The sequence below is a fragment of the Papaver somniferum genome, chromosome 2 (genome assembly GCF_003573695.1).
Source record: "Papaver somniferum cultivar HN1 chromosome 2, ASM357369v1, whole genome shotgun sequence".
Taxonomy (NCBI): Eukaryota; Viridiplantae; Streptophyta; class Magnoliopsida; order Ranunculales; family Papaveraceae; genus Papaver; species Papaver somniferum.
Window position 1 is genome coordinate 205,283,339 of NC_039359.1, and position 72,089 is coordinate 205,355,427.

A 72,089-nucleotide genomic window follows, 5' to 3' on the forward strand; every position below is an offset into this window, starting at 1 on the left:
TCAAGAGCTACTCTAATACTATCACCGCTAAGTTGAAATATGCCAAGCGAAAAATTCGCATGTGAAAGGATCTCATAAAACATGGGAATTCTGGGATCATAAAGGGGAATAGGAAGACCAACAAGAAGTTGTCCCACCGAAATGATGATCTTTTGGTCATCCATTCCTCGAGAGAAAAACATTCAGGTCCAAGTTTGGATGAAGGTTTTGATCCAGCTGGGACAGATAATGAGAAACCTCGTGCACCAAATTCTTTCTTCAATTTATCAAATGCTTGTTTGTTCTTCCAACTAGCTTCAGGCATTTTTAAGTATGGGAATGAGGAATAATGAAAAGATCAAAAAGATCAAGATCAAAATGTGAGAGAAGAAATCATAAGAGTAGCAGCAGAAGAAAATAGCTGCAGAGAATAAAGAAAAGACCAAGAGTAAAAAAGTATGAAGAAAAAGAAGAGTAAATAAGATATTTACTCTCGATTCCAGAGACATTCACTCATTAATGCGATGATTGAGAATGAACGGATAAGAAAAAGCGGTTATAAAAGACGTGTCAGTTCAAGAGTAAATGAAAAGACACGCGCAAGTTCTCACGCTTAAATTAGGGGGATATGTCAGCTAAAAAGAATACGAAAAGATGAATGAGTGCGTCATTTTAAATTGGAGTTTCTCATATCGCTCCCTTTCCAAAGAAACGACATGAGAAGAGGAAAAATGTAGATATTAAATACCGCACGTCTATTATATGTGCGAAGTAATGGTTCGATGAACGAGCGAAGGTTATCGCGTACAATATATTTAAGATGACGTATCAGATGATGTCAGAAGAATCACGAGTAAAGTGTGATGATCGTGCGAAGTTATAAAGTACGTGCAAGAAGAGTCAGAGTAAGCGTGCGTTAATGACGCACGCCATATCCGAAAATAAGGGCTTTATTAGTTGTCATCCATTATGTAAAATCCCTATATAGTGGGACCGAGCGACCATGTAAAGGAGAGATCTTTTTGAGAGCTTAGACTTGGAATTTAGGAGAGAGAAAGATTATTTGTTCTCCGAATTAGAGTTCATCTCAAATCTTGTAACCATATTGAAGATTCTATGAATGAATGTATGAATTTTAAGATAATTACTTGAATTGTTATTAAGGTTTCATTAAGGATGTGGTTGTAGGATTTCCTGCAACTACACCCTTTTAATTGACATGGTTCGTAAAATATGTCGCAACAAATGTAGAACTGCATTTAAACTGCAAGATGTCGGATCGAAAAACAAGTTACACTTGACTGTTAAAGTCGTCTGCATTGAATAAAAATAGATGTGCAAAAATAAGTACATTATGGGTTATGCTTATTTTTGCAGAAATGTAGAATGTTACGAGAAGAATACAATACTTTCTTCAAATTTATTATCGTTTGAATTTTATGAAAAGAAAAAAACCCAAAATTATAAGATGGTGTGAGAACATGTCTAATGAATCTATTTGTACTCATAATTTAGAGAAAAACATAGGCAAGCCTAAAAAGCGTACAATCTAGAGCTACTGGCATAGATGCTGCCAATACTCCCATGATTGATTTTTTTTTTTCACTGCAGGAAATCCAAAGGTAGATTCCATGAACGTTCTTGGGACAGTTGTTAACACCTGAAACTAAATGCCATGAGATTGTGGGGGCACAGTTCAAATCTTGCCACCTACTTGGGCCACCTTGGTTTATATTCCTTCTTATTAGTCGTGTTTGACACCATGTGTCCCAATATACTCAACACACACTTAGCTCAACGCCATGTGCCTACTTTGGTCTGTGCCCTCAAATGGCAAGAACATGTCTTGCAGTGAGACTGAAAAGGCAAATCCTGAAAAGTGGACTTCTGGTCTAAAAAAATCCATAATAGTGGTTAGCGACCACGTTGTATATAGTATCTTAAATGTTAAAGTCTATCCACTCTTCTACTTACCCTCATGAATCAATGATATTTTTACTATCATGTGGAAGCACAAGTATATCCACCTCCATTAGTAAAAGGTCTATCATGGACTTTCCACAAGACAAATGACCAACCTGGTAAGTATGGCCAGAACCGAACTCATTAAAAGTTCTTTCAAAAAAATAATTAGTTAAACAAGGAATGTACCATTCAAAATGGAAAACCCCAAAACAAAAACAAATAATTACTTGGATGGAGTAAAATTAACAGAGAATCAATAAGATGAACCTAAACTGATACCAACAAGTAAATAACAAAAGTTGCAACTTGCAAGACCTTTAGTTACCTTTAACTTCTATGATCATATTTGAGTTTGAGCATCGGAAGTATTGTCGGCCTTGGTTTTATAATAACTGCTAAGGTCCTCAGACAATAAGGAAAAAATTGAAGATTTTCGCGGGGGAAATAATTAAGGATCCCAGAGCTGTTCATATACCCTGGTTTGGTGTTATATGCCCAAACATACTCCCCGTAACAAAGTATAACCACATTTTTGTCAACCGGACTGAAACCTACAACCTGAATTTCGCTTGCCAAATCATCTCCACATAAGTCATTAATCAACTGAGATTCTATTTCTGCTATCCATTCATGAAGTTTAATATCCTTGTGCAACATATACCAGTCTCCGGCATCAAGCACCCAAATACTCAAACTCCTCTCTGCGTCCTTGAACTTAGCCAAACAAATCAATCCTTCCGATTCCCCGAGATGTCGACTTGAATAGACACCATCATCCATTACTTGTTCAGGTATATTGATCAACCTGCATTCATTCCCACATGTTCCGTGGCTTGTGTTTCGTTTAATACTAACAGCTATAATTTTGTTGATATGCATTGGAAACCAATACAAAACACCATTACGGGTAAAATAATTGTGAGAAGATGTGTACTTCCAAGTAACATATGCAGGGCATGACATATTATAAACATTCCATTCGCCCAAATCAGAAAAAAAAAATGTCAACTTTCAATCCTTTTGTTGCAGCTTCAGCTTGAAACTTCGGTATACGGATAACCTTATAACTTGTAGATTCTGAAAACGATACATATAAAAGCAGTCGCAACCAGATTATTTTCTCTTGGTGGTGGTGGAGGAAGCGAAACACATTTCTTTGTCAGTGGATTACAAACATAATAAGTAGTCGGATTATAATGGCATGTCGTGCACAAAACTAAACCACTGCTTGAACCTATAATGAATAGGTTCATCCTTCCTTGATCAGTACTATGTGGGTAAATTGGATTTAGAAAGCTAAAACAAAACCCAGTTTGATGATGAGATGCAAACTTCGAATGGGAATCAGTGTAAAGATATTAAAGAAATAGTGTAATGTTATTACAGGTAATGATTCAGTAGTGAATACAGACACAGATTAAGAGGTATTTATATCTCTTCTTACAGGACTTAGTCAAGTCAATATAAGCTGACTTGACTACACAGAATATACTCTAGTATACCCCTCAATCTGAACAAGTACTGAAACGTAAGTACAGATTGCAAGAAAGCAAGACAGACACTCAACAAGAGTCCGTCTGTAAAAGAAAATAAATGTTCAACGAGAACCAATTCTGACAAGAAGAACAAAGATGCTCAACAATAGCCAAGAAGTAAAAGACACTAATTTGAAGTAGAACTGACTGCAGCTGAAGATTGTACCATCCTTTGGAGAAGCCTGGACAAAGTTGGATAGCAGAGACCCTTTGTCATAATATCAGCTAACTGCTCCTCCGTTACTACATGACTGACTTGAATAATTCCATCTTCAACCAGTTCCCTGACAGTATGGTAATCTATCTCCACATGTTTGGTCCTGGCATGGAACACTGGATTAGAAGCTAGACAGATAGCACTTTGATTATCACAGAGTAACTTCAGAAGATATGGAACTGAGACATTCAATTCTGTTAACAAATATGTAAGAAATTGCAGTTCAGCAGTAGCTACAATTAAACATTTATACTCAGCTTCAGCTGAGCTTCTTGAAACAGTTGGTTGTTTCTTTAAAGACCAAGAAACAACAGATTCACCCATAAACACCACACAACCAGAAGTAGACCTTCTTGTGTCTGGGAAACCAGCCCAATCAGAATTAGTATATGCGGTTAAGCAATGAATATCCCCTCTTTTTAAAGTAATCCCAGTACCCAAAGTACCTTTCAGATATCTCAAAATTCTTTTGACAAGAAGAAAATGTTGATCTGTCGGAGCATGCATAAATTGAGACACATAATTAACAGCAAAACAAATATCTGGCCTTGTATGTGTAAGGTATTGCAAACCACCAACAATTGTCCTATATGCTAGTGTATCAGACAATAAAACTCCATCATTTATAGAACACCTCTTACCCTTTGCAACATGAGTGTCACAAGGTTTGCAGTCCACCATTTGTGCCTTAGTAAGGAGTTTTATATTTTTGTTGATTTAAGAAGATAGTATCTGAAGATTTAGTAGCTTCAGTGCCAAGAAAGAAACTTAAGTCCCCTAAATCTTTCATGGCAAATTCCTTACTCAAGGCTTGTATCAACTTAGTAATAAGCACATCAGAACTGCCTGTTAAAAGAATATCATCTACATATAGTAGTAATCCCAACATATCTGACTCTGTGATGTAAATAAACATAGAATGATCATTCTTGGACTTAGTAAAACCATACTGAAGAAGAAAAGAACTAAATCTATGAAACCAAGCCCTTGGTGCTTGTTTCAAACCATATAAGGACTTCTTTAAGTGGCATACATGATCTGGAAAATATGGATTAGTGAACCTTGGAGGCTATTTCATATAGACATCTTCAGTTAAGTGACCATGAAGAAAAGCATTAAACACATCAAGTTGTCTAACTGACCAATTATGATTTAGTACTAAATTTAAAACCACTCTTACAGTTGTGGACTTGACAACTGGACTAAATATCTCTCCAAAATCCACTCCCTCTTGATGATTATAGCCTTGAGCTACTAATCTAGATTTCAATCTATCTATAGTTCCATCATACTTCAGTTTGACTTTATACACCCACTTACAACCAAGAATGTTCATATGAGGTTCAGGAAAAACATAACAGCAAGTATCATTAAGCATAAGATCATTATTCTCCTCTTTCATAGAGACCATCCATTTAGGTTCTTGACATGCTTCTCTAAAAGTTTTAGGCTCAGAAATAGTGGTTAACATACTTGTAAAAGCAGGAGAAATAGGATTCTTGACTGAATGATTAAGCACATAATCAGAAAACTGTTTATGTTTAGATATGCCTTGCATTGATCTAGTAATTTTAGAAGAAGGAGGAACTGAAGTAGGCGGAAGTAAAACAGAAGTATCATTCACAAATATAGATTGAGGTAAATCAGAAGTACAAATTATTATTTCATATGAGGAATAATTTGAATTATAGTAAAAATTATATTCATCAAAAATCACATGTCTGGATATATGTAATTTATGAGAGACGGGATCAAAACATTTGTATCCTTTATGTAGTGGACTATAACCAATAAAGATGCATTTGACAGATTTTGGAGACAATTTGTCAGGTCTGTAATAACCAAGAAAAGGAAAGCAAATGGAACCAAAAACCCTTAGAAAAGAATAATCTGGAGTAGCTTAAAACAAAACTTCATAAGGATATTTTATGGATAAAACAGGAGTAGGAGTTCTATTAATAAGATATGTAGCAGTAATAAAGGCATCATACCAAAAAATATTAGGAGTTGAAGAATGAAACAAAAGGGTATTACCCATTTCTGTAATATGCCTTTGTTTTCTTTCTGCCAGTCCATTTTGCTCAGGAGTATTAAGACATGACAATCTAAGATAAATTCCATTTGAATCAATAAATTGTTTAAAAGAACCTTTAACAAGTTCACAGGCATTGTCTGTTTGAAAACACAAAATTTTTGTGGAAAACAAGTTCTCAGTAAGAAATTTGAAATGAGTAAAACAATGAATTGCATCAGTTTTTAATTTAATAGGATAAATCTAGTGAAATCTACTAGCATCATCCACAAACAGAATGTAATATCTAAAACCAACATGAGAAGTGGTTGGAGAAGGTCCCCAAACATCACAATGAATAAGAGCTAATAGTTTATATTCATGAGAATGAGAAAGATGAAAAGGTAACTTTTTACATTTAACTATTTGACAAGGATGACAAAGTTGATTCTCATGATCAGAGTTAAGAGCAGTGACTTTAGTAGAATGTAAGTGTTGAACAATTTTCTTAGAGGGATGACCTAACCTATTATGCCACAGATATGGAGAAGCCAGAATAGATGAATATGAAGTGAACAAAGCATTCTTATTGACAGAAATATGTGAGAGAGGATACAAGTTATTAACCATTTTTCCCTGAGCTAAAAGAGCATGTGAACTTAGGTCTCTAATCTCAAAACTCCATGGGTCAAAAACAAAATAACAACAATTATCCTTAGCAAATTGTGCAACTGATAATAGATTTTGTTTAATTTCAGGTACTAGTAAGACATGTTTAAGTTCAAAACTAGTTTCAGGAGTGTGAAAAATAGAAGTACCAGTTTGAGAGATTTGTAGGGTCTTACCATTACCAACAATGACTTGATTCTTTCCCTTATAGTTAGAAGTATTTTGAAGAATCTCCTTATCACCAGTCATGTGTCTTGAAGCACCAGAATCAGATATCCAAGTAGTAAAAGTAGAGGCACTAGAAGGATCATCACACAAATCAGCAGAATTAACATGTATACCAATAAAAGTTGTTTCAACCTGAGCCACATGTGCAGTAGTCTTAGACTCAGAACTAGGTGGAGGATGATATCTGAAGAAACATCTAGAAGCATAATGACCTGTTTTTCGACAAATCTGACATTCAACAGTTGAGAAATCCACAAAAGATCTACTAGTAGAACCACCATCTGAAGCATCTGCACTTGAACTAGTAGAACCAACAACACCCTTAAATTGAATATTACCATTACCAGATTTTGAAAAATGTCCTGGCTTGTTCTTTCTCTTATTCTTCCCATTCTTATTACCAGTAGAAATATATCTTCCATAAAAGGCTGACTGATTATCCAGAAAAGTACTTGACTCCTGATTTTGAGCACTTATCCATTGTTCATGTGTTAACAATCGTGCTTTTAACTCACCAAAAGTATAAGGATTTTCACGATTCTGTGCAGATATTACAAAATTATCATACTCTCTTCCTAAACCATTAAGAACATACATCATCAAATCTTCATCTGAAACTCGATCATTAATAGCAGCTAAAGAATCTGTAATCATCTTCAAATTATGCAAATAATCACAGATAGATTGAGAACCCCTTCTAATACCATATAATTATTGGCGTAACATATTATGTCTTTCTCCAAATTGAGACCTAAAACTAGATTCAAGATATTTCCAGATCTCACGAGCAGTAGACATTCCAAGAACATCACCAGATATAGTTTCAGTAAATTTAGCCTTCAAACAACTAACTACAAACATATCTGCCTTTCTCCAGTATACCCATCTTGGATTAACACTAGTAACACCATTGATTAAATTTTTTTATGGAGGTTCAACAATTTCACCACTTAGATAACCATATAAATCAGTAGAAATCAAGATGGACTCGAACTGATCACGCCATAATAGAAAGTTTGTATGATCCAATTTTGAAGAAACGAAATTACCTATATTATTGAATGGTAAAGTAAAAGAACTTGAATTATCATTACCAGAAATATGAGCAGCAAAAACAGGAATTTCACCCTGGGGATCTGGAAATTCTTGATGTTGTTGTTGTTGATGTTGATTATTCAATGAACCTCTGGTATTCGACATTGTGAGATGAAGAAGAAACCCATATTCAAATAACAAGAAAATCAAGATTTTGAATGTTGTTGAAAAATTTAAGCAACCAAATTTGCAGAAAGATGAGAAATTTTTTTGAGAAGGATATTTGATCTTAATAGAGTGAAAGAATCACAATTCTGTGTAAAAATTTGTTGAAAAATTATTGCAGAATTTTACCTATGTCGTACCGTCACTGATACCATGTAAAGATATTATAGAAATAGTCTAATGTTATTACAAGTAATGATTCAGTAATGAATACAGACACATATTAAGAGGTATTTATATCTCTTCTTACATGACTTAGTCAAGTTAATATAAGATGACTTGACTACACAGAATATACTCTAATAATCAGGATATGAAATTGCAAAAAATCTTTTCAATTTGTTGTTGTCTTGGGAATGGTCTCCTACTGAACCAGCAGTATAATGAACGAATCCCCATGGGAGTGATAAATTATTGAGTTTATACCACTTGTTAATGAAATTAGAGTTTGAGAGTATGGAAAACCATACCTTTGACACACACCTGAATTTGAAGATTTCACTAAGGGGAAGATAAAGAAAGATGTCAAACCAACTATCTACTGTGAAATCCTTCCGAAGAACTAACTGGATCTGAAGAAGAAGGAGAAAACCTCATCAGCACAATGTTCTTCATTCTGAAATATGTTTCTCTTATTTGCTGAGCAGAAAACTAATAAACTAGGGATTAGCCATATCATAAAGGAAGTGCATTTTCTAACACAACTCAAGAACTAATTAGACAAACATCATTTGGTTAAACTAGCTGACCACGATGGGCAGGTGTTGATGGTAGTTTTTAGCTTAGGGTTAAAATCGTAAAACTGTACATCCGACATGACGTCACTATGACCATTAGTACATTTATTGAATTAATCAGCATACTTACGTAAGAATTTCCGGGGTACCTTTTTCTACACGGGTCATGTTCCACGGCAGAACCCTTAACATTGACTAACATCACCTAAACCCTAATTCTCATTCTACCGCGCCAAGGCATGCCAGCCATGCCAGCCGCACCACTGTGCCAATGGCAAACCACGCCAGCCACATCTACCGCGCCAAGGCATGCCAACCATGCCAGCCGCACCACTATGCCAATGGTAAACCATGCCAGCCACATCTACCGCGCCAAGGCATGCCAACCATGCCAGCCGCACCACTGTGCCAATGGAAAAACATGCCAGCCACATCTACCGTGCCAAGGAATGCCAACCATGCCAGTCGCACCACTTTGCTAATGGAAAACCATGCCAGCCACATCCCCGCGCCAAGGCATGACAACCATGCCATTCGCGCCACCATGCCAGCCACGTTTCCATGCCAAAGCCACGCCGGCCCCGCTACATGCCGCTGGCTGCCAAAACGAAGGGTTGCAACAATCAACGACCACCCTTTCATCTAAGATGTAGATCTTAGCCGTCCAAGGTCGCCAGCCGACGCGTGGTAACCTTTGGCTCAACGCCAAGCCCCAATTTTGGCCGCGCCCAAACTAATGCCAAACCCTAGCTTTTTGGCCGCACCTAAACTATGCCAAAATCCTGGTTTGGCCACGCCTAAACCATGTCATGTCGGCCTTTCCTTTACGGCTGCCAAAACGAAGGCGTGCAGCAATCAACGACCACTCTCCAATCTAAGATGAAAATCTTAGCCGTCCAAGGTCGCTAGCCGACGTGTGGTAACCTTTGGCCCAACGCCAAAATCCTAGCCTGGTCACGCCAAAATCCTAGCCTGGCCATGCCGCCATCCCTCCTGAATTCTTCCTGGTTTTTACTGTCGGGTTGTTGTCACCACCCAAACGAGCTCAAAACCTAAATATTCTCGCGTAAGGAGATAGAGAATTCTTTTCCGGTTAGATGGAGAGGCGTACCATCAAAATCCGAGTCCGTATACGAATTGTACGGTGATTCTAGTAAAGGGCGCTAATTAGGGTTTCGGTATGTCAAACCCTTAACTAGTTTGGTCGTGCCTAAACCGCGCCAAGGCATGCCGACCATGCCACATGTGCCAATGGCATGCCAAGTCAATCGCACCTTGTCTTGGCCCTATCCATGCTAGCCACACCATGCACCAATGGCATGCCAAACCCTTGGCCCTACTATGCCAAGTCGGTCGCGCCATTCAGCCTTGGCCCCATTATGCCAAGATGGCCGCACCATTCAGCCTTGGACCCACTATCCCAAGCCGGCCGCACCATTCAGCCTTGGCCCCACTATGCCAAGCCGGCCACACCATTCCGCCTTGGCCCCACTATGCCAAGCCGGCCGCACCATTCAGCCTTGGCCCCACTATGCCAAGCCGTCCGCACCATTCAGCCTTGGCCATACTATGCCAAGCCATCCGCACCATTTGCCTTGGGAATACCATTCCGGCCTTCCCTATGCGATTACCAAAACGAATGCGTGCGACGATCAACGGTCACCCTTCAATATCAGATGCAAATCCTAGTCGTCCAAGGTCGCCAGACAACGCATGGTAACCTTTTCCCCAAAACCCTAGTTTTGGCCACGCCAAACCGCGACAAGGTGGTTGGCATGCCACTATGCCATTCCATGACGGCCTTCCCTATGCGGTTACCAAAACGAAGACGCGCGACGATCAACGAATACCTTTCCTCTTAAGATGCAAAATCTCGACCGTCAAAGGTCACCAAGCCGGCAAGTCTCCCAAGCTCGACTTGCCAGACGACAACAATATGGTACATGTTTTCTACGAAAACACTCGAGACATCAACGCATATCACAAACTAGGGGATCCTCTTTGGGTATTGATTTGGCGGTTTACAGCGTGCGGCGTACACTACGCCCGTTATAAGAAAGTGTAATAAGAATGAGGCGGTTAGTAAACATGGGAAGTAATGGTGAAACGCTTTATTTTATAGAACATCAATTCCAAGCGTGACTGGTCATCACCTCCTCCCATTTACTCACCCATTTACCATTTCTTAATGAGACCAGAGTACGTTTCACTTCGACTTGTATAAATAGGTTTTACCTATTTCCACCGAACAACAAGTTCAGTGAGGGAAATACAACACTCAGAAACACTCGCTAGCTTTCCATCTGTGAGCTTCTCATTTTCTGATACAAGTCGTGAAACAACTACTCTTCTAGAATCAACCTGGTCTCAACACTTTCTTCGCTTTCCTCCCCAAAAACCAACCCATTCTCATTCACTTTGTGACCGAAGCAAGTATTGAACGACCATTTCTTGGTTTAGGCCGGATTTGTACAGATTGACCTCTCGAATCTAAAGTACTCCCTTGCAGTACATTGTTTAGGGTTTAAACTCGTTTCTCACCCACACACCCGAAATTACCGAAATCAGCAGAAATCGTTTTCACCCTCAAACAATTGGCGACCACAGTGGGAGATGGATATTTCGGTTATAATGTCAATTTTCGACCATCGATTTCATGCTTCGACCCAGACATCAAGACGGTAGAAGCAGGCGATCCGCTCAGGGATCGACGACTCAGTTACCAGACGACCCGATTATCAGTCTTGACACGACAAGGGATGACTGGGGACTGCTATAGTTTAAAAGCGAATGGCCCAACCAGTCTTGACGCGGCAAGGGGCGACTGGGGACTTCCCGTAAGTTAAAACCAAAACGATCCGCTCAGGGATCGACGACTCGATCATCAAGTGACTCAGGGATGATGGGGGACTTTCCACAATAGCGGTGTTTCCCACGAAAGTCGGACTTGGACCTGACTCGTTTTCGTTAGCAGATCCAAAAAACCGAGTAAGTCTTGCCTAGACAAAATACATGGTTTACTATTTCAAGTTTTCACGGGAATGATAAAACCGATAGCCATGTTATGTTTCATCCCATGTCATCTACCGACGCGCAACGTTCATGTTTCCATATCTTCCATGGGATGTTTGTGTTACTTACAATCACAACCAAAACGGCATCATCCTAAAATAGTTCATCCAGAATAATAATCCAAAACCCTCATAGGTAACACTTGTCTATCAACCCAAAAATCCAGAACATCAAAAACATAAGCCAGGTGTTCCATTAGCCTTTCAAAAAAAAAAAAAAAACACGAAATAGAAGAATTTCCGAAGACAGAAGTGCATTCAAAGGAAGCCATTCAACGGTGTTTTGCTCTTCTCGAAGAAGGCGTCCTTCGTCATTTAGAGGACCGCCTGTTTTAGCTCCAACTCTTTGGACATCCTTTCGACCTCCACTTCTTGTTGTTTGACCACGTCCGTGGAAGGACATTTGGTCACCTCGGCCTGTAACTTTTGGATCTCAGAGAAACCATAACGCCCAGTTCTTCATGAAATCAGTCACCTACCCGTACGTACCTACTTTGCATAATGACGATTACCAGTCACTATTCATGAGGTAACCGACACTACTAAGGTGATGTTTGAAGAGAAGAACAAGTACTTCTACAAGTTTATGAATGACATACCAACGTCTAAGGTTTACACCAGTTCCGAAGAACAATATTTCTATATGTTTATGGAAGGAATACCTATGGCTAGGGTATACACCAACACAAGAAAACAAATTGGAAGAGAAACGCTGGAGTACAGACCGGGAATATGCTTGACCACTTTATTGCTACCGCGCCACGCCAAGCCAGCATCGTGCCAAGCCAACAGTCTGCGCCACGCCAAGCCAACGCCATGCCAAGCCAGCGCCCTTTCCAAGACGATACAGCGCTAACAACTTGCATCTTCCCAGCACCAGCAGCTTGCATCCTTCCAGCGGTTACAACTTGCATCATTACAACAGCTTGCATTTTTCCAGCACTAGCAACTTGCATTCTTCCAGCGTTGTTTCTGAACACCCAGTAGAAGGGAATCAACAACCCAATTTCATAACACGTAAAGATCAGGAATGACTTCTCCACATAGACTTCTCCCACAAAATCGTGCAGTCTATGATGAAACACTTATGTGAGATTTTGTATTTCCCAAAGGCGCAGCGTCAAGACATATTCACATCCCTCAACCGCACTGCATCAGGGAAGCAGCTGTTTCCCACCAGAGAAGCCGTTCCTAAACCCTAACTTCTCCTGGAAAGCATGATTGATAAATGGAACTGGGGACTTCTAACCATTGTTCGCTTGAAGGGTGTTCAGTTTGACAGAACAATGATTAACTCAGCCGCTCCGCTTCAACGTTCGCTCCAATAGCCACTTCACTTCAACGTCCTCCAGCAGCGGCTCCGCTTCAACGTTCGCTCCAACAACCACTTCACTTCAACGTACGTTTGGTTTTTTTAAGTTTCAACATCATATCCAAGGGTCGAAGCTGCTTCAATGCCGCTTCTTCCTGCAAAGGGTCATACCACCACGTTCCCCGTGTCAAGGATCATGATCACGACAACCATTATTCGTAGTTATGGCCGCCTTTTAATCCATCCCGCCAAAACTCGTGATCATGGACAGTTCGCTCGCTAACGCATCCAGCCGATCCTTATACTACCATGTATTCCCATACAATTCCAGCCAACCTACTTTGTTACCACGACAATGCAGTCTCTTCTGATTACATCTGCTACCAAGAACTGTTGCTTCTCATTTGTTGATACCAGCCAGAGCTTCATCACAGCAGCAATCACTACAAAGATGGAAACATGCAAACCATACTTGGGGACTGAGGATATACACAGAATCCATTCACTGTCAAAGATCAAGTGACACAGTCAACCAAAAGGCCATGGACACAACAAAGTCATCTACTCTACAAGGGTGCAACCAAGAATAGCATCACCTCTCTGTATAGAAGACGCCTTCGACACTCTACGAGGCCGCGGAAGATTCCAAGCCTGCCCATAGGAAACAACTTCAGAAACTAAAGAAAAGCGCGACTGGGCACTGATCATCACAATCCATCCCGACGAGCATCAAAGATTCGTGAGATAAACTCCAGAGATGCGGCTGAAACAGTTCCCTGAAGAAACATAGGGCGTCACGACAAACAACATAACTCTATCATTTTCTACCTCTTCTCTACCCAGAATATTTCATCCATGTGGTATTCTGAGGATCCCGGCATCACATCCACATCCAGAAGAATACAATAAGCTTGCATCAAATCCCGTGGATGTGGATCCCAGGCGATGCAATGGAAGTACGCTACACATGGGGACTGCCAACATGAGACGCTTTCACTCCCCTCAACCAGGTTATTTCTAATTTCAACGTCATCACTGTAGGAGTTTTAAGCAAAAAATTCTCAACATGAAGCCGTACATATATGATAGACACATTTTTGTGTCTAATTTGATCTCAATACTATATATTGTTGGCACTCGATTTTGTACTAATTTTGTTATTTTATGTATTTGTAGGTATTTTTTGGAAATAAATATTTTTGGAAAATTCGGCTCGAAAAGTTGATTTTGTCACCCGGAGGACAAGTGTTATTCGGACTCTCGCTTTTGGATAAGGGGTAACCTAATTACTAAGGGGCACCCCCAGGTCACCCCAACGCAGCTGCTATTCGCACCCCAGTTCTGGTTAGGGGGGAGGACATCTTCTTCCTAAATTCAAAAACCAAAATTGGCGGGAAAAAAATGTTATCAACTGGCAGATTTAGGGTTGGCAGTTTGGACGGGATTAAAGGAGACTCAACGACCCAAATTGATTGGGTTTGTTCCTAGGGCCTAGACAGAGCTGGTATGGGTGTTCAAATCGAGTTAGTTGGGTTGGATAATCGTGGGATGCGAAAACACGAAAGTTGAGTTATTCTCGGCATTTTTCTTGTTTATATGAAAGTTACGTAACCAAATGGGTAAGAAGTTATCCTGTTTGATTTAAATACATCCTATGAAGATTTGGAGAGGTTAAAACAAGCCAGCAGACGCGTGCATGGAAAGAAAATTTCTTGGGAATATTTTCATTCACTGCCGAGTAATGGGAAGATTTTTTGGATTAATGAGAAGTTATTCTTGGTCCAAAGGTGTATAAATATAACTCTTGGGTTAAAATAGAAGGTTGTCGAGAGTTGGGAGGAGAGAAGGAACGCTGCAGAATCGAGAACCATGATTTCTCTCTGCTGTTGCTGCTGCCATTGATGAAGATGAAGAACACGAAGAACAGACAGCCAAAGACCGTCGGTCTTCAACAGTGTCTAAGACGCACGTCCGCGGGTCGTAGTTCGTCGTACAACAGCAGTTATCATTTATCGTTCTTCTTGTAACAACTGAACAGCGCCTTTGCAACAGTTATTTCTGTTGCGATTTTTCTGTTCAATTGTTTTACACCTTTTCATCATTTGTAAACCACTTTTTGAGCAATAAATAATTATTCTGAGAGCATTTTTACTATGATGAGCTAAAACCCAACACTGGGACGACGGAGGAGGCCAAACTTCATACTTGGGGTAATTTCATTTAATTCTTTTTTACGACTTTTGCATTAATTTAAAATTGAAATATGATTTGAATTAATTGGTTGTTATTTAATTTGATGATGTATGCTTGGCTTAGGTGTTTTGATACATCATGCTTAGGACTTACAATCAATGTTTTGAAAATCTACTTTGGCAAAATAAGAGTCCATATAATTTATGTTTTGAGCGATTATTGTCGAGAATAAATCATTGAGCCCCATGTTATGAAAATTGGCCGAATCATTAGTCCCAGGACCTCTACCAATTTGTTAATATTTTTTTTGTATATATTTTTATTTTTAAATATTTACAAGTCCGAGCAACGAACTTTTACTACCACTTTCAAAACTATAACAAAATGGCGCCGCCGACGCGGACTTGTATATAGATTGATTTTATTTTTTTTAGGTTTATTATTTTTTTTAGAATTGTTTGTTCCTTTTTACGTTTCTTTTTGTCTTTATTTTGCAGGTTCAAAGTGAAAACTAAGGACTTGGAGAGGAAAAATCTTAAAGCGAAAAGAGAAGAAAAAAAGGACAATTTTAGGATTTAATTTTTAATTTGTAATGTTTTTAGAGTGTGTGAGGAAAACTGTAATTTTTTTTATTTATTTATTTTGGACTTTGGACTTTAAACAATTGGGCTTTGTTTTTTTTAACCCTACGGAAGGGTATCATTATTAAAAAAAAATATTATATAAACTGTGTGCAGGGAAGGACGACGATTACTATATCGTCTCGGACCCTCGGGTTCGCACACAACATAGGAGTCGTGGCCCGAGTCGACGACAACGGTTCATCGCCCGTCTGGTACGGGAGGTAAGTCCAATCGAAACACCCGCGAATCTCCTGCAAGCGGGTTACTGTCTGCCTTAAGGTGATAATTGTTTGAGGACGAACCAGACTGTCTTTATTTTCCTAGTAAAGGGCAAGGCCTGGCCTAAACAAGATAAGGGTTCGGATTTCATCACCGCTCCCTTCTTGCCCGCCTTAGGAAAACGAAACCTAACGCGAACCCAAGCTTTAAAATTTGGAATAGAACGAGACCGATAGGGTAACGAGCTTAATAGGAAACTCGTTCGAAAAATATTGGTTGCTCTTTAAGCACACTTCAAAGTTCATGATGGTTTCTGTGAGTTGAATGCGTGACTGCGCCGCCTTGTGATAGCGGTGAGGCCTTGGGTATCAAAGCTCCACTGAGCTTCCCTCGCCTCAATTCAACTTACTTTGACTCAGATTGATTCCAGAGGGGTTTGCTCAAATTGCAACGAATTCCCTTTCGAAAGATAGAAGCTGGTCTAGAAACAATCTAAGTGGAGCCATCATGCTTTTTGTTTGCTAGAAATCTTTAGGTTTGTTTTGGTGGAGTCGAGTCGGCCTTGTTTGTGGTTGTGTAGAATTTCCTTGCAATTAAGAATGTCGAACTGGTATGATAGAAGCCAATACAATGAGTATCGACCTGAATTTGAATATGGACATCATCAGTTTTATGACCATGGTGGGAATAGTAGTTGGGAACGCCAACCTTTTCAAGGTTATGGTTCATATCATAGTGAGCCCAATTGCTATCCACACACGAATTGGTCTTACGAGCAAGAAATCAGGAATATTATAGTACTAGTCATGCGTTTTTGGAAAATTACTTAAAAACTAGTCCTGATTATGACATTTCGAAACCTGTTCAATCTCTAGAAGAAACCTACCAACAAATTCGAAGGGAGTATGAACGTGCAATTAGTTCAAGAGAAGAGAGTACACAACGGTCTAAGATATTCAATGAGACTTGTGAACGTATAAGTGTTACGCTCAGTGAAATTCAAGCACGTTTAGAGGCAGAAAATGAACAGTTAGCTAATGCTGCTCAAAATAATCTAAATTTCCAAAATAGTGTTTCCAATTCTACCCTTGATATCAATAGTGAATATTTGGCCAATCTAGAGGACGAGGTTAGAATAAAAGACACTACTTATTTAGATAAGGTTCAATCATCTTTGTACTATTATGATGATGAAGATAGTAGTAATGAAGAATCTGAAATATGTAGGCATAGTGATCAGGAATCTATTAATCCAATTGAGCTTTATAATGATTATATTATTTCTAGTTCAAATCCAAATAATTTTTATGATTATTCACCTATTCAAAAGGATGAGGATTTGATTAGGGATACCACCGTTTTAGACGATGTAGTTTTTCCTTTTGATTACGGAGCCGATAGTGGTTTATAGGAACGGGTTCATTTCGAAAATACTGTTTTAGAGTCTAGCGACTTAGAAACAATAGTCTTGGAAGAAGAAGATAGACCCGTAGAGATGAGTAAAGATGCACTACCTGATAATAGATTAAAAGAATCAATTGACCATTTTCAAGAATCTAATGATCCAGAAATTAGGGAGATTGTTACTAGTCTATCTAGAGACACTAAGAACTCTAAGTTTGGGGGTGATTATCACCTTCATAGTTCCTTACCTTTAACTCTCAAAAAGTCCCTTCACTTAGGACTTGATATCTCTGCCTCGACAATTTTACAAGATTACCTTCATACTCGTTTTCCCGAACCTAATGATATCTAGGAAGAAGTTCAGTCGTTAGAAACCCATCCTCTGGTTGATGTGGTTTGCCCAGGCTATGATCCCCAGATTGACTTTGTTTTCCCACCAAATAGTTTTCTTCCAACTGTGGGAACGTTTATATTCCAAATGTGTCGAATATTAAGTTGTGAGACTAAACCTAAATGCCTTAGGAAATTAGAATCGACACATTTGCTTAAGAATGACCACTATTCTCATTGTGGTCAATTTTGTAAGTCATATCTGATTGACTTAGAGGATCCGCAATTATTTAGGTTATTACTTTGTGATTCCAAGTTCTTATTTGAGTTTTTCCAGACTCTAGGACCTAATAATTTGGATCCAATCTATGAAGAAACGCATCCAATGAAAATATTCTATTTAGACCCTTTCATAGAACCTGAACCTGAACCGCAATTAGCGATAGTTTTCAGGAAACTAGGTAAGGGCATGCTTTTCTTGTCCATTTTCTTGGTTCACTGCAGTTTCCTATGGTCAGCTCTTTTTGGTTTTGAAGACCCACAGTTATTTCGACTGTTACTTTATGGTTCGAGTTGACCAATCCTTTTCTAAGTCTGGCTGAAGACTTTAAACTTAGCACTTCTTGGGAGGTAACCCAATCTCATGCAACATGGTAATATCTTTCCTTAACTCTTTTTCTTCAAGTGGTAACAGTTTCTCCTTGTTCATGCTTTTAATTTTATCTTTAGAACATTGAGGACAATGTTAGATTTAAGTTTGGGGGTATGGGAAAATCTTTTAGTTGCAATAAATAAACTCCAGAGCCTAGAAATTTACGCCTATTAAGGATAGCACTAACCAATCTAAGTGGATGGAAACATTTTTGTTTTAGGAGCTGAGGAACCAATCTGACTAGATGGAAACATCTATAGAGTCTATTCATAAAAGCACAGAGCTCAGGTGGTAGAAATAACATGATAGTTTCGCCATATCTCGTCGAGTCCTTTTCACTTTCACTTTCACTTTCTATTTTTAGTTTTCTTTTATTTCAAGTGATTTGGTGGGGCACACGATTCAAGTTGTTACCTTTGCTAGGGTGAAATAGAGTGACTAAGTTACCTTTTCAAAAAAAAAAAAAAAAAAATTAGACCGGACCAGTTAGACCAATCGGAATAAGTATTAACACTTGGATAGCAATATGCGTGTGTTCTCCCTGTTTCCGTCGCCTAAGAAAGCGTGGAATGCAGGACCCGTGGGAACTATCGTGTAATCTGCTGACAAGAAGCATGCGCTTGGATCAAAAAGATCTATTCATGCAGTTAAGTTAAAAAAAAATGGTTATTGTTATGTGTGGTCAACTGCTGGTTCCCTTGTATTTTCCAGTTTGTTGATCTAGATTTAAGTTATTGACCACTGGTTCCCTTGTATATGCCAGTGTGTTAATATTAGTCAGACCGGTATCTCAGTCATTTAGGTTAGGTTCATCTTGGCAGAGGCCTTCAGACAGATATGGGAAACACCGTTCACTTTTCAACCATCTACATTTTTCTTTTTCCATCTTCTTAATCTTTTCATGTGATTAGTCTGACTCCGAGTATGATGTCCATCGTGAAACTATCTTAGTAGAGCTCTTTCACTTATATGAGTTTTAGTATGCTTGAGTGCAAACTCGTATACAACAATTGGAATTTCGCGTCAGGGTACTTCCTCGTGTAATTAATAAGTATGCCAACCAAGGAGGTTCTTTAGTGCTTTCCAAGATTTTTCGTAGATAGCTAGGGTCTGGAGTATTGGTTTTTGTGGGTACACCTCTGATAAACCCACCCGAGATTAACTCGGTCACTTTTCAAGAATAAATTTTGCTCGAGGACTAGCAAATAATAAGTTGGGGGTATTTGATAGACACATTTTTGTGTCTAATTTGATCTCAATACTATATATTGTTGGCACTCGATTTTGTACTAATTTTGTTATTTTATGTATTTGTAGGTATTTTTTGGAAATAAATATTTTTGGAAAATTCGGCTCGAAAAGTTGATTTTGTCACCCGGAGGACAAGTGTTATTCGGACTCTCGCTTTTGGATAAGGGGTAACCTAATTACTAAGGGGCACCCCCAGGTCACCCCAACGCAGCTGCTATTCGCACCCCAGTTCTGGTTAGGGGGGAGGACATCTTCTTCCTAAATTCAAAAACCAAAATTGGCGGGAAAAAAATGTTATCAACTGGCAGATTTAGGGTTGGCAGTTTGGACGGGATTAAAGGAGACTCAACGACCCAAATTGATTGGGTTTGTTCCTAGGGCCTAGACAGAGCTGGTATGGGTGTTCAAATCGAGTTAGTTGGGTTGGATAATCGTGGGATGCGAAAACACGAAAGTTGAGTTATTCTCGGCATTTTTCTTGTTTATATGAAAGTTACGTAACCAAATGGGTAAGAAGTTATCCTGTTTGATTTAAATACATCCTATGAAGATTTGGAGAGGTTAAAACAAGCCAGCAGACGCGTGCATGGAAAGAAAATTTCTTGGGAATATTTTCATTCACTGCCGAGTAATGGGAAGATTTTTTGGATTAATGAGAAGTTATTCTTGGTCCAATGGTGTATAAATATAACTCTTGGGTAAGCATAGAAGGTTGTCGAGAGTTGGGAGGAGAGAAGGAACGCTGCAGAATCGAGAACCATGATTTCTCTCTGCTGCTGCTGCTGCCATTGATGAAGATGAAGAACACGAAGAACATACAGCCAAAGACGGTCGTTCTTCAACAGTGTCTAAGACGCACGTCCGCGGGTCGTAGTTCGTCGTACAACAACAGTTATCATTTATCGTTCTTCTTGTAACAGCTGAACAGCGCCTTTGCAACAGTTATTTCTGTTGCGATTTTTCTGTTCAATTGTTTTACACCTTTTCATCGTTTGTAAACCACTTTTTGAGCAATAAATAATTATTTTGAGAGCATTTTTACTATGATGAGCTAAAACCCAACACTGGGACGACGGAGGAGGCCAAACTTCATACTTGGGGTAATTTAATTTAATTCTTTTTTATGACTTTTGCATTAATTTAAAATTGAAATATGATTTGAATTAATTGGTTGTTATTTAATTTGATGATGTATGCTTGGCTTAGGTGTTTTGATACATCATGCTTAGGACTTACAATCAATATTTTGAAAATCTACTTTGGCAAAATAAGAGTCCATATAATTTATGTTTTGAGCGATTATTGTCGAGATTAAATCATTGAGCCCTATGTTATGAAAATTGGCCGAATCATTAGTCCCAGGACCTCTACCAATTTGTTAATATTTTTTTTGTATATATTTTTATTTTTAAATCTTTACAAGTCCGAGCAACGAACTTTTACTACCTCTTTCAAAACTATAACAATATACACCGAAGACTCCAAAAGCACGACACAGAGATGCATTCACATATTTGGACATGACCATCGGATCAAACAGAAGTATAACTGGGGACTGTTCACCGCGTCCCATTCCATACGATAATCCAAGATTCAGAAGCTGATTCGAAGGATGTCTCTTGGAAAAAAGTCCTTGAAGATTTGATAGCAGCACAACGGCGACAGAATGTCTCCCAACTCATCTGTTTCAAATTGTGTCTTCGGAAGATTTCTACTATATGATCATCCACAACATATCATCATCGAGATCATAGGATCTAGACACTGAACAACCTAAAGTCAAGGATGGCCGATAATGCAACAACAATACCCAAGATTAGCCCTGACATGATCGTTTCCGAACATATATTTCATCCATTCATCCCAATAATGCAGTGGAGTTTTGGTAAACTTTGGAATCTACTGGAGAGACACTGGAGACGAAAGCACGTATCCAGACGAACAAGAAAAGAGGGTCGATACCTCTTTTCATGCGAACGGAGTTTCTAGAGTTTGAACAGAATGAAGATTCATTCTTGCTCCATGAACGGGAATAGATGACTGGGAGCGACTATACCACCTCGGGCCCGCAACATCCCTCCTGAAATCTTCCTGAGTTTCACTGTCGGGTCGTTTTTACCTCCTGAACGAGTTCAAAACCTTAATATTCCCGCGTATGGAAATAGGAAATTCTTTTCCGGTCGGATGAATGGGCGTACCGTCGAAATCTGAGTTCGTACGAGAATTTTAAAAAGATTCTACTAAGGAGCGCTAATTAGGGTTTCGGCATGCCAAACCCTAAATTAGACAAAGTTGTCAGGCGCCATCACCACCATTTGATAACCGAAGTTCCAACGTCATCACCATTCCCACCATTCCAGGCCGAATGATGCTGACGGCTCCATTCCAAGCCGACCGATGCTGACGGCTCCATTCCAAGACGACCGACGTTGACGGCTCCATTCCAAGCCGACCGATGTTTACGGCTCCATTCCAGGCCGACGATGCTGACGGCTCCATTCCAAGTCGATCGATGCTGACGGCTCCATGCCAAGCCGTCCGCACCATGCCTTGGCCCCACCAAGCCAAGCCGTCGACGCATGCTTTGCCTCACAAAATCGCTCCTTGCCATGGTCGTACCATGCCAATCCGTCCGCGCCATGACTTGCCGCGCCAATACCAACAACTCGCTAAGCCAGCGTCATGATGTTCCCTAACCCAGCCAAGATGACGCATAACCAGACCAAGCCAGCGATTTTCATCTCACCGCTCCACGGTCTGCACCACTAGTACAATTAATCCAAGGCCGCCAATACGGGAAGCACAATCTCTCCTTACCTCTCGAAAAAGATTAGTCGGACCTTCCTGACCATCTTTTCACGACTTGTCATTTCGATTTTTTTCCTTGCCCGTCACCATCTTAAGCTTACCTCGCAACAACACTCTTGTTCCGAGCTAAGCAGGGGACTTAATGTTGATGGTGGTTTTTAGCTTAGGGTTAAAATCATAAAACTGTACATCCGACATGACGTCACTATGACCATTAGTACATTTATTGAATTAATCATCACGCTTACGTAATAATTACCGGGGTACCTTTTTTCTACATGGGTCATGTTCCACGGTAGAACCCTTAACATTGACTAACATCACCTAAACCATAATTTCATTCTACCGCGCCAAGGCATGCCAACCATGTCAGCCGCACCACTGTGCCAATGGAAAACCATGCCAGCCACATCTACCGCGCCAAGGCATGCCAACCATGGAAGCCTCACCATTGTGCCAATGGAAAACCATGCCAGCCACATCTACCGCGCCAAGGCATGCCAACCATGTCAGCCTCACCACTGTGCCAATGGCAAACCATGTCAGCCGCACCACTGCGCCAAGGAATGCCAACCATGCCAGCCGCACCACTGTGCCAATGGCAAACCATGCCAGCCACATCTACTGCGCCAAAGCATGCCAACCATGCCAGCCGCACCACTGTGCCAATGGAAAACCATGCCAGCCGCATCTACCGCGCCAAGGCATTCCAACCATGCCATCCGCACCACTGTGCCAATGGAAAACCATGCCAGCCACATCCACCGCGCCAAGGCATGCCAACCATGCCAGCCGCACCACTGTGCCAATGACAAACCATGCCAGCCACATCTCCGCGCCAAGGCATGCCAACCATGCCAGCCGCACCACATGTGCCAATGGAAAACCATGCCAGCCATATCCCCGCGCCAAGGCATGCCAACCATGCCATCCGCGCCACCATGCCAATGGCTAACCATGCCAGCCACGTTTCCATGCCAAAGCCACGCCGATCCCCCGCTACATGTCGCTGGCTGCCAAAACGAAGGGTTGCAACAATCAACGACCACCCTTCCATCTGAGATGCAGATCTTAGCCGTCCAAGGTCTCCAGCGACGCGTGGTAACCTTTGGCTCAACGCCAAGCCCCAATTTTGGACGCGCCCAAACTAATGCCAAACCCTAGCTTTTTGTCTGCGCCTAAACGATGCCAAAATACTGGTTTGGCCACGCCTAAACCATGCCATGCCGGCCTTTCCTTCACGGCTGCAAAAACGAAGGCGTGCAGCAATCAACAGCCAATCTCCAATCTAAGATGCAAATCTTAGCCATCCAAGGTCGCTAGCCGACGCGTGGTAACCTTTGGCCCAACGCCAAAATCCTAGCCTGGTCACGCCAAAATCCTAGCCTGGCCATGCCGCCATCCCTCTTGAATTCTTCCTGGTTTTTACTTTCGGGCTGTTTTCATCACCCAAACGAGCTCAAAACCTAAATATTCCCGCGTAAGGAGATACCGAATTCTTTTCCGGTCAGATGGATGGGAGGACCATCAAAATCCTAGTTCGTATGCGAATTGTACGGCGATTCTAGTAAAGGGCGCTAATTAGGGTTTCGGTATGTCAAACCCTTAACTAGTTTGGTCGCGCCTAAACCGCGCCAAGGCATGCCGACCATGCCACATGTGCCAATGGCATGCCAAGCCAACCGCACCTTGCCTTGGCCCTAGCCATGCTAGCCGCACCATGCGCCAATGGCATGCAAAACCCTTGGCCCTACTATGCCAAGCCGGCAACACCATTCAACCTTGGCCCTACTATGCCAAGCCGGCCACACCATTCAGCCTTGGACCCACTATCCCAAGCCGGCCGCACCATTCAGCCTTGGCCCTACTATGCCAAGCCGGCCGCACCATTTATCCTTGGACCCACTATGCTAAGCCGGCCGCACCATTCAGCCTTGGCCCCACTATGCCAAGACGGCGGCACCATTCAGCCTTGGCCCTACTATGCCAAGCCATCCGAACCATTTTCCTTTGCCATACCATGTCGGCCTTCCCCATGCGGCTACCAAAACGAAGGCGTGCGACGGTCAACGGTCACCCTTCAAAACCAAGATGCAAATCCTAGCCGTCCAAGGTCGCCAGAAAACGCATGGTAACCTTTGGCCCAAAAACCTAGTTTTGTCTACGCCAAACCGTGCCAAGGCATGCCATGCCACATGTGGCCGTGGCATGCCAACCACCTTGCCGCGTCATTCCATGACGGCCTTCCCTACGCGGTTACCAAAACGAAGGCGCGCGACGATCAACGGCTACCTTTCCTCTTAAGATGCAAAATGTCGACCGTCAAAGGTCACCAAGCCGGCAAGTCTCCCAAGCTCGACTTTCCAGACGACAACAATTTGATACATGTTTTCCACGAAAACACTCGAGACATCAACGCATATCACAAACTAGGGGATCCTCTTTGGGTATTGATTTGGCGGTTTACAGCGTGCGGCGTACACTACGCCCGTTATAAGAAAGTGTAATAAGAATGAGGCGGTCAGTAAACATGGGAAATTATGGCGAAACGCTTTCTTTTATGGAACATCAATTCCAAGCGTGACCGGTCATCACCTCCTCCCATTTACTCACCCATTTACCATTTCTTAATGAGACCAGAGTACGTTTCACTTCGACTTGTATAAATAGGTCTTACCTATTTCCACCGAACAACAAGTTCAGTTAGGGCAATACAACACTCAGAAACATTCGCTAGCTTTCCATCTGTGAGCTTCCCATTTTCTGATACAAGTCGTGAAACAACTACTTTTCCAGAATCAACCTGGTCTCAACACTTTCCTCGCTTCCCTCCCCAAAAACCAACCCATTCTCCTTCACTTTGTGACTGAAGCAAGTCTGGAACGGCCATTTCTTGGTTTAGGCCAGATTTGTACAGATTGATCTCTCGAATCTAAAGTACTCCCTTGTAGTACATTGTTTAGGGTTTAAACTCGTTTTTCACCCGCATACCCGAAATTACCGAAATCAGCAGAAATCGTTTTCACCCTCAAACAACATGATATTTATCGACAGTTTACATTTACATCGACTATTAATATAAAATCGGAAATGCTATTGGCCTGGTCCACATGTACAAGTGACAAAACTTTATCAATTCTATCAACACACGAAAAAAAAACAGCGACTCCTTTTCTCTCAGCTGAACGTCCCGGCTTCCCCCCTCTCTCTTCTCTGTTTTCAGTTATGTTATGTTTAGATGAAATGAAATGTTCACTAGAAAAAAATCAGAAGAACTTTAGGTTCATGTTATTAAAATTAAAACCACAACTGATCCATCTTCTTGAACAGAAAAATCAAGCAAAATAAATGAAAACTGGAATACGGGAATTTAATTTTAAATCAGGTAAGTTTTTTGAGTTTGCAATTTTTGAATAAAAAAAAATTACCAAAAAACGAAAATTGAAATTGGTTTGTAATTGGAGGTTTTGAATCGATTTGGGTGTAAATTTTTGTTAGGTTTTTTGATTTGCCTTAGAGGTTAGGTAATTCCCAAACTTTTTAGATTGATTGAATAAATCAAGATATGCTGCAAATTGGCAGTAACGTTGTTCGGATAAATTGTTGTTCGAACAAAACAAACTTCGTACTTACAGAAAGAAGTGAATTAGGTTCAAATGAGAGGGGATTTTTTGGGTTTTTAAACTGCAATCTATGAATCTATGATGATGGTTTTTTTTTTTTAATCTATGATGATGTTGGTTACAAGTATTTAATTATGTTATCCTATGAAATGTTACTATTGTGATTATTTGTTAGATGGGAAAATCCTTGATCTTGATTTCATTTGTTGATCAAAAATTGGTCTCGTCAATGTGTGAATCACAGCTACAAGATGATAAAGAAGATAGAAGAGATTCCCAAGTTGAAAGGCGAGAAAATTTTAGGTGGTTCCGCTTTTTTTTTTTTTATCGTATCCACAGCTCAGATTGCCACGTCAGGCAGTGCTGGGAATAGAGCGGTGTTGAGAGTGCGGAATAGCAAAACCCATATAAAATATATGCTTGTCTGGTGCTGAGTGACTGTGGGCCTGGTGTACCCAGAATCTGATATATATACACTAGCTTACTGCCACTGTGCCACATGATATAATATACGCACTAAGTGCAAGATACATCCATGGATAAATTGAATGCAGGAAGGAACAATATTACTTCAGAGGTCGCCAAATTTCACAGGTTTACCAAATTCATACAAGGTCCTTGAAAAAGGAAGAAGGCCTGTGGGTGTTTCAACTTTCAACCCGTTGGCTTTACAATAGGTCCTTCCCTTGCCCATGGCCAGTGGTTAGTGCATAATCCTGTGGGTACAAAAAGAAAACTAGCGAACTTTTGGAGTAAATTTGGTCTCTTTTGGCGCTCAGATGCTGGCCGCCTTGGTCTAGATACCGATAATTGGTTTGTTCGAGACCATGTGATGCGAATAAACAAATGGAAGAAAAAAAATGCCTAGCAATCTGAGTGAAAAGATTCGTCCTGCAAAGTCAGCATGTGTCTGAACAATTCAAAAGATTTTATCTTACGCATCAGATATTTAAGCTTAAAGTTTAGTAAGTGAATAAGAAAATGCCAAGAACACGCCTAACCATCTGAATGAAAAGCAAGTCCTGCAAAGTCTGTAGTCTCCACTTTCCCCCAACTTTATTTTTTCCCATTTTCATTTCTGTAGCATTCTCTTACAGTTATATGGCATAATCCAGGCATTGTTTTTATTTAAAGTAATTAAGCATTATTTATTCCTTATCTTTATGCAGTGCGCCTATGAATGAACATGTGAATAACCAATACAGTAAGCGGTGAGTGATAGCTTCTGAAAACAATGTCTTCTTCTTCTTCATTTCTTGTTCTTGCATTTGTTGTTTTTTCAGAACCAGAAGACCAGTCTAATCCATAGTGAAGGGTCTATCATGGCCAAGCTGAACTCACTAAGATCTTTAAAAAAGATATTGGCCAAGCTGCAGGTTTGCTTCGTCTCCATTTCCGTGACTGTTTTGTTCAGATAACTCTTAATTATACTACTACTTCTTCATCACTACCAAAATTTGTATTCCCTTAGGATTTGCAGCTAAGATTTTGATATCGCAACTGACTTCAGTTCTCTAATTTTGTATGTTTGTTTAGGGTTGTGATGGATCGGTTTTGCTAGATGGATCTGCTAGTGGACCTAGTGAGAAGAATGCACCACCAAATCTCTCACTCAGAGCTCAAGCGTTTAAGATCATTAACGATCTACGAAGTCGCATCCACAAAGCCTGTGGCCATGTCGTCTCTTGTGCTGATATCACTGCCTTGGCTGCTCGTGATGCCGTCTTACTGGTAAGCTTGTCGTCCATTTTCCATAAATATGGTTAATTGACCATTATTAATGAGAAGCCTAATGATGTATGAATTATGTCGCTATAGTCACTCGTGCTTGCAACCTAATGGTAAGCCTAATGACATATGGATATCCACATTTTTGTCAACTGGACTGATACTTGCAACCTAAATTTCTGTATCCTTGTGCAACATATACGGTATACCAAGTCTCCATCAAGCACCCAGACACTCAAACTCCTCTCCGTTACCTTGAACCTAGCGAAACAGATCAATCCTTTCCGACTCCCCAAGACATTCACCGGAATACATGGAAACATGATTGTCACAATTTGATAAACAATATCTTGCACATATCTTAGATATTCTCTGAAATTCCCCCTCAAGTTAGTGCGTAAATATTCATTGTTCCCAACTTGGTTAAAATTTGGCAGCGAAAAAGTCCTTCTGTTAATGTGTCAGCTAACTGTAGAGCACTTGGAATAAAAGGGTTACAGATGACATTATTCTTCACGTTTTATTCTCGAAAAAAATTGGTAATCTCATGAAAGAAGGGATTTGAGGCGATAATCATAGCAGCTTGTGTCACAGAACATTTTAGTTGGTTGAGGAGAAGCGAACCACAAATCACGTCACAAAGCTCGAAGCCAAATGATTTCACATGTTGTTAACGCCATAGCTCAATATTCATCTTCGGTACTAGACCGTGCAACAAGAATCTGTTTCTTTCTCCTCCATGTTACCAAATTTCCGCCAGCAAACGTACTTTATTATCCAGTAGTGGACTTAATCACACACCCAGCCTAATCTTCCCGCGAGTATCAGTACTATATACTGTTTTTCACAAAGTGAGTGATGAAAAAACAGTGTATAGGATTTTTAATTTGATCGGCAATAAAAAGAAATCTTAATTGAATGAAATTACCACATATTTTAGTTTTTATTTTTATCAGTAGATTAAGTACTATATGTATTTTTGAAGATAACTTTGGCAATTTCAATTAACAAACTTAAGGAATGAAATTCATCTAACTAACTACATGCATATTTGATTTATGGAAATTTTCCTGTTATGCACCCATTTCAAAGGGTCGAGATCGTCTGTGCCACTGCTTGTGTGTGCCCTATGCCATACCAATAGAAACACGCCACATCATTCCTCTCATTAACCATGACTAACTAAATAGATTTTCTATTTATACAACACTAATCGATTAGGAAAGATAATTAATTAGTTAAAGAAGATATTACAAATCCAAGAGAAAATACCGTGTTTCTATTGGTGTGGCACATAGGGCACACACAAGCAGTGGCACAGACGATCTGGACCCCATTTCAAAACCTGTTTTCTAATATACACCCGTTTTTTTGGATATTTCTAATATACACCCATCATAATTGAAAACGTTAGCACACAACATCTAAAGATCTAGCCGTATATCTGTCGATCGGAATGGACGACCTAGATTTATCTAAGTTACAAAATTACGAGTTTACCCATGACTCAGAAACAAAAGGTTGAGAAGAAGATAAGATTTCATTTTCTCATTTCAGTCGTCTTCTTCTCTCTTTCTGCTGCTGCTGGTCTCGATTCATGAGATACGAATTGAGTTTTTGTTGCAAAATCGACGATTTCCCAAACTAGAATAAGAATCTAACAAGATTTCAAGACGCTATGAAGAAAAATTCAGAGAAGAAAAAGTCGAAGAGGTAGGGTTTTTCTGAACTGAAATTCTAATTATTTTTCACCAGTTTTTGATGATTTGTAAGCCCTAATTGATGAACCCATCTCTGTTTTTATTGAAGTTATCAAGACATATGTTTAATTTTCTAATTTTTTTCATCTTCTCTCGATTTGATTTGGGATTTTATTTTCTAATATTTTTGATTTGATCTGGGGTTTTATTACAGATAGTGCTATTTATTGAATCGATTTTGTTTTAATGCAGAAATGGTGTTATTTATTGTAGATTGTGTTATTTATTGATTTTATTTCGTTTCTGTGCAGTGCAATTATACCGTATTGGGATATTAGTGTTCATGTGGTGAATTCTGAAATGTGTCTATCTTTCCCCAACATATGTAGAGACCTGATTAATCTGAAAATGTTTGAGGATATGGTACATACAAGATTATGGCTTGGTACTAGCCAAAAGGTTAATCTGTATTGGTGGGATGATGACCCAAATGTGCCAGAATACTTAGTGATGGATGAAGATTTTGATAGGTTTTGGAATGAGGCTGTACCTAATAAAATGGGAGATATTGAACTTAAAGTGTTTGTAATTTGTGTTGAAGAGGAGTATGATGCAGTTAAGATGAAGCAGTCAGTAGTTACGCCAAAGAAGAATTTGGGTGAATATTCAATGGAGTCACCTAGGAGATCACCTAGACTAGCAGCTAAAATGGAAAAATCAGTTCAACAAGTGGGTTATGAACAAATGGGTACTGCAAGAAAGCTTTCTTTTGTAGATTTGCTGAATAAGGTTGAAAGTGATGGGTTATCATGTTTGAGTCAGGCTAGTATTGGTGACAACATGTGGAATGTTGGGAGTAGCAGTCAGCCTTCACAAGTAATTGAAGATGAAGGAAGAGAAACATTCAATCATGATTATTGGACAATGCTTGTGAAAGACCAAACCTTGTTGCCTGATGATTACAATGTGCAGTTAGAAAATTTAGATGTTGATGAATGTCACCCTGTGGAGGAAATGGAGCCTCCAGTGTTGTTTGATAGTGATGAAGATGAGAGGGATTATAGGGAGTTTGGAACTGTTTATGAAGGTGAAGATGATGACAGTGATGAAGAGGAGGTTAATGAAAAACATGGAGGTAATGATGCTCAATCTAATGAAGAGGAAGCTAAAGAAAAACATGGAGGTAATGATGCTCAATCTGAGTGGTTTCAAAACTTTGTAGAAGAACACAAAGTCCACTTTGAAAAGGAAGAAGAAGAACCACAGTTCCCTGAGGATGAAGAGGTTGAACCAGTTGATCCAAGTATGATGCTGTTTAGTACCAGATTTGCTAAACAGGAAGACTTTAAAAGGAATTTGAGGGCTTTATGTGTCTTGAATGAAACTCAGTTTTTGGTCAGATCTAGTTGTTCCAGGAGAGTGAAGGTTATATGTAGATTTCATGAGGAATATAAATGTCCTTGGTTTGTGTTTTGTTCAAGAAGGAAAAAAGGTGGTTACTGGTCAATTACAATTCTGGAAGAAAAACATACATGTGTTGGTGATCCAACAGGGAGAAATAAGTCTGCAAACAATTATTTTGTTTGTGACTGGGTAAAGGATAGGCTTAAAACCACTGCTGGGAAAGTTATTCCAAAGCCAGGACAAATAAAAGAAGACTTTTTTACTCAAACCAACATTGATATACCATATCAAACAGCATGGAAGGCAAGAAATTTAGTTATAGAATCACAGTATGGGAACTATGAAGAAAGTCTCAACAATGTACCCACTTTCTGTAACATGGTGACCAAAACAAATGATGGTTGTGTGGCTATTTACACATATGCACAAGATGATGATCATTTTGAAAGCATGACAATCTGTTTTGCAGCAACACTTCAAGGATCTAAAGATGGATGTAGACCGGTAATTGGGTTGGATGCTTGCCATCTTACTGGAAAGCATGGTGGTGTGCTAATGGCTGCAACAACACTAGATGCACAAAGTGGTTTAGTACCATTAGGGATTATGGTTTGCAGGGCTGAGACCATAGAGAATTGGACCATGTTTCTCCAACATTTGGCTCCACATATCACTGATCATAAGTGTCCAATTACATTCATATCTGATAGGCAGAAGGGATTACATGAAGTTGTGGCTGTAGTGTTTGGAAAAACTCCTCATAGATATTGTTATAGGTAATGTACTTGTATCTTAAGTTATTTTTTCAATATGTCTTTCATATGAACTGCAATCTCACCTTTGGAATGCATACTAAATTTGGCAGGCACTTAATGGTAGGTTGGGAAACCCACAATAAAATACTGCAAGTGCACAGTGTCTGACTAGTAGAACAATGGCAAGTACAGGTCGTTCCCTCGAGGAGTGTGAAATACTCAACCAACTAATATCAAAAGTAACTAATCGACAAGATGATGTTTTAACGATTTTTCAGGAGTTCGGAACAAAATGATATAATATAAAAATGGGTTATTAAGGTTTTCGGTTTCCACCAATTAATTATGCAAACTCTACTAATCTTTAAAAATATATTCCATGCATTATCAAATATTGTTTCTCCGCTATAGTTTTCTTCGCTTCATGGGTAGTGATTCTAAAGCATTACCTATCAATCCTTGCATACCACGTCTAGGGATTTAACCGAAGCACGAAATATCAATTCAAAAGCATAAATAATCAAAAAAATCACATAAACGATTAAACACCAAGCTATATGAAGAAAAACTATTAATCAATCAAATCATTATTTAGCATATAAATAAAGAGTTCACACAATTAAATTGGTTTCTACCTAAACCTTTACATGGCTCTAGCTAGACATGGCTTTCTCAAAAGCCATAAACATATTCAAATCAAACTAGCTAAGCAAAAAAGATCCCGAAAAGAAGAAACTCCAAACCCTAGTATTCTCTGTTCACGGCCGTATCTCTTCATATAGGTGATGCAAAGGATTTCAAGACAAAACCTAGCGACATCTGCCACTGCTACAGCCCAGCCCAATTACCCGAACATCCAACTCCATCTCCAGTCCGGCCAATGCACCAGCTCCACCAATTGTCTTCTGCCAGACCGACCACAAGACCAATTCCATTGCCCGCCATCTTCTCGATCCAACTATAACACCAATCCCATTCGAGCACTATTACTGGATTCTCCCAACTCCGGCCACAACAACTTTCCATTCTCTGAATCTCGAGTTAGACCCACTAGTCATCACTTCTAAACATTAAGTTCACGGCTAACTTCGGTATCTTCTATCTTCGTTCATTCCTGAGTTCATCACCACCAGTTTCGATCCGTCCAAGACCACCGGAGTTCACAGCAAAGCAGCCTTCGAGTCCTCTTTCTCTACTGATTTATACAGCCAAAACCAACCCTAAATATCAACAGTAGCATTACCAGTTCTTTTCCTTAAATCTGAATACAATCACCACTGCCGATCTTTCCCGATCAGAACCACTCAATCGTCACCTGCATCTCCATTGATTTCACCCTCAGGACTGCCAAGAGTTGTTTCCGTTCTTCCTTGTTCTCTCCCTGGTATTCTGGCCACATGAACATCTCGTACTTCAATTGATCAGAATTAAAACTGCAGAATACCTCCACCAGTCACGATTAATCCAGCCGTAATATCCATCTGTTGATGTTGCTGTCGTTCATCAGCAAATGCCAAGACCCGTCGTTCACAATAGCCAGCTGCAATCGATTCAGTTACCAACTCCGGCTAACAAACTGACCATTCTCTCTTCTCGCATTCAACTACACCACCAGCTCCTTGTCTCGATCTCATGGCAGCTACAGCAGCTAGCTCTTTCTTCTTGTTATCATGCCACCACTATTTCGACCTACTTTTCTTCTGGCACTCAGCAACAGAACCCGTCTCCATTCACATCACCATTCCAAATTCCAACCAATCGATGCACGGACGCTGACTTTGTTTGCTGCCGTCTTCTTCTCTTTTCCGTCTCAATGGATCAACTCCATTACTATACAGTCACCGCTCATACTTCTTGACTCCATAAGCATTCTCAAGCATTGAAGTTACCGTTCGAGTTCGGCAGAAGAGTTCTAACTCAAACAACTGAGTGACAGAATAAGCAAAATCACCTTGCAAAGAGCTGCTGCCTTGATTACGACTTCCAAATCCAACTCCTTTCGGAATCCAGGCAACAACGAACTTCTCTTTTCTGAACGGAATGCCAAGACCCCAACTACTACTGCCATTTCTGTCAACTACGATCACAGCAGCAGCTTCTGTCCCAGAATCTTCATCGTCGCTGCTGCACTATTAATTTTCATGATATCACTTCGAACAACAGCATACCAACCGAGACATAACTCTCCTTGTCTGCAAAATCGTCTCTTATTTTAACCATTGACCTGGTTCTTCATTGCTGCTTTCAAGGTACAAAATCCATATATGACCCATATCTTTCAATCATTCGAACTCAATCAAGGGTCATGGGTCATTCGAACTCAATAATGTTGCTGCAATAGAGAGCTCGAGAATCACCTACTGCCAAATCGGATTCACATCTAAGTCATCATTCATGGAGTACTAGCTTCCATCTTCATTTACATATCTCCACTTCAGTTCTTCATGTTCTCGGCTACTGCTTGCAAATCTCTGGCTGTCTCGGCTACAACATCATTTCCTTTCTCCCTTGTATGCGACAGACCCTTCACTTGGACAGAAACCCCATGGAACTCCATCTGTTGCGGTTACTGGCACTGTTGTCGTGTTCCACTAATGTTCAGTGACGAATATTTCTCACAAAACGTTATGAACCTTGTTATGTAGATGAAGAACACCACTTGACACAACCACGTAGAATTGTGGTCATGAGAGACAGACACGTCTCACTGCGTTATTCCACTACCAGAATGTGGTATCCAAGGCAGTACCCAAATTTAGTGGTACTCAAACCACTTCATGTCCATGAGATGAAAAAGCACCAGGTGACACATCGATTGTTAATTAGGCAAGGAATAATTAATTAAGTTGCTTCTCAATGCCTTGTGACGCAAACACCATTTAATTTCTGGTTTAGCCTTTTATTCTTCGGATGATGGAATTCATTTGTAATTTCTACAAAAGCACTAAAATAATATTGTTAGCCAAAATATTGAGTCCTAACTAATATAAACATGGGTGTAAAATGTAACACTTACGTGCTTATCACTTAAGTAAGAACTTCAAGAAGAAATTCAAGGGCTATGAACTGCAATCTCACCTTTGGAATGCAGTAAAATGTTATAAGAAGAAGCATTTTTTTTTTTGTAAGTTTTCTCACTTAGTTATAGATTGTACCATTTTTTAAGATTTTAATTTTGTTTTCTGAAATTAAGACTTTAATTTTGTTTTCTGAAATTAAGACTTAGTTATGTTTCCTGTAGGAAAACATGGAACTTTTGAAGAATGAAAATGAGGAAGCTTTTATGTATCTTATGAGGGAAAATCCTGAGTCTTGGTCAAGAGCTTTTTTTGATAGCACAAGTAAATGGAACATATGAATAATAACTTTTCTGAGTCTTTTAACTCCATGGTATGTAATTTAAGGGACAAACCAATTTGTATGTTAGGAATGATGTATGGACAGTTAGTCATGGGCTTGTTTTATAAGAGGAGGACTGAATGTGCTGGGTGGACACATGGGAAGTTGGTTCCCGCTGCAGTTAAGTTAATTGAGAAGATGATGAAATTAGTTGGTAAGTTCAAGACAGTTGGATGTGTGGCAGGTAAGATATATTCAGTAACTAACAGGGACACAAATAAAATGTTTACTGTTAATATTGTTAATCAAGTATGCAGTTGTGAGCAGTGGCAGAAGAGGGGATTTCCCTGCCAACATGCAGTTTGTGCATTGAAGACAATTAGAGCTGATTGGCCTAAGTAAGTATATTAAGTAACTTTAATTTTTGTTGTTTTGTTTTTGTCTTTGAAGCTTTGTAGTTTTGTCTTTGTCTTCAATTTTTGTAGTTTTGTTTTTGTCCATTCATTAAATTCAATCCATTAAATTTTTGTTGTTGTGCTTGTGTAGATATTGCAGTCCTTACTTTAGAGTGGAATCTTATAGAGCCACATATGCACCAGTGGTGCATCCTTTAGATGACCCAAAGGACTGGGTAAAGGTAACCTATTTATTGGTTGTTGTGTTTTTAATATTATATTAAATGTTTTAGGGTTTCATCATATTTTAATCCCCCAAATTGTTTCTTTCCAATCTCTCTCCAGGTAGACATGAAGCTCAATACTCTCATCTCAAGTAGATCTACAAGAAGACCAAGAACTAAAAGGATAAAGTCATATGATGAACCTAGAGTTGAAGTGAGAACTAGAAGATGCTCAAGGTGCAAGGTAGTAGGTCACAACAAATCAACTTGTAAAGGAGGTGAAGTTAGACAGAATCCAAAGGGAAAGAGACCAAGAACTCAAGTAGATGCTGCTGATTTTAGTTTCTCATATCCATCACAACCAAGTAAAGCAAAGAATGTGAAGAAGACTGCAGGTGAATCATCTAAAGATGTTGGATCCAAGAGGAAGGTTGCACAAAATGTTTCACAGACTGTGACACACCCTATGTATGGATCTGTTTCACAAAATATCACACAGTGTATTCAGATCCAGGGGAAGGCTAAGAAGACAAAGAAAAATTGATTTTGTGAATGTTATCTTTTGAAATTTTTTGGATCTGTCTCTTTTTGGGTTGTGTTGATTGAGACTTGGAAATGTTTATGTTTTGAACAATTTCAATATTTTTTAGATTGAAAAACTCAAGTGTTAGTTTTGATTGAAGAACTTTGATATAAATTTCCTTTTTATTACATAACTTGTTGCAGATAAGTTTACATATAAAGTTTTCCAAGATCCCTACATATTGTTTGCAGATTCATAACACTTTTTCTTGCAGCAATAAAAACAGCATCTGAAGCCCATGTAAATGCTTGACATTCACTGCACTTGAGGTAAGATATGTCTCTGTTGTGTTCATTCTTACATGATGACAACTTGAGTTTTTCTTTGCAGTGTGCCTTGAAGCATGGTTGATTATGCAGTGGACAATCTTTCATCATATGTGCATCTCCACAAGCAGAGCAACCACAATCTGTTGGTAACTTCAACATCAAGCTCTTTGTAGGATCTTTGGCATCATCAAACCATTCAAAATATGTGCAGGTAACATTTGAGCACTTCAAAAACATTTTCCCATTACTATCAGCTGTGGTGGATTGTAGTATTTGCCTTATACCATTACAAGGTACATGTTTGCACCTTGTGTACAACCATGGACACACTTTTGTCTCATGGTTTCCTTGTTCACTGATTGAACATTCAGTCATGATTTTCTTCTCACTGTTTTTTCTATTGCTACTACTTGGTGAGTCTTTTTGGCCTCCATTCATGGCTTATTTGTGTGATTGAATGTTGAAAAGGGATTAGGTTTCATCACTGGTTCTTATAGCAGTGAAAAACATTAAAATTTAGGGTTGTAATCGTGGCCGTTTATTTGAACGCACAAGATGAATCCACCTGTTAAATGACAATTTTTATTGCAGGTCATGTGACGTGCACGTGCATGGTTTTCTGAGTCAACCAGGTTATCAACTCGATTGATCTGGACCCGAGTTTATCCCATAGGAAGTTTTTTGTCTTTTTCATGTGGTGCCAGTTGTGGTGTCAGCTACACAGATAACGGCTGTTAGCCGTTTTAAAAACGGACGGAGTTATTTTTTCGGGTGTATATTAGAAATATCCAAAAAAACGGGTGCATATTGGAAAACAGGTTTTGAAATGGGTGTATATCGGAAAAACGCCCTTGATTTATTTTATGTAGATCATTCACTTTTTGAAAGAGATAACCATGTTCTAAAACACAAATTCATACTTAAAAACTGTTTTTCGCCATATGTAGATCATCGCAGCACATAATAATCAATTTGAACGTTCTTCATGCGCATAACTTGTGAACCTATGGCTCCAGAGAAGAAGAGCATTACCATCAACATATTGGAGAGATCTCCATTTGATCTTCCTCAAGAATTTGTCCAGTTGCTTCATCCAGGAGCCACTTCTCTAGTAAAGAAAATGGAGGTTGGTCTTGATCATCTTCAACCAACCCTTGGTGATTAGTCTCTGTAATCGAATCAACCCTATCTTCCAGAGTGGTATTAGTTGTTTGAGGTTCCTTTGAAGGTGCTGATGTCGACTCATGTATTGTAGTCGAGTCAAATGTTAAAAGTGATTCAAAATAATCTGCCTCATTTGATATAAGATAATCATCTCCATTACAGGTTTCTTGGACTTCAACTTTCTTAATAAGTAGATTGTCATCATCAACAAGCTTATTGTTGCTAGTGTTGTGGTTGTCGTTATTGGAGTTATCGCTGCCACCAGGTAGTACTTCCTCTTCTGTTTGGGTAGTCAGTAATTTGAGTATACTACTGTCTTTCAACTTATTAGGAGAAGTTCTCATCCAACCTTCCAAGAGTCTTGAAATGTTTCCTGTGCTTGAAGCATAAGTAGTAGTAGTAGACGAGGACCATGAGGTAATACTATTAGTAATGGTGCTACTAATGAACTTATTTAAGGATGAAGCTTGATGGATCAAACGATGATATTCGAAGCTTGTTCTATCATAACTTCTCCTATAATCTTTGTTAAGAAACTCAAAGCTTTTTGATGATGATCCCAGATGATGAGGGTGTAATACCGAATGAAACTTCTTGAGCTTTTTCTTAAGATGTGTATTCCAATAATTCTTTATATCATTGTCTGTTCTTTGGGGAAGATTTGAAGCTATTGCTGCCCATCTGTGTGATACGCCCAGAAAAAAGGTCAGATTATCAAAGATTATGCAATTGATTTCGAAATTAAACTAAACATTAGTGTAGGGTTTTATGTACTTGTTGCCCCATAAACTTTGAAGAGTAATGATTTTCTTTTCTTCCAATTCAGTGAAGTTTCCTCTCTTGATGCCTGGTCTTAAGTAATTACTCCATCTCAACCTGCAACTTTTGCTGCATCTTGGCAAGCCTAAAACAAGACGACAATAACAACGATGCAACAAGCAAACAACAATTAAAAGATACGCATTAAAGTGCATATACGAAAAATATATTGATCACCATGCATAAAATCAAACTCATACTACGAAGTAGAGAAAACTCTGAGGAGGATATTTTAATCTTACCCGCATTAGTTGGTACTGATCTCCAATTCCCTGGTCCATGTTCTTCGATGTAAGATGATAAGATTAGATCTTCTTCAGGAGTCCAAGGTCCTTTCTTGATACCAAGTACTTTATCACAACAAGGAGGTCTACCCATGGATTGCTTGCTTTCTTTTCTTTTCTTTTCTTTTCTTTTCTTTTCTTCTGATCTCTTCTTTTTTATGGGGAAGACTCTTCAACTTCCGTATAAACAAGAAAATGAATTGAGTTATGAATAACCTCATATGAGAGAGAGAGAGGGGTACAACAGCTGTCTCACTCATTTGATGATTTTGATCTACCTCTCTGACTTACTTAGCTTATTCCATTGAATACTTTCTTATGAAAAACAGTATAAAAAATAAAATTCTTATGAAAACATATTAAATTCAATCATATTTACGCCAAGTTATTGACTTATTATAGAAATTGTGACGAACAGTTTTCTAAGAAAAATATTGTATTATTTATTTTGTGTGTTTACTAGCCAGATTAATAGAGCAGTACCTGTAATGGTGTGTGCATATATGCATAATGCATGCATGTAAGTTCTTTCTTGGGTTCACATGGACCGTACTGTACGTGCATGACTTGCTGTTTCTCAATAAATGCGCGGTTTATGGTATTAAACCAAATATCAATGCCTACTTGTTCTCAATTTATGGTTGAAAATATCAATGTGGAAACTTGTGAAAAAGGTGATGAAGATACAATTTTTGGATCTCTCTTTGAAGAAAATAAATTTAAAGAAGGTAAAGAGATGATATGCATGCTAGGAAAGTTCTTGAAAACTCCGATGCTCCCGCAAAATCTCTTACAATTATTAAAAAAAATTCTGGTTTGCTAGGAGATACCAGCGGAAAACACAGACAAGCATCTTATGTGGGCTAAATGATAAATATCAAAAATCTTGGAAGGATAGGGAGCTTGGAAAGTTAGGATGGAAGGACGAATCAAACAATGACAAGCTTGGCTGAGGTCACAGGAAATCGGCAAAGAAGAAATGATTAGCTGCCTGTTAGTTTGGGAGGTCTTAAGCTTTGTTGGCTGTTATTTTAGTCTGAAATTGACTTTGTCTGTGGCGCTCGGGAGCTTTGTTTTCTTTGTAGCACTGTAATGTGTCAGTTTTCTGTTTTTTTATTTTTTATATTCTTTCTTCTCTGTATTGGATATCTTCTTTCTAATACAATTAACCTTTCTAATCAAATTAAAAAAAAAAAAAAAAAAAGGTTAGAATATCTGCTCAAGCAATATGTCGCCGTAATTATGATCCTGCAATTAAATTACACACCAGCTGAAAGAGGCCACATTGAATTTTAGAAATCAGAATAATAACTTATCATTCGTTGTTAGAGCGAGGTTATCAAAAAGACCGACCTATTTCAAATGAATTAATAACGCCTCTACAAATACGCCCATTATCGGAAAAATTTACGCCCCAAAGACCAAATCTCTTTCGCCTCTATTTCAAGTGAAGCAGCGGGAGAAAGAGCATATGACAACCTGTTTGTTGTCACAATTCTTTGTTTTTCAAAATTTTTGTGAACTTGACCTCAAGTTATTTGCTTTCAAGAGCTTGTTTTAGTTTTTTTTATTTCTTTTCTAAATATTCAAAATGATATAATGACGTCTAGAGTATTTAAAAACTTGTTGTTTTTTCCTTTTTTACTCGGTTATTTTAAACTTAATCTCCTTTGTGAAAAGACCACTCCTTCAACATTTATTGTTTTTTATTTAAACTTGCTACTTCTTCTAATTTTTTTTTTTTGAAACGAAAATAATTTATAGAAAAAATCAATCATGGGATTCAGACCGGAGTTGATCAGAGATACAACTAGAGGTGGAGTCAGACCATACTTTGATAAGTTTCTTTATTTGAGCTACTCTCGACAGTATGTCTGCCACCTTATTTTGTTCTTTAGCTACATAATAAACTTTTCAGTTTTTATGAATTCTAAAACAGATAATAATTTCCTTAATGAAATGATAGAATTGCCAGTTGATATTGAATTGGCCCTTGGTGATAGCTTCTATTAGAATCATCGAGTCTGTCTCAAAGTTGACTTCCTCTAACTTCAGCAGCTAAATCCACTTTACAGCCTCCCACAGCGCCAGACCCTCCACATGCTCCGGACTTAGTGCTTGTTTAACATAGGAGCATTTTGCTCCTCTGGCAGTACCTGCAAAATTATGGAGAATCGGTCCAGTTTCTGCATTCTTGGTTAAATGATCAAAAGACCCATCTAAATTAACAGTAAAATATCCTACAACTGGTGGAATCCATTTTAAGTTAGATCTTTCTACTCTCGATACTAGCTTAATTGATAGTTTATTCTTAGGCTCAATATGATCAAGAGACGAAGAAGCTATTTTGAGAATAAGCTGCTGAGGCTCCATTAGCTTATTATCAAAAACCTTGGAATATCTCTCTTTCCAAATATCCCAAGCTGTCGCCATTCTTTTTATGAAAATGTCAGAAGTAAGGGTTCCTTGACTGAATTGATGAATCCAGTTGGATAAAACTTGACTTAGATGGCTGTGAGAATCAAACTGCAGACCTGCACATCCAAACCAAACTGCTCTAGAGTAACTGCATTGTTGAATTATGTGTGAAGAACTTTCTTCTTCTAGACCACACAAAGGACATCTAATATCGGCATTACCAGAAAATCTTAGTCTCCTTTCTTTAGTAGGCAATATCTCAGGTAAACATTTCCAAATAAAGTATTTAATCCTTGGAAGTACAGGGAGACTCCACATAATCTTGATAATCTTTTCTTTTCATCAGAGAAATCTGAATTTCCACGAGTCTCTAAGTAGATTTTCTTGTAAGCAGACTTAACTGTAAAGGATCTATTTTTTTTCTAGCTTCCATATTAGCTTGTCTTTTGAGAAGGATGTATATTAAGTTCCACAATAATATTTTCCAGCTTAGGAGAGAAAAGATCAAAAAGAAGCCCAATACTCCATGTACTCGACTCTGGTGCCAATAATTCCTTAACCAAGAAATAAAAGAAGGATCAATAGAATTTGTTTTAGGTTCAGGAGGAGAGTCAAGACCAAGTATCCATACATCTTTCTAGAATTTGTTTTAGGTTCAGGAGGGGAGTCAAGACCAGGTATCCATACATCCTTCCAAATCCTAATTAGAGATCCATTACCTAGATTCCAAAAATTGTTCTCCTTTATGAACTGAATTTGAGAACTAATACTTCTCCATGCATAAGACGAATCATCTTTAACTGTATACTCAAATATATCTCCATTAGGATAGTATTTAGCACCCATTGCATCAAACCACAGATCAAAACCTCTGGTACAAAGTCTCCAAGCAGATTTAGAGAGCAAAGCTTTATTAAAACATTCCAAGTCCCTAAAACCAAGCCCACCTTCTTCTTTATATCTACTCAAGTTAGACCAAGATATAATAGCACCCTTATTAGTATCCTTTCTTCTCCAGAATTTACCTGGTATGGAATTTAGTTTCTTTACTGTTTGATCGGGTAACTTGAAAGAAGTCATGTGATGAACAGGTAAGGCATTAAGAACATGTTTGATCATAATTGTTCTTCCTGGCTCAGATAAATTAGTAGAGTTCCTCATAGATAATCTAGTATCTATTTTTTCTACCAAAGAATAGAAGGGAATTTTCTTGTCTCTTCCAATGAAGAAGGGAAGTCTAAGATATTTCTCACTAGAGTCCATAATAGAAACTTGAAGAATACCTGCTAATGTCTCACATGCTGAAGGACGGACATTGTTGCTGAAGTATAATGATGACTTATTAAAGTTGATAACTTGACCTGAGAATTTATTAAATTCTTCAATAACTTCTAGAAGCTTCCTTGTCTGATCTAAGTTTTCTTTTGAAAACAGCAAACAAACATTTGCAAACAGAAGATGATTTATTTTAGGAGCTCTTCTTGCTATTTTGACACCAGGAATAATTTTTGTCTGTTCACAAAAAGCTAGCCTTCTAGAAAGTGATTCCATGTCAATGATAAATAGGTAGGGAGAAAAAGGATCCCCCTGCCTAATGCCTCTTGAAGGATGAAAATATTGACAAGGAGATCCATTTAGAAGAACTTCTACTTGAGTTGTACTGATGCATTGGTGTATTAAATGACACCATTTATCACAAAAGCCAAATTGCTTCAGAACTTGCATTAAAAAATCACATTCTAACCTGTCAAAAGCTTTTGACATGTCCATCTTCAATGCCAAAGAACCCACTCTACCTGATTGTCTCTTCATACTATGAACCATTTCCTGTACAAGAGAGATATTTTCAGAAATTAACCTCCCTCGCACATAGGCAGCCTTCATAGGTGAAATAATCTTTCATATATGTTTTTTCATCCTTCTAGCAATGATCTTGGAAATTAACTTATATGTGGTGTTGCACAATGCTATAGGTCTGAAATCTTCAGGCTTGTGGGGTGTTGAGTTTTTTGGAATAAGAGAGAATCTAGTTTTGTTGTGTTGCTTGACAAGAAAACCAGAATGAAAAAAGTTCTGAATCATTTGAATAAGATCCACTTTAACTGTATTCCATTGTGTTTGGTAAACTCCAGGTGGAAACCCATCTGGACCTGGTGAAGTCTAGGCTTCCATAGACATTAAAGTATCAAAAATCTCTGCCTCAAAAGGAATTTGTTGAAGTTCTTAGTTATCCTCATCTGAAATACACTTAGGTATGTGTTGTAGAAAATTGTAAGAGTCTGAAGTCTCAACTGAAGTACTGATTGTCTTGAAGTGAGTACTTCTTCTAAATTTACTTTTCAAAAAAACTGGTCGGATTTATAGGAACCGTAACGATCCGACCCTCCACCGATACTGCCCTCATTTAGCCACAGTGGTCATCCGATAGTATGGGGTTTTTAAGGGGCATCACTGCGGTAATCCAGCAACAACTTCCCGGGAGGTCACCCATCCCGGGCTTAACTGCAGAGTTTTCTGCAAACTCTGGAGACAATTGTGCTGAAAAGGCCTCGGTATTATGTAGACGTTCCTTGCCTCTTGTGAGACCAATATCTGGCATAACATCCTAGCATAATTTCCCACTAGAGTGCAAGCGACCCGTCTCTAGTTGTATCACAACTAATACTGATATTTATCCCACTTACCCATAGAGGTTATCCGACAGTATGAGGTTTTTAAGGGGCATCACTGCGGTAATCCAGCAACAACTTCCGGGGAGGTCACCCATCCTATGACTACTTTCGGTCGAGCACACTTAACTGCGAAGTTTTTCCCACAACTCAGTCAAGTGAACCCATCAGGCCTCGGTGCTAGAAAAGGATAAATCATTACTTATATTCCATTCGGCCAACCACTGCCGAATATCATGGTTTGGAATGACCCGTCCCTCCACCGATATTGTCCCCTCTTAGCCACTGCGGTTATCCAGCAGCAACTTTCCGGAAGGTCACCCATCCATGGATTGTTTCGGCCCGAACACGCTAAATTACAGAGTTTTCTGCCAACTCTGGAACCAATTGTGCTGAAAAGGCCTCGGTGTTAGGAAAGGACAAATCATTACTTATATTTCATTCGGCCAAACACTACCGAATATTGAGATAATACAAGAACATGTCTAGCCAGTTCCTGGTGAGTTATATATATGGAGATACGGCGCTTTATAACCATTCGAGTCTGGTTTCCTAGTTTTGCCTTTGGTTTTCTACATGTGCCTTCTTTATAATTATTGGGTAAGCTATAACGCGTAATATATAATCATCTGGTTGACAGAATTTCGGCATATGCATTGCAAACAGATTTTTGTGGTGAATAATAATGTGTAAACAGTTCTTAATAGATAGTGAATGTTAAATCGTCGGAAATGTCAACTGTTAGGTCATGGCAATGATAAATGAATACGTAAATCGTTAGATGTATCGAAGAGTTTCTCCTAGCGACCCTTGATTATTAATTTTCCGGCATTACCACGGGGTGACCCTCGTGACAGCCAATTGTAAGGGAGCTCTTCTAAACCCTTGCATATGCACACATCTCAAGACTGAATTTAAAATATAAAATTTTACTACCTCCGTCCCATTATTAAGTGACCTAATTTATAATTGGAGTATTTCTAATTTTTCTTTTTTACATATCCTTTCATTTCCCCTGAAAACCTAGAATCGGTACTGGGATTTTAAAACCAATTAATTTTCTTTTATATACTCACTCCGTCCCTAATTAGATGGCCTATACTATAAATAAGCGGAGTGATAGATTAGAAATATGTAAAATTTGATAGCCATATTTATATTCATTAGATAAGTGTTTTAAAATGCTTTCCGATGATACAAAGTTTACAAAAATTCGTTGTATAGTTTGAAAGATAAATCATTTCTAAATTTATTATTAAATTTTAACTATGTCATCTAATTAGTTACGGAGGATACAGTATATAAAAGGTTACTTTTGTAATCCACATAATATTTTGATTTAAAGGTAATTACGGAATGTATAGCTTTGTTAGTTAAGACAAATTAGAAAAGACAAGTGTCACGATTTTATTCTCTTGATACCCTGGACACATGGACCATTGGGCACAAAAGAAAAAACTCTTTAAAAATACTCATCTGAAAACAACTTCCCCAAAATTACTCCTTTATCAAATAGTATATTTCCGGTATTAGATAAAAAATTTATATTTATACCTGACGTAAAAACACTCAACTACCATAAAGATAGGAAAATCCCAGCACGCAGTCTTTGCGTATTACCCTAGACTTCTTTTTCTTCTCTTCATTTTCTTCATCCCGGAGCTTTCATTAATTGCTACCGTTTTTTCTTCAAATGATGCAATTAATCATCATTTTCTCCATCCATATATAACAATTATGTTATCACCTTAGAAACTTCGGGATCAAAGTTAATGGTAACTTTTTCATTTATGAATGAGTAGAAACATGAAATCGCCACCGATGATGCTGAAATGGTAGTTAGAAATAAAAAAATCAAATAATTAAACATGCATGTTCTATTTCTGTGTTATAAGTGTATGATTGAGTTTAAGTGCTACAATCATCGTCGATTTAATTATGAAGGAAAATTCTAGTTATCACATTCCAGTGAAAATTGCATTTATCATGGGCTACGATATTTGGAGTTATCACTATTTACGAAACCAGCGGAAATGAAAATTCTAATTTTCACATCGTGGTGAAAAATGAATCTATCCTCTGTGTATGGTTAAGTTACACTGGCTGCGATATTTTGGATTATCACCGCCTACGGAACCAGCAAATGATAATGTTACATGGAAAATTTTAGTTTTCACATTCCGGTGAAGATTGCATTTATCACTGGCTGCGACATTTTGAATTACCACCACTAGCGAATGATAATACTAGTTTTAACATTGCGGTGAAAATTGAATTTATCCCCTGTTTGTGGTTGAGTTAGATGGAAAATTTTAGTTTTCACATTCCGTGAAAATTGTATTTATCACGGGCTGCGACATTTTGGATTATCACCGTCCATGGAATTAGCAAATGATAATTGTAGTTTTCACATTTCGTGAAAAATGAACCTATCCTCTTCCTGTTACTCACTTGCCATATATAGCTGTTTTCTTTTTTTTAAGAGAATGAAGGAACTTATGTTTCGAGATAAATAGGCATCGATGAGATAAAATCCAAGGGCTTGGAAGCGTTCCCTTAAGGTAGCTGTCACTAAGGTGACCTCGCCACAATCGACCTATACTACAGTGACTTCCTTATGGCGGTATATTGTTTTTTCCGAAAACATGTCTGTCTGACAGTATATGCATGGTGGATCCGATCAATAAATAATATACAATACGAAATTATGGACATTCATTAAATTCATCACTAAATAGAGATAATGATATATCAGAGTGCATCAGGTGCCGTACAACAGTAGCAGCTTTTATGATGACCGAAAGCAGAGATCCATCCTTTTCTCAATGAATCTTAAAACCAAAAATCAATTCCTGGCCATGGAAAACTTTCACCATGTTTGGCATGCTTCCAGAAAAAACCATGTTTGATCTGCTTGTGAAAGAAAAAGACGGAAGCTTTTATAGTACTAAAGGCAAGCATTACCTAAGATTTTTCAGCTACATTAATTGATGGGGTAAGCTGTTACGGTGATTCTCATCTAGAAGCTACTGGCTCCACTTTAATTTCTTTAATCTGCCGCAATGGAGATGCAAGCAGAGCAACACATAGACTTTGCCTCCACTGTCGAGAGAAAGGTGTTACATAATGGTGGAAAGAGATTTCCACTTTGTGCATAATGCACTTGAAGGCTTGTGTGATGAGGTGAGTGGATTGACCTGTATCCTGGCAACATTTTCCTAAGCCTTACTGCCAGTAATTTCCGCAAACAAAACACAAACCAAACGCACCCTAAAATTAACAAAGAAAATGATTTTTACCTTATTTTTGAAATATTGAAAAAAATAAAGTTTTGAAATGAAATAAAGAATGGATGAAGTTTTGAAATGAAATATTTTGTTTCCTAAATTTATTAACCGTCTCTTAATTGATTTAAAGCTAATTAGGGTATGTATTGCTGTGTTAGTTAAGACAAGTGTCACCATTTTATTCGCTTGGTACACTGGGCACATGTACCATTCGGCACAGACAATACGCACCCGATAAGGGAAGAATAATCCAAAAGAAAAAACTCTCTAAAAATACTCATCTGGAAACAACTTCCCCAAAATTACTCCTTTATTAAATAGTATATTCTAGGAATTACTGGTTAATCCAGTTTACAAAGAACCGTTTAGTGTGTAATCCAACACTAAAATAATTCTACTCGCTGGTCCAAAAATATGTTTTTGGACCAGATTTTTTAATCGATGGTCCTAATACGTGTGGAAGCTATAATGTGTACTTTTCTAAATGCCTAAACAACCCTTCTGGTCAAATTTAATTCAGTTTTATCAGCTCGTTCTTCACAAATTGGAGAGCTCTGGCGATGACGATGGTGATTTATGGAAAAAAGCCAAAGATTCCAACTCCCTCTACAAACTAAATCCGGAGGAGTCGATAATGGTGAATCGTCGTTGTTCTCATTTTATATTTGATATGTACATAGGATGTGTACATATGGATACCATCCGTATTTTCAACTAAATCCTATGTAATCGAGATTTTGTAATCTTATCAACACTCTGGCTATTCATGGAGATGAGGTTTCACATAATCACAAAATAATGCTCGTTAGTGGACCATTATTGTTGTTTCAAAAGCTAAGTCTTCTACTCTTCTTATAATTTTCCTAATTTTGATTTTAAACACCTTTTGATTTCAAAAGGGAAAAATAATTTTTAGGGTTTTCAAAGATCTTTTTTATATTCTTCTTTCGTAGGTGATTGAAACTTGTTTTTCCTGATTTGATTAATTCAAATTATTTTAGGTATGTTATTCATGTTTAATTTTTATTTAGGTGTGGTTAGTTTTAAAAAATTTCTTGAAAGATCAATTAGTTTATAGGATCGATTTGGTTTTTGGAGCTTTTTTGTTTTTGGAATTTTTTGTATGGTGATCTGTTGAGTTAGCTTAAACATTTTTGATTTGTTGGGATTGCACTTGAGATATTAGCTTAAATAAAAAGAATGAATTCATGTTTTTCCTGTACTGATTTTCACAGTACATATTTGTTGTGTAGTGCTTTCGCGGTACATATGTTCATGTACTGATTTTGCATTTGGTACTTGTCTTGTGTGTTAACAGTAAAGACGGCGGAAATGGGGTTGTAATGGTGGCGAAGGATAAAATGTTAGGAAAAGAAGATACGTGAGAGGAACACAATGCTAGAATAGATGCCAAACACAAGGGAAAGGTGGGTTTTTTATCCCCTGAACATCAATTTAAAATTAAAAAAACTAGAGAAATGGTCAAGTACTTGTGGTTAGAATTCTAGAGACACGAGGTCTTGGAATTACATTAGTGAACACTGTCTACGGGATTTGGACATTATGTATTGGCTTTAACTATTTAGGTACCAACATTAGTTTTGTTCATTTCATTTGTAAGACCACATTTTAGGTACCAAGAGAAACTTACGAGACAGGAATATGGTCATATTTCGTTAGCCAAATTAAGATTTTATTGGGAATGCGTATGCGCACCCTAGAGTCTTAAAACGAAAACATCATTTAGTTGTTTTCTTTTGCATTATCTATTGTGCATGAGTTTAGCAATATCATATCAATATATTAAGCAGTACATGTTGATATGCGTAGTCCCAACTGAGATCCAGATGTTACTCCTTGGACCAAAGTCCTTGGTGCAATATTATGTAAGTAATATATAATGTATGTTTTTGAAAAGTGTCTCGATGCGTTAGGTTTCACACAGTACATATCAATATGTACCAAGGTTTCACTTAGTACACATCAATATGTACCAAGGTTTCACTTAGTAAACATCAATATGTATAAGGATTTTCCTTTTAATATGACGCACCTTGTGTCCAGTGAACATATAGAGGTAAGTTAATCAATTTTGTTTTCTATTCGCGATCAGTATTAGTTGGAAATTGCAAAATTTGATATGTACTAGGGTTTCACTCAGTACATATCAATATGTACTAGAAGGGTTCACTCAGTACATATCAATATTTTAACTTTCTACTTTACAGATTATATTGGTATATATATTGTTGTGCATGATGATTCAGACAATGCAGAAAACATCTGCACCTGTAATTCTCTATGTTATCTGATATTGGTCCTTGGTAGATCTAGAACCAGATGTTAGATAGTAAGGATAAAGCATCAGTTGGATTGGCAAGTGTTTTACTGGTTCCAACCGATTCAGGCTCCGAGATAAGCACCACGGAAACAGTAGCTAACAACCAAGTTCGAAATGAAATACCGGTCGAGAAAGGTAAATTTTTTCTAACAAAACTATTCGTGCATGTATAAAGTTTACAGAGTTGCATCCATATGGAGACTGAATAGACTTGCATCTTATTGGAAACTGAATAGAATCACATCTATATGGAGACTGAATAAAAGTTTTTGGTAGTGCTTTAAATTGAATCATATAATTATATTTTCGGAAATTTGCATGGGTACAATAATTGATAGCCACGAAAAAACAAAGCATTTTCCAACCAGAAGATAATAAATTAATATCAATTTAATTACTGTAAGAAAAAAATACTTAGAGTTGGATTCTGTAATGATTTTGATCTACAATCTTTCAGTTCATGGATTCATTATGTTGTTTTTGTTCTGTCAATTTAGTACATATTTTGATGTACTGCGAAGAGCATAAGGCTTGTCAGCTGGCTCATCTGGCGTAATACTTACCTGACTTGTGTCATCAGTTGGAGAAACAGGTTCTACGTGCCAGTGAATTGCGCAACCACACTTGTCTTTGGCAGAGATAACTCATGAATAGCGCAAACCAGATTATCACACTCAAAAAGAATAAGAAGGCTCATCTGGCGGAATTTCATGCTAGTTATTATTGGCGGCATTATATATTTCTTAACAGAATAGACTTGAGCATGTTGTACTTGTTGTGTTTCCAGGGAGGATGTATTTTGTTAGTCGGCTCATCAGTTTTATTTCTTTTTTTCCAATAAGTGTAAAAATACACGTAACTTCTGAGTAAGAGTTGTTTTAAAACTATATTTTTTCCAGGGTCTGGTTAAGGCTTTCATATCAGGGATAATTTTACGCATTTTTCTCCGCTTCCATGGTGCAAATTGTCTGCATTATCTTTTGTTTTATTAATGAAAAACTGCTTATCATTGTTAACAACACATAATTTATAGTATTACTGCCCTTTTTCTCTAAAAAAATTCAGAGTATAAGTTCCAATTTTCTTATTGTGCATCATCTTTCACAGTACATGCAAATATGTAATGCCCGTATTCAAGGATTCTTACTCTTTTTCCCGTTTTCATACTGACAATATAGAACATCAATATAACTCTACATATAATAGTTAAGAGAAAAAAACCAAAAAAAAAAAAGAAAAATACAAACAATGCAACATAATCCATCATTTACATTATAAGATTTCAAATTTCCATACTAATATGTACTGCCAACTAAAACCTAACCCAATTACGTCGTACATACCAATACATATGAATATCCACTGTCAGTAATGTTGGCATACTTTAAAGTCTTCATGTCTTGGATTTAAATTTATTTTTCTGATGACAAAAACAGTTCCGTTTGCATTGTACACACACCATAGTATTTGATGGCTCTGCATAACAGTGCTTGATGAAGGGTCATTGCCCTTTCCTACGGTGAGTTTGCATATTCCCTTAAGTTGGAAATTCCCAACGCCTAGTAAACAAGTCAATATATGAAGAAACAAACTCATCATCTGCGGGGTCAATAGGTCTTGGAAGATAAACTGTGAGTACCTACGACATCCCAGATACGACATGTTCCACCACTTGATGACCTGTGCGAAAAAGAGAAACATCAACATATAGATTACAAAGCAACTTAGTATCAAACAAACAGTAATAACAGTACACATCAACAAGTACATATCAACAAATTGATAAGTTTATATCAATATCTAGTATCTACTGCTTTCACCCATTACATATCATTATCTAGTGTAGGATCAACGAGTACATAATAATATGTTCCTGTACCTAATACTAAGGTAATCCAGTATCTCAATACAATGATATGTTCTAGTACATATTTTTGCAAGGTAGTATAAGTTGATATGTACCTAATACTAATGTAATCCAGGTATTCAACAGTACATGTTGATACGTACTACTGGTGGATTCTACTTGTATTTAAGCATAAAATACATATTGATATGTATTGCATCAACAAGTCCTTTTTTTCCTAAGTACATGTTGATACATACTCTAGGATCATGTCAGGCATAAACTACTGTACATATCGACATGTACATCACTAACGAATAAATTTTACCTTACGTACATATCGATATGTACTGTAGGATATATTCAAGAAGAACCATGCTAGGAGTTTATATGTACTGCATCAACTAATCACTCTTTCCCTAAGTACATATTTATAAAAAAAAATACTCACCAAATCGAACTCCTAGCAATAGTTTTAACTTCTTCCATGAATCCTTGAAGATGCACAAACATTCTTGCATTCAGTATTTGTGATTGAACTATGATCAATAGCAAAGTGAAGATTTAATACAACACAACTTAACAACAGGATGCATTACAATTTAAAGTGAAAAAACGTACCACGTTTCAAGATTGACCATGTTTCTCATTTCTTTCCATGTGTTGGTCCTCTAGACATAAAATCCACAACTTCTGAACCTAGAAAACAGTTGGTAAAGCTTCACATTTTCATTTTCATAAAAGTATCCTTTTCATTTTCATAAACACATATAACATGTTTTTTGTTGGTATATAAGCATCTAGGTACAAGGGTTTATCCAGTACATATAGATATGGTCATTGATCCTATGCTGATTAATGACCTTTAGGCTTAACTAAGAATGTGAAAATTTGGTTTCATTTTAGGTACATAACAGAGAATTTTTTCTCAAAGCTCTGAGAAAGCAAACTCATTCATATAAATGGAGACTTACATACCTTGCGATTCAGGTAATGATGACCTGTTCAGAAGATCTGAGGACCATCCATGTACACTAGTTGAACGCACCAGCTCCATATGGTCCTGATACGATTCTCCCCCACTAACACAACCCCCAACACCACCAAAATGACTTCTATCAGGCAAACCATCAGCAGCCATGGCTCCAGACGAAAATGGAGAACCAGATATCCAACATAACATATCAAAATGTACCTACTAGATATCCAACAAAACATATTGGATACATATCGATATTTTGAACATCAGTATAACTAACATTACATATCAACACGAACATCAGTATGACTGCCAATAAATATCGATATGTACTATTGAATATAAGCATCAGTACATATCCTAGTAAGTACTTTCAACAATACATATTGATATGTACAATCGAATCGTACACAACACACAACTCATATCAATATGTGTCGAAGGATATTAATATGTACTGTTTGATTTAATGGTTCTACTAAAAATCAAAAATCATACAGTACACATGTTGGATTGCATTACCTTGTTTTAGCAGAAACACCAGGTTTCTTTGATTTCGCCTTCTTAACAGATTCGTTGTTCTTTCTTGATTTGGTTTCACAACTAGATTTCTTCTTCTGATTCTTTGACCCTGGTTGAGAATCAGGAGTACTTGTTTCTTTCAATCTTTTTTAACCATTTACTTCGAGAATTTCAGTAGGAAAACGAATTTATGAGTAACAGAAAAACGAATCATAAAATCAGATCCAAAATGAATCTGCATCAGAACAACTATGTCAATCTTATACGATTTTTTGTTTAGATCTGATTTTTTCAGTTGATTTTGTGATGGTTTCAACGGATTTTTGTAATGATTTCATCAAATCTAGGGTTTTGTCGTTGATTTTTCTTTTGTTTGTTGATGATCGATTAAGAAGATCACTTGAGTACGATGAGGTAGAAAAAAAATGAGAAGAAGTAACAGAGAAAACTTGTTTAATGGAAGAATTGCAGAGAGAGGTTGGTTATTTAGTATTCACACGTATAATAAAAAGGGTACTCGGGTCTTTTTGCAAAGACCAGAACTTTTTTGGACCTCCTATTAAATGTTTTTTCTGGATGGACTACAGACTAACCCGGATCTGGTTTTATGGACTAAACAGGAAATTCCTCTAGTATATTCCCGGTATTAGATAAAAAAAATTATATTTACTAGATTTGTCTCTGTTTGACTAATTTCGTGGTAAATATTTATTCTTTAATGGAAATATACTACGAGAGCAATCCAAGAAACTTTCTTCTTCAGAAAAAAAAGATCCATCCTGTGATGATCGATCCTGTGATATGCAAATCCCAAGTTCACACATATCTATATGCAAGCCCCATGAAAAGATTCAATAAGTGCAACTAAAAGCACAACCTACATGGAAGAATCATGATTAATGATTAATCAACTGAATGGCTCCAAAGAATAACTATTACGGATTTTTAGTTTTTAAGTTTATCAAAGAGTTTCTATTTTATCAACAACGATCAAATTTAATTTGTTATTTGTTTATTTGTCGATGATTTTATTAAATTGCATAAATTTATATTTGTTCATTTTCTATACATATTAATGAGTCGTGGCTAAGAAATTGGGTTTGCTTGTATTCTATCTTATTATCAGAGTAACAATATTCTCCATATGTGCCGAACCAGTAACAATATTTCAACCCAGAAATTAAAAAATTATGTTCGGCACATACGAATTTGGATATGTAAGCCGAATTAGTAATGATTTTATTCCGGGCTATTCAGGATGTTGTTCGGCTTACTATGAAACTTTCATATAAGCCGAACTAGTGTCTAGCAAAAGGGTGGGAATTGGAAATTATAGGTTCGGCGCATGCAGTAAACAGATTCAGTAAGCCGAACCGTTCATCAATTGGTAGATTCGGCTCATAGATGTGAGCCGAACCTCAACCTGTTTCGCCGAACCATGATTCATAATCTAAGAAATCAACCATTTGGGAATCATTGGTGTAGTTGATGTGTATTTTCCTAGGTTTTTTACATGATATATCACCCTCCTCATCCTCCATTGAATCAAGAATTATAATTTTCTCACTTTCTCCTTCTCTTTCTCTCCTTCTTAACCAAACCAAAACTTTGATTTTTTTTTCCTCATATTTTTCATCTAAACAACTCTTATAATTCTGAAAATTATCTTAATCTCTAAACAAAATATTTAATCACTAATCAAGATTATTAACACTAATACGTAAAGGGCAGATTTGCCATTAAAAAAAATTTGGGTTAAGGGGTTATCTGATTTTGCTATTCAACAACCTTTTTTGTCTTCATTCAGTATGCCTTGAAAGATTTTGGTATGCCCAAAATTATGATTCAACTGAAAAGGAATGTTTTCATTTTTGTGGCCCCTTTTTTTTGCGTGGCCTCAAGCGCGGCTTGGCCGCTTATATGGCAGGGCCGGCCCTGAATGAACCCATCCTTTTCCTGTTACTCACTTGCCATAGCTGTTTTTTTTTCTTAGAGAATGAAGGAACTTACTATGTTTCGAGATAAATAGTCTAGAAAAAATAATTAGGGGCCTCACACTACAGGAAAAAAAGGTCACCCATTATCCAAAAAAAAATTAATGGCAAAACTACCCTAAGTGATTAGTGTTAATAATTAGTTAAGTTAAGTTAATTCGTGGGTTAGGTTAAAATCAGATTTATGAATTAAATTTTGGGGAAAAAAAAGTTGTAAAGAAGAAGAGGAGTTTTCGGGGGGAACTTTGGGTTTTTAGAAATGAATGATTCAAGTGGAGGAAATGATATTGGTGAAGGTTCAAATAACAAATACGATTGTGTTGATGGTAAGATTATCTTACATTCTCCTATGGGATATATGATGAGGAGATGTTGATAGAGGAAACCTTGAATAATGGTGCAAATGAAGATCCAACTGCTCAAAATGAAGGAACTAACCCTCAAAATGAGGAACCCGAACCTCAAAATTTTTAGGTAAACATCTTATACTCTTCGATTTTTATGTTTGTTGCTCCAAGTGGTCGAATCATCCACACTATGGAACAACTCAGTGCAAGGGTTGTTATTGTCGGGGGTTTATACCAAAACGACTATGTAGAGTCGTTATTTTAGACGATGCAAACCTGCAACTTTTCCAGGTTATGAAAAATCGTCATGGTGGTGTGATAAACATTGACGACTCCATATAGCTAAGTCACTTAGCGTCGTCGTTACTCTGTCTTGTTTATACCATGACGACTCTAAAACATAAAACTTTGTGTGAATGTAACTTTTAGGGTCGTCATTCGTGTAATCATATAAAATAACGACACTAACCAACCATTTCATAGATAGCTGAGAGTCGTCAACGTTATAAATATAGGGTTAACGACTCTAGGACTGCGATGGAATATTCCAACTTATCAGCTTTAGGGTCGTTATTCTTCTAAATATATAGTTGACGACCCTTAAGATGCCACAGTATATAATCTTATCAGCTTCAGAGTACTTATTCATTCTAGCCAACATTTAAACAAATAACTTCTAAACAACGTTCTAAAAGATTAAGAAAGCAAAATAGTTTCAACAAAAGCAAAATAGTTTCAAAAAACCATCCAAACCAAACCCCTAGCATCTAATACACAAAATAGTTGCATCTAAAAAAAGTTAATAATCATAAGTTCAAGTCGAAAGTAACATAAAACATAAGTTCATTTCGACAGTAACATCTCCTCACTCAAGACCACCACCTCAACCCCTTTTACCTCCCTGAACGGCTAACTTTCCAGATTCTATTAGAAGGACCCTGAGTTGCACTGCCCCCTGGGGAACCACCATCTTCTCTACTGCCTTGTTCATCATGATGGCTACCTTGTCCATGTTCATCACGTTCTTCTCCTAGTTGGCTACGTGATTTCCCGGTTTCTCTTACCTTCCTTAGCCAGCTCAGCAAACACTTCCCCTTTGTCAGCTGAGCAACACAGTGTCTTGGCAAAAAGATTCATTCGTTCCCTCTATTTTCATCCAAATGCAAATTCACATTAACAAACTTATATTTGTATGTAAACGACGATGACTATTACAAAAATAAATACTCACCACAAGCTTAAGAATGATAGAATCATCCTCTTCATCCTCCTTATCACCAGCATCATTACCATCATCATCATCCTTATCACCACTACCACCACCATTTCCATCATCCTCCTCATCATCATCATTGTGTTCATCCTCCTCCTCCTCAATCTCCAAATCCTCCTTACCACCACCACCATCGCCTCGACCAGAACCACCGTTACCAGCATGACCATCATCATCATCATCATCACAAACGACCCTTCAACATAAATGACGAGTCCAAATTAGACCATGACGATTCTCAAATACATAATGACGATTCTACTTCTTTTCGATAACGACCCTTCTGATTATTTGAACAGTAAAAAATTTATTTTTAATACAGAGTCGTTAGGTTCTAAAAATGGGTCGTCATAAGGAATTGTTAAAGGTTTATGTATTAAAGCTAACGACCCTTTCATTATTTTGGACAGAGAGGTAGTTTTGTATAATATAGAGTCGTTTGGCAATAAAATAGGTCGTCAACAGGAATCGTTATCGGGGTACTTAAAACATCCTCCTCTCTAACCTAGGGTCGTTATCTTCCTTAGCATAAACATTAACCATTTTTCATAATATATCAACATGCAGATGAAAAATCGTTAGGGAATAAAGACTTCGACTATGACGACCCTAGATCTGTAACTGGAATTTTGCAGTTAAAAATCAAAATTTTCAATCATCCTATCAAATTAAACGCAAACCCAAGATAGATTAGGGGTTTTTAATTCACATACCTTCCGATTGGAGCCATACCTTGGTCCAATTCCGCCTCTTTTGACTTCTTCCTCTAGGTCATTGATGGAGATGGAGTGAATAGAGAGAAGGAGGGGAGGAGAAGAAGGGACTAATTTTTGTTTAGAGATGAAATGAAATTGGGGGCTTAGGGTTAAGGGTAAATGGGATTTCTAGATTAGTAATTAGAAAAGGGTAGAATGGTATTTTCACCGTTTTTTGGACTTCCCAAAATTGGTCAGGCCCCTAATTGTTTTTTGGGGGCCCAGATTAAACGAGGATAAATAGGCATCGATGAGATAAAATCCAAGGGCCTAGAAGCGTTCCCTTAAGATAGCTGTCACTAAGGTGACCTCGCCACAATCGACCTATACTACAGTGACTTCCTTATGGCGGTATATTATTTTTTCCGAAAACACGTCTGTCTGACAGTATATGCATGGTGGATCCGATCAATAAATAATATACAATACGAAATTATGGACATTCATTAAATTCATCACTAAATAGAGATAATGATATATCAGAGTGCATCAGGTGCCGTACAACAGTAGCAGCTTTTATGATGACCGAAAGCAGAGATCCATCCTTTTCTCAATGAATCTTAAAACCAAAAATTAATTCCTGGCCATCGATGGATCAACTAGCTGTCTTCTCCGTTTTCCGATTTGCATATGTACCAGTAAGAGTGAAACTGTTCTATAGGACAATTATGATATCTATTTTTTAATCATGGATATAAAAATATAGTAGCAGTGCTAGTAAAAGTATCCCGACAAAAATATTAAGGCTTGTTGTCATAGAGTTCATTTGGCTAGAAGACGTGGAAGGATTAGTAAACGACCATGTTGGCAATTGAGACATCAGAAGCTAGCAGCCGCAAGGTAATACCCCGTTTAATGCAGATGAGAATGAAAGGAATTAGGAGTAGATATTGACTTGCAGATTTACCTAAGTCTCCCCAGGTGGAAGTTACACTCCGAAAGGAGGATTATCTGCATGAAGTCTATCCTACTGTCACTCCTCTCAATATATGCAGTTGGCAACTTGGAAATTTCATCAATATATGCAATTGCATCTGCATGAAGCCTATCCTACAAGGTAATTCTGTCACTCCTCTCAATATATGCAATTGCATCAATGAAAGCAATTCTGTAGCTATTGACTTGCCAATTAACCCAAGTCTCCCAAGGCAGGTGAAATTATACTCAAGGAGAATCATCTTCCTTAAGCCTATCCGGCTGTTATTTACTAGAAGGGTTTACTTTCCCATTCCTGCCTGAGCATCACTCTTACTGCATTCGTGTTGAATCATATGCACGAAGCCTATCCTGGCTATTAATTTCTCGTGCAGGATTTTCATCCATCACGAAAATTTTAGAATCAAAATTAATTTCTTGTACCATGCGCAACACATGAAGGGGACCTACTTTCCCATTCCTCCCAAGCGTCACGAGTAGTGCTACGTTGACACCCAATATTACCATGTAAAATCCCGTAGGATATCCAGCGGCTGAGAAGGGGAGCGTGTTTAGCATTTGGATATGAAAAGGCTGAAGTGTGTCCCCATGTATCTCACGCATTATTGAAGCGTCACTCTTTTTTTTTTTTTGATAGGCAGGCCCCCTAACAAGGGCTAGCTAGGGCTGCAATTAACAAGTTTAGGAGTAGTAACCCCATTACATCTTTTTGAAAAACATGAATTAAAAACTAGGTAAAGTTCCTATCCAAATGCCTTCGTTCTTTTTAGAAGTTCCATCTTTAGCAAGTCTATCAGCAACATTATTAGCTTCTCTGTATCTCTGACTGAATCTTAGACGATTGAAACATCCCTTGAGAGAGATGATTTCACTGATGAGTCTCTTAGTGTTCCACTGGGGTTGGGAAGTCTCTCTGCAGAGTTGAATTGCATATTCTGAATCGCTTTCCACCTCCAAATCAGTGATGCCCAGCTCCATAGCCAGGCGCAGGAAATTTCTAATGGCCCAAACTTCTGCAATATTATTTGTGTTCTTGAAAATATGTTTACAATAACAAGCAACAAAATCTCCTCCTTCACTCCTAATGATGCGTCCAATACCTGCAAAACCATCACCATTAGCGGAACCATCAGTGTTTAGTTTGTAAAAATTTGCACTAGGGACCTCCCAAGCAATATGGATCTCCTGCTTATTGGTTTGCTGCTCAACTCTCTTATTAGCATGTTGATATTCCCTAGCTTTTTGCAGAGCTTTGGAAAGAACAAGAAGGGCATGAAATTTAGCATTTTCAAATAAAAACTTGTTCCTGAGAATCCAAATACTCCAAAGGACAAAAGGACAAACATCTATTCACTTAATACCTCCTATTTTAGCATCAATAGAACAAAGTTTCCTGATAAAAGTAAGAGAGAGCGGTTCAATGTCAAAATGCCAACTGAATTTGTCCTTGAGCTTTCTCCAAATTGGCCATATACATTGACATCCAAAAAATAAATGGACACATGTTTCAATATCCCTATTGCACAGCTTACAACCTGGATGGTTACCAACTTCTTTACGGTAAAGAGATTCATTCACCTTAAGTTTGTTATGGCATAATTGCCAAAGGAAGAATTTGTATTTAAAAGGGCAATGCAAAGCACAAATGAATCTCCAATCCTTATTAAGAGTTTGAGATTCAGAGTTACTTACCTGAAGATGCCTGTATACATCTTTTATAGTAACCTCCCCAGTGCCACTTCCTGACCAAACAAGACTATCCTGATTTTCGTCAACAACACATACAGGAATGGCCCTAATTAGATTAACTACATTACCCGAGACTCTGCTAGCAAGTTTTCCAGTATCCCAATCTAGTCTCTCAGAATCCATGTATTCACTAACAGATTCTCTAGGAATCCTATTTTCATCTAGTTGAGATATCGAAGTGATAGATCTATTAGATATCCATGGATCCCTCCAGAAATCCACAGTAGAACCATATCCAATACTCCATTGCACACTATTCTTAATGGCATTCCTACCTTTGACTATACTCCTCCAGCAAAGAGAAGAGGAATATTTAGCATTAACATCCCAGAAGTTCTGGTTTTTGAAGTACTTAGCCTCTAACAGTTTAGCCATGGTGCAATCACGATTATAATGCACTTTCCAGGCCATTCTGGAAAGAAAAGCTAAGTTGCTTAGCTCCAGGTCTTTAATACCTATTCCTCCTAGGTCTTTAGAATTGCAAACAGTTGACCACTTGACAATATGCATACTTCTTTTATCTTTATCACCACCCGATAGGAAATTTTTTCTATATTTATCTATTTTACTAATCAGACCTTTAGGAAATTTAACCAAAGACATAACATGATAAGTCACTGGGTCAATTGCAGAGGTAATCTTAGTGAACCTACCAGCAAGACTAAGATTTTTAGATTTCCAACCTTGCATCCTATTTCCAACTTTTTCAACAATCTCACTAAAAGTTTTCTCACTTATTCTACCCCATTGCAAGGGAATACCAAGGTACTTACCAGGATTAGTGGAAACTTGCACTCTAAGAGCATTGGCCATGCCTCTAGTAAAACTTCTTCCCAAGTTGGAGGAAGTAAGTAAGGTATACTTACTATCATTAATACGTTGTCCAGTCCAGTCGCAAAACTTGTCTAACAGCACTCTGAGATTTACAGCATTTTTGTAAGAAGCCTTCAAAAAAATGATATTGTCGTCAGCAAACAAAGAAAGGGTGATTTGAGGAGCACCCCTCGCAGCATTAAAACCAGAAAGAGTTTTATCATTTATTCCTTTATTCAACAACCTAGTCAAAGTTTCAAGACATAAGTTAAAAATATAAGGGGACAGAGGGTCCCCTTGCTTCAAACCATTAGTGGGAGAAAAACTAGAGTTTGGAGAACCATTAATAAGAACTTGAAAAGACACATAAGTAACACATTTCATAATCCAGTCAATGAATTGATGGTTAAAACCTGTGAAATGAAAGATTTTATGAATAAGTTCCCAACTTATCCTATTATAGGCTTTATCAAAGTCAAGCTTTAGGGCCATCCATCCTTTAGCTCTCTTTTTAGACTTGAAAGAATGGATAATTTCATTACAAATAATAGCAGAGTCAAACAAGGATCTACCTGGGATAAAAGCATGCTGATTATGCGAGACAATTTTTCCAAGGATGGGTCTTAATCTATTCGTGATAATTTTAGTAATAATCTTCATACTAAAATTACACAAACTAATAGGCCTATACTCTTTAACAGAGGTAGGATTACTCACTTTGGGAATCAGAGCAATATAGGTTTTGTTAAGTCTAGCATCTAGCTCGCCATTCTGAAAGAAATTTTTAACAAGAGCAATGACACTAGAGCCTACATGTTTCCAGTACTTTGTATAGAAAATACCTTGGAGAACGTCAGGACCGGGGGCTTTAAGAGTCCCTAATTTTTCATAGCAATCTTAATCTCCTTATCAGTCACCTTGCTAGTGAGGAAATCGTTCTCATCAGAAGTAATCACATTCGGAAAAAGAAATCATAGGTCACTATCATACATAATAGAATTAGTAGAAATTAACAGACTGTTAAAATGATTGATTATGACTGATTCAATATCATTAGCATCATTAACCCACTCACCATTATCATTTTTAAGCATAACGATAGAATTTCTTTTTCTCCTAACAAGGGTGGAGGTATGAAAAAATCTAGTATTCAAACCACCTTCTTTAAGCCAAGAAATTCTAGATTTTTGTCTCCAAAAGGTCTCTTCAAGTTTCAGAAGTTTGAGATAATCAATAAGACATTCATTCATTTTAACTCTGGCTCAGTCAGAAGGCCACGAATTAAAATCATTCTGGGCCTTTCTAAGCTTCTCCTGGGCATCAACTATTTGGGTTTGAATATCACCAAAAACATTTTTATTACACTTTTTAGATTCCACCTGAATCTTAGTAATATTGTTAAAAAAGTTATTACTGACATTACCACCAGTATTAGTACTCCATTTCTTTTCAACAACATCACTATACCTAGGATCCTCTGCCCACATGGCCTCGAACCTAAAAGGTCAAGGTTTAAACCTAGTTTTAGGATCTAAATCAATGAGAATAGGTCTGTGAACTGAATTAAAATAAGAGAGATGAGTTACCTGAACCTTGTTGAACCTGTTGATCCAGCTTGAGTTGGATACAGCTCTATCCAGTCTTTCCTTAATATTAGCAGCTCCGACACGCTTGTTATTCCAAGTAAATTTAGGACCACTGAAACCTAAATCAATAAGCCTACAATTATCCATAACATCTCTTAGCTCAGTAAGTTGGATAGTAGAAGTATTTCTTCCACCTCTCTTCTCCTGAGTGCCACCAATAGTATTAAGATTACCCATTACCGTCCACTCAGAGTTAGGAATGTCAGACACAGCTTGAAGTTCACTCCACACCCTCTTTCTGTTAGCCTTGTTGGTACTTCCATAAATGGTGGATAGAATCCACGGACTTTGAAGCTTAGCCGTAACCACAACATGAACAGCCCACCTCGACTCCTTAGTATTCTGAATATCTACCTCATCCGGATTCCACATCAAGCACATTCCCCCATAGAATCCTTCAGCATCAACCAAAACGGACTCAAACGAACCCAATTGTCTGACAATGCGTACCGCATGGGAGGCAAGCACTCTGGTTTCGAGTAAAGCCACAATGGTTGGCTTATGTCTCTTAATCAATTTCTTCATTACACTTATGAAAGAGTGTCTAGAAGCACCCCTACAGTTCCACACTAAGATCTTCATCGATAAATTATTAAAACATTTGGGTATCGAAACGGACCGAGAAGGACCTCTAGGAACTTGCATTTTCATTCTCCTTGCTACTGCTGCTTTGTTCAACTCCAATAATGGATTGAACCTGGTCTTGAACTGTCTTTGGTATAACTACTCCGCATCCAAACGTGTAGTGAAGTGCATCTCGAACTTCAATAGATCGCTTGGGCTTTTTACAAGAGATGGGGTTTCCACCATTGGGGCCAGTTCCACCTCCAGCGTTGTTGCTTCTTTCCACATCCTTGACACGCATTCTAGTTCTTCCTTTCCCTGGTTTAGAAACTCCTCCGGATCCATGTGTGTCCAACTTGAAGGTGAGATTCTTAATGGAATCAGAGTTTGCTGGATTCTGTCCAAAAATAAACTCCAGTTCATCTTCTCTTGTGTATGTACTACTATTGGTAATACATGGTTCAGCTGACTTCTCATCCGAGCAATGTCTTCCATTAGTTGAAGTTTGATATCCACCCTTGAGATTTTTTCTATTACTATCTCTGTCAGATGATTCTGCATTGCCTGGAGTTCTTCCTGTGCTCGCCTCACTAGCAAATCCTCTACTCTCCACTGCACCTCCAATGGATCTGGACAAACTCTTGAAAACATTTGAATCTGTTGGCTGCTTTCTTCCATTTTCCTGGTTGTTGCTAACACTTGTTGATGCTTGCATTATTCCTTTACCCTTACATATAGGCATCTGATCATTAAATTTCCCACCATTAATACCTTTCCCACTTACTTTGTTAGTGGTATTAAAATTTTTTACGGTTAAAACTCTTCCCTAATGATGCTTGAACTACCCCTTTATTACCAATACCACTATTATTATCATTAACCTCCTTATTTTGTAACTGCTTTGTAAACCCTTCATAATTCCCATCATGCATGGCACCATTAAAGTTACAACTATTGTTATTCTGAGCATTAATTGACCTTTGATGAGCAACATTGAGATCAGTCTGGTCAAATGAATTTTGCTCATCAAGAGAAGCAAATATGTTCGACACCCCTCTACTGTTATCCTGCACCTTCTGGTTAGCCACACGAGCACCAGCCACTCTAATTTTATTCTTCTTCTTTTCTACCAACATCCACGGACCAAAGCTTTCTTTTGTAATTGCAGAGTTAACAGTAACTGTAACATGAGCAGGTTTAGAAACATTATTGGTCATTTTTGCACTGTTTATAACATGATCGGAATTATTAGCATTATTGGCCTCTGTAATCAAAGGACAATTCTCTTTTTTATGTGACATTTTTCCACAGTGGAAACAAATCAAATTGACTCCCTCATATTCTAATTTTTGTTTGACAGAACCTATCCTAACGAAAGGAAGTAATGGTTCATCAGTGGACACCTCCACACACACCCTAGCAAATTTTCCTCTTAGAATCATATTAGTAGTATTGTCAACTTTAATCAATCTACCAATTTTTTGACCTATTCTCTCAAGAACAGCCTTATCAAAGTACTCAAGAGGTAACTCGGGTAATCTAGCCCAAACAACAGTTGTGTTTACTAAAGCTTAGGAAGGTTTAAAATTTGGTGTCCATCTTCTCATAGAAAGAAGATGTCCACCAATAAACCAAGGGCCTTCAAGAAGAGCAAACCTATAATCAGCTGGATTTTCAAACTTAAACAAAAAATAATCACAACCTAGGTCAAGAATGTTGCACTTACCTGACAGATTCCACAATTCATTCACTTTAAAAGACAAGTATTTATAACCTACCGTTTTCCCCACAACTTTACCGATTAGACAATATTTCCACGGTTGGATAATTCGCTTTTGAGTTTCAATATCCAAATTGATAGATGGGATCTCATCGTCCACTTCTACATCAGCCGGAGAAGAAGCATAAGTCCCCTCCAATTCCAATTCTAATTCTTTCAAGCCCCATTCCTGGAAGCAATTCCTCCATCTCGCCTCTGAGTTTAAAAAAGCATCTATATACGATGTTGCCCTTGTTGTATCATTATGAGGAGACCTTGAGTTTGGATGAACATGACCCCTTTTCACATGCATGGAATCATCAATATTCATACCATCAGATTGGTTATCATCCCTGGAGTTTCCATCACCAGATACACAAACAAATTGGGTATTCATTGATTCCATATCCAATCGATTTCCCTTTTCCCTCAATTCCATATGAGAATCGAACATTTGGGCGTCTTTCTCACCAGATCTAACGGTAGTAACCATTTTTAGCCTTGATCGATGCCCACCAGGTTCAATTGATCCATCAACAACAACATGTTGTTTGTTAATCATCAGATTAGAACCTAGAATTTGAAATGAATTTCGACCGATTTACAACTCAGTTTTCTCCCGATCGTCTACAAGCGTCACTCTAACTTAATTGTTGATCTTTTATTGTGTACGACTATTTTCCTTTACTCCAAGTCCCAAGCACCACTAGATCTGAATAATTCAATGGGCTGCCTCTTCCGATTTCTTGACCGGAGCATCCACAATTGTCGTAATATTCTTCATTAGATTTTTAATTATTACTCCCTCCGTTTCATTAGATTTTTAAATATTCTTTATTCTTCATTAGAATTTCTCAAAATATTAAGGAGACCATACTATTTTACCTGACTACCCTTACTTACTTACCTATTTTATTTTAATAAAAATGCTAGCAATAAAGACTATCCAAAATTGGTGTGAGAATTATAAATACGAAATATAAAAGGGAAATTTAAAAAATATTGAATTTAAGAAGTATAAAATTTATAAGGAATCTAATTTTTAGAGTTAAATGTATATTTCCTTAAAAGGAATGAAGGATATATTCGTTTCCTCAATTATAGTAATTTCTTTAATATTTTAGATTGGGTCACGTTAAAAATGGATTTATGAATATAAAGAATTCAAGGGTATATTAGAGAGTTCATTGAAAAAGTATGACTATAAACAGAAGATGGGCACAATTTTGAAACTGACGAAAAAGGAATAGAGGACGGTCTTTCAGAAACAAAGGGAGTATCTTTTATTGTGGTATTATCTAATCCCCGGAGGACCGATTTAATTTTGCACTATTTACTCCCCGGAGGGGCGATTTTCCCAGAGGGCCGATTTGCGGCGATTTGGAGGCGATCACAGAGTCAGAGCATTTCCATCTGATCAAACCTTTTCTCTGTGATTCCTTCACTTTGTTTTCAGGTTCTCATCTCTTTCCCTTCATGATTAGCTACCTTTGGATATTAGTCTTCACTCGAACTGCATCGCAGGCAACAATATACCTTCTTCTAGGTTTTTTTTAATTGATGTTATTCTAATGCCAAGAACTGTTTCCTACAAAGCCTCCACACCTGGTACGTTGTCTGCTACCCCCTCTACTAGCCATGGAAGCTTAGTCTCTACTGGCTGTGATGATCTTTTCCAGTGTCCATATCGTGGACTGGATGGTTGTAGGAATGAGGTTGGGGAAGGGGGCTTTTGAGGGTTTCTTTATTCAATCATTTGAAGAACCAACACTACAAAGGGGAAGAAGGTAGAGATCGATGTCGTGAGAGGTTACGAGTTAGTGGTGTTGTTTACAGGGAATGGGAGGTTATTCTGCTATAATTAACAGGGTGGTTATTCCCTCAATGTATGCACATTAATGTTTGGGGTAAGATGTGTAAGGTGTATCAAGGGCCTGTGATACCTGCAACTTCCAGTGGTTCAGTTCCTACGACTCTTGTACAAGGCATAGTTTCACCTGCTTGCTCTATTGCCTCCTCCAGCTGTGTACCTGATAGTGGAACTGAATGTGTTACAGCCTCACCTACAATCGATTTGGAACTTGAATACAATCTTCCAAACGCAAATTCTGACAGTCTCTAGCATCCCTGCAAAATGCAGACCGCACTTTGCTCGTACGTTTAAGTATGTGCTCCAAAAAGTGGTGTCTCTGCCTAATGAACTAGCCTCTTGGATTCAGCTGTTGATTTTTCCTATTTGTACTCTCAATTCGTACGTGCCACAGAACAAACAAGAGGAGAAGGCTAGCACTAGAAAGAAACTTCAAATAAGGTCCATGAACCTTTCCTTGAAGCAATGGGATGAAGCTAATGTTTTTATGTTGCTGGTTCAGAGAGTTTTGGCAGAACATGAGCAGAGACGAAGCTTTTGGAGTTGAGAAAGAAGACCCAACCAGAGAGCCAGGAAGCCAATAATTTACGCTTGTGCAAAGGGTGTTAGAGCACTGCTCGGTCGAACTCGCAAGTGTTTCTATCTCAAGATTGTTTGTCAAGTTTAGTTTATCAAAACTATAGTCTTGATTTCAAGTCTACTTATAGCTATGTCTCGGATTAGGGTAGAATGTGTAGTTGAGCTTTAGATTTCACGGAGTTCATCAATTGAAGACGATGATCTACTGAGGAGAGCTTAGAGGAACTTTATCAACAAAAGGTATGTGGACACTAAAACTTATCTATCACTCAGATTCTATTCTATTCTATCTTCTAATGAGACTTAGTCGTATAACTATATAGACTTTTATATTATACACATTTGATATTTCGAGCTGAGTTTATCTCGGTTATCTATTTATTGAAATATATCTTGGAAGGTTTTTGCTTTAACTATTGGAAACTAAATATTGAGTCAAAAGATGATCATGTGAAAATTGCCTTGAAAAATCTTATATGATTTGTGTGAGACTATCATTTGATGTCGACTTGGAAAGTTTCATATTGATCATTCGATCACTTGAAAATTACTTGAAGCTAATAGTTTGTGTGAGACAACTATTTTCATCTTATAAGGATGTTTCAATGATTGAAATGGGAGTTTAGAACAATTAACCATTTATGGATAAAACACGGTATGCATACCTAGTATGCGAACTATATTGTTATGATTTAGGTCCAGGAACCTTGTTTGCGTACCTAGTATGCGAACGGTTTTAACTATAAAGGTCTGGGAACCTTGTTTGCGTCTTAGTATGCGAACGGTTCTACCTGAGTTGGGTCCGAGATAGCTGTTTGCATACCTGGTTTGTGAACGGATGGATAAGGCCAAGGTCCGGAGCTGTTGTTTGCATACCTGGTTTGCGAACACAGTGGTTTAAGTTCTAAAATCGGTTAAGGATGATTCTCATACTCATGAAGTAAACATTTATGAATTAAGGAATGCAATCTTTTCAAACCGTGGCCTAATGTTCATGAATTTATTCTTATATAAGTAATTTGTATGATTACAAATCAATCCGAATAGTATGATTCTCATATTCATGAACTAAACATTTATGAATTAAGGAATGCAATCTTTGCAAACCTTGGACTAATGTTCATGAATTGATTCTTATATAAGTAATTTTGTACGATTATAAATTTGTTTCAATTGGTTCATATATATTTCTATGAGATAGTGAACAATTGAACAACTCTATTTGAAACACAATTAGATTCATTGGATTATCTTTCATGATTGATTGATAATCATATTTGATCTAGAAGTGTTAGAAAAATGTGGTTAAGACAAAAGTGTTGATATTGCTAAGTCCAGTTAACTGTTATTGAGCCAACTCAATATACACGTTTAGATACGGTTATCCATATCTAATTGAAGGTATATTTCAATTGTGTGTAACAAGCTAAAACCAGATTGATTTCTTTATTTTCAACCAGACTTAGCTTGAATCTTAAATCAGGATTTCATCTAACGAAGAATATTGAATGCTTGTTACTAACCTATCTTAGATTTGATTGTAAGCAAACCCTGATTTGAAAGACTATATAAGGGAGAACTCTAGAAACTGGAAAACCTAATCCCGACACTTTCATGTGTCCTAGTTGAAAACTAGAGGCGATTCTTCTATAACCTAGGTTATTCCAAAACCCTATTCGGTTTACGACTTGAAGACTTCATTTGGGATTCGTGAAGCCAGATCCAACTAATTGTTCAGTAGTTGCGTATTTTGATCTTACTTTTTCTATCATGTTGAGTACTATCTTCTCTAAGATTTGCTCGAGATTTATCTCCGATATGTAAGATATAAAAAATAGTCGCAAAGTTCTTCGTCTCATACTTTGTGATTCCACAATAACTTCTTCTACTACCATATAGTTAAGTTATTGTGAGATTATTGATATTTTTGGGGTTCTCTTCGGGAGTATAAGACCAGATTATCAATTGGTTCCTGTTCACCTTGATTTATCATAAGAGGAAACAAAAATTCATAGGTATATCCGTGGGAGACATATTTATCTATCAGAATAGACATATATGTGTGAGACAAGTTTGTTTATAAGTCTTAGTTGTGGGTGATATCATTTAAGGGAATCAAGTGCGCAGAATCCGAGGTGGTTCTAGAGGCGTAAGGAACCCGCCTATATCTTAATCATTGTGAGACTTGTTTAGGGCTCAACTACATTCCAGTCCGAAGTTAACTTGTAGTAGGATATTGTCTGTAGCGGCTTAATACAGTGTGGTGTTCAATCTGGACTAGGTCCCGGGTTTTTTTTTGCATTTGCGGTTTCCTCGTTAACAAAATTTCTGGTGTCTGTGTTATTTCTTTTTCGCATTATATTTTATATAATTGAAATATCACATGATGTGCGTAGTTCAAGCAATTGATAAATCTGACCTTGATTGTTGTATAGGAATTGATTGGCACTTGAGCATTGGTCTTTGGGTCCAAGTTATTTCTCATATCAATCATGCTCACACATTTCTATCTATTCGATTGAGACTATGCTCTTTTATGCATCTCTTGATTGAGCTCGCTTTTAAGTTGGTGCTCACGGAATTATATTGGAGTTAGTCCATACAAATTTCCGAACGAATTATAGGGTGTGGTTGTTATACCCCCACTTTTTTAATTGATATTAGAGCAGGAAAACACGTTAAAGACCTCATAAGTCTGTGTTTGTAGCAATCTGACTCTATGGACATAATTGCTATCTCTATAAACGTACCGCAAGTCTTCGATGGCTCGAATTTTTTATGGTGGAAAACTGTTATGCGTGCCTTCCTACAAACGCCTGATTTTCAATCATGGGTTCGTGTTGTTAATGGCTATAATCATCCATATGTTACAGTAGACGGTGTAACTGTTGCAATGGATATTAGTGAGTATGATCCTGTTGCGATTCTCGCTGCAAAGCAAAATTTTGATGGATTAAATGCTATCATCCATGTCATTACCCCAGATATTCAGCACCATGTGACTACGTGCACTCGGTTTAAAGATGCTTGGGATATTTAAGAAACCGTATTTGAAGGGAATGCCTCTGAGAAAAAGCTAGGCTTCAAAACCTAAATTCTGATTGGGAAAACCTTCGTATGGCTGATGAAGATTTATTTGATGAGTTTAATTACATAGTGTTTGAAATTGTTAATGCATCTTTTGCATTGGGTAAGACTATTCTTGAATAGGACATTATGATGAAAATTCTCAGATCGTTGCCAGCTAGATACGATTCTAAGAAACATATCATCGTTGAGGGAAATAACCTTGAAACACTTTCAAACAACTCAACTTGTTGGATTGTTAAAAATACTTGATCATGATCAGAACACAGTCAAAACATCTGTGTTCAATGTTGTGACCAATACAAGCGAATCTTCTAACTTGTCTTGGGCTGATGAATGTTGTCCTAATCATGTTGATCTTGACAGGTCATTGATTACACAAAAGACCAAGGATATTGTGAAGAGAAGCAAGAGATCTGAGAAACGGATCTCTCTCAATCTGATGCTTCAGATGATTCAATACAAGATGTAAAATCAAGTCAGTTTGTCAAGAATATGCATACCTTTGAAGTCCGCACAAAAATTCTGCTCTCTCAGCTGAAACTTCTATTCACTCAAATTCTGATTCAGAATTCGAGTCTGACACTGAGATTTTAAAAATTCTTGGATAAGAATTAAGAAAATTTTCAATTGAAGAAATTGTTGGAGAAACTTGAATCATCACTTCAGGTGAAAAATCTTGAGATTGATTGTTTTAATGATGAATTCACCAGAACCCTATCCCTAAAAGAAAAAGAGATTGATACTCTTAAGTGTGACAGCAAAGGTTGTCTGAAAGCTCTGACAAGATCTCAACAATGTTATTTGGTCAGAAGTCCTTTGGAAACACAAATGGTATAGGGTTCAAAAGAAAAACTGTGAGCGCAAACAACTTTTTTGTTCCATCCATTTCTGGAAAGATAGATGTAGAAGGTAGTGATAAACAGAAGATCAATCGAGAAAACGAAAATACCTCTCTGAATTGTTTGTTTTGTAGAAATACAAGTCATGGTCAAAGTAGGTGTTGGAAATTCAAGAGGAACAACAAAAGAATTTCCAAGCTTCAAGGTGACATGCAAAGAATGAATCTTGCCTTGCGTAACCAACAGGGAACCTCTGATGTCAAGAAGAAGCCTCAAAGAACCAGGATCAGACGAGGTAAGAAGTCTGTTTATACAACAAAACCTTGATATGTCACCATGTGACATAAGAAGTGAGCATTCTGCTCACTCCATTGCTACCTAATGATAGTAATGTTTCCATCCTCTTTATTAACTTGAGAATATGAGGATTGCATCAAGGATTACTCAAGATTTGTATAGTTTTTTGTTTTTATCTTAAGGATACGAAAGTTAAGTTTGGCAAAGTTAATATTTTCTTATCAAAAATAGATAATGGATCATGAACCGTGAAGACTTTTTCAAAGTCCTATTGAAAAATGCTCTTTAGGGTTTGATAGTTCCGGTGTTCTATTTATATTCCTTTGTAATCAAATATAATTCACTCTTTTTTTCTTTGAAAGATACAGTATCATGGCTCTTGTAACCAGAGGAACCACAAAAAGGGATGCAGTAGAAGCAGTTAATGTGTATCCATGTAAAGGAATACAATCTTCGAGAAATAAAAAGGAGATGTCTACAAATGATGAAAAAGGTTCTTCCTCTAACTGTTTTTATATGTTTGTCAGCATGATTTAAAATCTCAAATCATTTTATCCTTGGAAAAGATAGCCCACTATGTACGAATGTTGTCTCTGACAAACAAAACCTTGTGTAAACTGAAAACAGAGCTTAGTGAGTTAACTGACATTTTTGAAGATTTGGAAGAAAAAGAATTCTTGGTAGACGCTCTGAGAAAGCTCTACGATGTCTAGGAAACTTCTTATGAGAATTTATTCTTATGTTTTAAGAAGGATAACTAGGGTT

At 37.8% G+C, this 72,089-nt stretch overlaps 4 protein-coding genes across 4 annotated transcripts; 1 reads left to right on the plus strand and 3 right to left on the minus strand.

The window, feature by feature from the left end:
• The first annotated feature begins 25,636 nt into the window (after positions 1 to 25,636).
• LOC113352634 lies at positions 25,637 to 32,335 on the plus strand. Its single transcript, XM_026596433.1, has 6 exons — positions 25,637 to 25,849; positions 27,257 to 27,463; positions 27,624 to 27,818; positions 29,827 to 31,695; positions 31,785 to 31,829; positions 32,332 to 32,335. Exons 3-6 carry the CDS (start codon positions 27,649 to 27,651, stop codon positions 32,333 to 32,335), a joined length of 2,088 nt encoding a protein of 695 aa, XP_026452218.1. The 5' UTR covers positions 25,637 to 25,849; positions 27,257 to 27,463; positions 27,624 to 27,648.
• A 4,968-nt stretch (positions 32,336 to 37,303) lies between these two features.
• LOC113354426 (transcription factor MYB30-like) lies at positions 37,304 to 38,922 on the minus strand. The gene is made up of 3 exons (XM_026597762.1): positions 38,710 to 38,922; positions 38,423 to 38,552; positions 37,304 to 38,329 (listed from the first exon to the last, which is right to left on the minus strand). The coding sequence occupies exons 1-3, from the start codon at positions 38,843 to 38,845 to the stop codon at positions 37,519 to 37,521; spliced, it is 1,077 nt and encodes a 358-aa protein (XP_026453547.1). The 5' UTR covers positions 38,846 to 38,922; the 3' UTR covers positions 37,304 to 37,518.
• Positions 38,923 to 41,724: 2,802 nt separating this feature from the next.
• On the minus strand, positions 41,725 to 43,053 carry LOC113352635. Its single transcript, XM_026596434.1, has one exon. It carries the CDS (start codon positions 43,051 to 43,053, stop codon positions 41,725 to 41,727), a length of 1,329 nt encoding a protein of 442 aa, XP_026452219.1.
• Positions 43,054 to 58,790: 15,737 nt separating this feature from the next.
• LOC113352636 lies at positions 58,791 to 62,851 on the minus strand. Its single transcript, XM_026596435.1, has 2 exons — positions 62,267 to 62,851; positions 58,791 to 59,218 (listed from the first exon to the last, which is right to left on the minus strand). The coding sequence occupies exons 1-2, from the start codon at positions 62,849 to 62,851 to the stop codon at positions 58,952 to 58,954; spliced, it is 852 nt and encodes a 283-aa protein (XP_026452220.1). The 3' UTR covers positions 58,791 to 58,951.
• Positions 62,852 to 72,089: the final 9,238 nt, after the last annotated feature.

What these genes read in the sequence shown, in the direction of transcription:
- LOC113352636 (XM_026596435.1), bottom strand. Translation starts at nt 62,851, where the DNA reads ATGAAGAAATTGATTAAGAGACATAAGCCAACCATTGTGGCTTTACTC. An exon ending in ACAGGTTCAACAAGGTTCAG is followed by an intron (nt 59,219 to 62,266) that starts GTAACTCATCTC and finishes ATGGTTTTGCAG; the next exon opens with GTATTGGACGCATCATTAGG.
- LOC113354426 (XM_026597762.1), bottom strand. Translation starts at nt 38,845, where the DNA reads ATGGGTAGACCTCCTTGTTGTGATAAAGTACTTGGTATCAAGAAAGGA. An exon ending in ATCAGTACCAACTAATGCGG is followed by an intron (nt 38,553 to 38,709) that starts GTAAGATTAAAA and finishes GTCTTGTTTTAG; the next exon opens with GCTTGCCAAGATGCAGCAAA. An exon ending in CAAAGTTTATGGGGCAACAA is followed by an intron (nt 38,330 to 38,422) that starts GTACATAAAACC and finishes CGTATCACACAG; the next exon opens with ATGGGCAGCAATAGCTTCAA.
- LOC113352635 (XM_026596434.1), bottom strand. Translation starts at nt 43,053, where the DNA reads ATGAAGGCTGCCTATGTGCGAGGGAGGTTAATTTCTGAAAATATCTCT.
- LOC113352634 (XM_026596433.1), top strand. Translation starts at nt 27,649, where the DNA reads ATGGATCTGCTAGTGGACCTAGTGAGAAGAATGCACCACCAAATCTCT. An exon ending in CTCGTGATGCCGTCTTACTG is followed by an intron (nt 27,819 to 29,826) that starts GTAAGCTTGTCG and finishes GTTTCTGTGCAG; the next exon opens with TGCAATTATACCGTATTGGG. An exon ending in CCTCATAGATATTGTTATAG is followed by an intron (nt 31,696 to 31,784) that starts GTAATGTACTTG and finishes TAAATTTGGCAG; the next exon opens with GCACTTAATGGTAGGTTGGG.